This window comes from Pecten maximus, chromosome 12, assembly GCF_902652985.1.
Source record: "Pecten maximus chromosome 12, xPecMax1.1, whole genome shotgun sequence".
Classification (NCBI taxonomy): Eukaryota; Metazoa; Mollusca; class Bivalvia; order Pectinida; family Pectinidae; genus Pecten; species Pecten maximus.
The window spans coordinates 28,623,832-28,695,920 of record NC_047026.1 but is presented as its reverse complement, the minus strand read 5'-3'; the positions used below and the strand labels follow the sequence as shown (position 1 = coordinate 28,695,920).

Here is a 72,089-nt window from a genome sequence, read left to right as displayed (position 1 = left end):
ACACTTTTGCAATGAAATCAGACTACAGTATTAAATCATTGATACCAGTTATGAGCCTGTATTTTCATTTAAATTAAAATAACAATAAAGAAAGCCGATTCAAACACAGCAAAGATCACTTCAGTGTCTAGACGAGTATCAGAGCTGATATATTAGCGTTCGTGACTACTGCAAATCAGAGACACATTTTCGTCCACTCCTTAGGAAACATGATGACGAAATACGCATCGAGTTTTATTCAGAAACGCTGATTTGGACGACAAATAGCTGTTTTTTTGTTCCTTTTAGGGAATTCAAGCACTTGTAAACAATGTAATGTAAGACGAGTCGCGAAAATAACTGTGGCAATTTTAGTATCAGAAGGGATTTAATAACCCTTTTAAAACACACGTCACTTTGTTATTGATTATTATTTTCACGAAATAACAGCTGGATATTACTCGTACAAAGATTGTCTTAAGTTTTTGTTCAACGCAGGATTGACAAATAGGAAAACAATTAATGTACTTTATTCCGAAGTGAATTTTATACATATACAGAGTTATTTTAATAAACATTAATATATTCCCTTTAAGGCAATTACACACTTATGTATATAGGGTCTTAATTGAGTTTTCATTTTTCATAAAATTTGATGAAACGAATCTTGGAAATAAAACCTTCAATACGAGTTTCATTACATCCCATATGAAATGATACTCTAAGATTTTTTGTTTACATACAGAACTCAGAAAACCTACGTTTTGTCAGATTTTAAGTCAAAATGTGGAGTACTTTATCAATCGGAGACAGACATTTCCTTGTGCCACTCACAATTCATGACGTCATGTCATTGTCCATATAATGACGTCACAATGGACTTCTGACTGACGTAGAAAATGAGAACTGCTCCAGGTTATTTAAGCATTGAACTGTTACCAAATGGTAGTATACAGTCGATATGAATACAATTTGGGTGACAGATAAATAGAATGTCGCCCGTTAGGGCCGTTAGCGTTATTTAAATTGGCCGCTTCCCATATCACTGACGTCATCAGGTTCAAATACCGGAACAGCCGAAACTTCCAGAAGGATTAATATTGTCTCTCATGTCGTTATTAATAGCAAACACATACAATGGTTTTGCACAAATTTTGCTTTATTTTCTATTTCAGATACGTTTGTAGTTATCGTCAAATTATTCACAATTGCATATTTTCTTATTGTTTAAAATCCAAACCGTTTTTCGGCACAATGCTATACGGTTAACATTTAGAAGTGATGCGGCTTTGAACGGGTATTGCACAGGACATCATTTTCATAAGAATATCAGTTCTTAAATTCTAAATGAAAGTCGTCTTGACAGTAGGTGAAAACGATATCAAAGCTATTTCGTTCGAAACAGATTCAAGTGTAAGCAGTCGCATCTTAGCAGACGATTTTCAACTTCACATGGGCTCGATTTTGTACGGTAGGCCTTTAACATCAGTGAATGACCACAAGACTAAAATCCAATATACATACACAACCGGAAACCATGTCCATGCTCCCGATTTTTCACAAGATTTTCATTATTATTTTTTTTTTTATGAATACTTGACTTTTAATGTTGTCGTGTCTTGCATTTCTGAAAATTCGGAAACGAGCCCCTGTGAGTGTGACGACATTGACAATTTGATAATTCTTAGGTCAAGAACGGCGCTTTAGTTATTTTGTGTTGACTACATTTTGTTTTAATTATATAATATTACTCTCATAACTTGTGAAGTTGCTTTATTTTTTTGTGTTGTGGATTATAAATGCTAGCATTCGAAATCTCACCAGGCCGCGGCCATTGTTTTGACCAGAAACACCTGGGGCTGTATTCCTACTCTGACCGGATCCCTGTAAATTGTAGTATACAGTCTCATGAATACAATTTGGTTTACTAATGACATATAGGCAAATGAAACACAGAATGTAAATATATTACAATGCATCCACGAATAGTGACAATATTTACGTACAAATACAAAGACATATTCACTGGATAGCAGGGCGATTATGTGATCAATTCAGATATTCAGTCTGAAAACAGCTGATTTATATCTTATCAATAATAAATATGCTTATTTTTTTTTAGTTTAAAAATATCTTATTTACATCTTTGGGGTGAAATATTTGTCACATTCCTTCTAAAATTAGCCATTTTCGTATTATCTAACATTCAGCCGAAACGTTTGGTTCAAATTGGAAATGTAAATCACCAGTTTAAATGGAAACCTATTCCCTAGACAGACATATATTGATTAATGGTAAGGTTACCAAGGAGTTGGTCATTGTATAATGCTGTCCTTCATTTTGGACTTGTAGAATCATTTCAATGGTAATACGAACTACATGACTTCGAGTCTTCTATCATCTCTCGTATTCCTTTATAGTACGGGCAGTTACACTTTCTAGTTACACCAATGGTTACTCACGGGAGGCCGTCCTTTAATGACCTTAGCTATTGATAGGACGTTAAACAAATCAAACCAAACCAATGGTTACTAAATATACTGAAGTATATTTTAGAGGTCTATTTCCCACTCCCACACAAATTTAAACTCTGGAGGATCATTATGTTAGACTTGATCGAAGGTCGATGTACTCATCCCTTATCTCAATATAAACAACCCAAAGAAACCCCGAAGGACACGCCCTGGCCAGACCAGCTTCCACAGTGATCTAGAAAAAGATATAGACTCAATGTTATAAATAAACCGTTTGATAAAAATAACGGAACATTAAAAAAAATGAAAGAGCGATTTTACTGGCTACATTGCCTGACAGTAAAATTCTTGTTCTTGTTAAAGTCAGATTACGTAATTTGTTTTAATGATCTTTGCTCATTTAATGCATATACGATAAAATCATTCACTGCAGTAAAGCAATGAGGCGAACGGCTCCTCCATGAACCGAACATTTCTGCATTTTGCTACAAAACGACAATTTTCAAAAGCAAGTAGTTTCCTACAAAATTGAGTTTTGTTTTCGGATTCATACAGAAAAATCGAAATGCCTATTAACTTATATTCCACACATATGTTGATTGTTTGTTTGTTTACTGCGTTTGTCGTTAGTCAATTGTCAGCGCCATTTTTAGTGATTGGACAAGACCAGGAGACCACAGGATGATCCGTGATATCAGGATTTCGGACAGGATTACCCGCCGTAGTACCATTTTTCTCCGCTACGCTGCGTTCATGAATACATTTTCGAAGCGAGGTCTAGTGGAGAGTAGAAAAACTACGGCAGGCAATCCAGTCCAATCTTGATATATTCCAGACGAACTTTCAGGATTATAGCTTTATCAATTGAAATTGTTAATCTTGAGAAGTTCGAGAAAAACAAATTAGCCTCAAACAGTTTTATTATTATTATTTAAGCGATAGTAGAAAACGTAAATTGGAACCTATAATTATCCCCAGGGCTAGTCCTCTTTTATAGTGGTATAAATATCAAAGCATTCCTCTAGATCTTTTAAGAAGAAGCTCATAATTTCCATTATTATTCTTGGCTACAGGACTATTTGAACCAGTGTTAGTTTTATTTATTTTACAAGACCACTGCCTTACAAACTGTTTTCTTTCTAAGCAATATATTGTTGGTAAGAGTTACCGTTTCCATAGAAAATACAGAAACGATTGGTGCATACAGTGGTGGTGTTCATTACGTTATGAATGTACTAATGATAAACATGAAAAGAGCAAAACATGCCAATGGAAAATGATTAATGAACTCTTGATATGGTGTAAATTGAAATTATCAGAAACCTTTTACTGAGAGCCGATGCCCATTTTGATGATAGCAAGCGCAATAATCCATACATTAACTTATTATATATTTACCGAAATATCACGAACGCTGTACATTAAGTATTATTATGATGTCAATTGGCATTGGGAGATACTTCCGTTTTGTGTACGTCATGCTAAGAAGTGCGAGATATGGATTATTGGTAGACTGGGTGGGGAACATTCGTGCAACTATTTAATTGCTTCTGGGGTCGCTCGAGCACATTTTCAGATAGTTTAAAAATGTATGGTTTACTTTAGACTTGCCTATGTCCTTGTAATATTTAAATCATAATTGAAAAAGGGATTCATTTCTTCGATTGAATGGGGATATTCATGGTAAACGTTTTAAAAATGATATCTATTATTTTGCTTTCAAAAGATATGCATGGAAATGTATCAAACTTAGGAAAAAATGAGGATTTATCATAAGCATGATTTCTAACAGGGTCATCCTTATTCTAGTAACTAAAAGTTAGTACATTGTAATATAATTCAGCTGGACACGCATCTAATAACACTATGTAAAATAATCATCTGTGCTCAAACATTCCGGCCAGGTTGTTATCTCTCACCTTCGCTGATAGTGTAAAATACGAAACTTCGGCTAACGTTAGCGTTACGTACACTTACACGTTATTACTATTCAGACTTTTCCAAATACATCGCATAAACCGTTAATAAGTTGGACAACAAAAGGCGGTTATAAGGTTGTTCGCATTGCTCGTGTGAAAAATAGTTCTGATCACATGTCCATGTGTCTAAAAGTAAAACGATAACTTTTGCGACATTCGACTCGGTTGCATTTCCTACCAAACAGCTGTTGGCTATTTATTTATTTTATATAAACCACTTCCCACTCAGTTTCACACTCACCACGTCGTGGGTAGAGTCATGAGAGAACAACATGCCATCTGTTTACAATAATGCTTGTTCTTCAGAGTGGAACGACGTCTACATGACAACTACAAGAAATGCTAAATGGTTTTATACTTACGAACGCGTGAAGAGTCGTGTTACTGGGACATAGCATACTAAATCATCCAAGACAATTTCGCTATTACTTCAAACATAGATTAAACCAAATGGGCACGTTGGTTTTTGATAAAATGTTCCGGTTAAAATATTGGCTGAATGCCAATTAACTTCGGTATGTATATCAACGGTATCACATATACAGTGAACATATCAACTTTAATACGTTCATTGGTCGCATTAGTTAAGATTTTTTTCTGTGAGAGATATTAAACATGTTATTTTCCCCACTAAAAAACCGGGAAATAAGTTCGAGCTAAATGAGCAACGAACAACCCTGCTGTTTAAGTATACAAAACAGCAGGATCAAAAATAGATTTGAATTCAACAGTTTCAAAGTAAAACATGTGTTGAAATTGAATAGTTCTTCTGTCTGACTAAAAGAGGGTTAACAAATCATACAGTGAAACAACCAGGTTTTAAAACAGGTCATGATTTAATGTTTGTTAATAAGTACTCCAATACACCTAACATTATCGGATCCTTGCACAGTATTAATCACGTAAGTGGTCCATGCAACCACTTCATACGGCTGTATCACAAAAATCACAAGACGCATGTGTAATAATGATGACGTAACAATGTATGTGAAGAATTTCACTCGAGGTAAATGAGAAGCGGTGAACCCCATTGTTTTAATAATATAGTATATAACCCCCTCCCACATTTTAACAGAGTCAAAATTCACCTGTCTGCAAGAGATTAATTAGAGAGTTTTCACTAATATTCTCATCCTACAAGTAATGTGATGAACAGAATCTCAAATTCGTGGCTATATAATATGAAATTATTGAACTCGTTTAATGACGTTATACATTCAAAATATTGAATTCGCTTAATAAATTCCATTGACACATTTAATCATGTAAGATTATTTTATCTGTCACTTACCTAAATGTGTGTTATATATAATATACAGTACGGTATCCTTGTCTGTCACCTAAATGTGTGTTATATATAATATACAGTACGTTATCCTCGTCTGTCACCAAAATGTGTGTTATATATAATATACAGTACGGTATCCTCGTCTGTCACCTAAATGTGTGTTATATATAATATACAGTACGGTATCCTCGTCTGTCACCTAAATGTTTGTTATATATAATATACAGTACGTTATCCTCGTCTGTCACCAAAATGTGTGTTATATATAATATACAGTACGGTATCCTCGTCTGTCACCTAAATGTGTGTTATATATAATATACAGTACGGTATCCTCGTCTGTCACCTAAATGTTTGTTATATATAATATACAGTACGGTATCCTCGTCTGTCACCTAAATGTGTGATATGTATAATATACAGTACGGTATTCTCGTCTGTCACTTACCTAAATGTGTGTTATATATAATATACAGTACGGTATCCTCGTCTGTCACCTAAATGTGTGTTATATATAATATACAGTACGTTATCCTCGTCTGTCACCTAAATGTGTGTTATATATAATATACAGTACGCTATCCTCGTCTGTCACCTAAATGTGTGTTATATATAATATACAGTACGCTATCCTCGTATGTCACCTAAATGTGTGTTATATATAATATACAGTACGCTATCCTCGTCTGTCACCTAAATGTGTGTTATATATAATATACAGTACGCTATCCTCGTCTGTCACCTAAATGTGTGTTATATATAATATACAGTACGGTATCCTCGTCTGTCACCTAAATGTGTGTTATATATAATATACAGTACGCTATCCTCGTCTGTCACCTAAATGTGTGTTATATATAATATACAGTACGGTATCCTCGTCTGTCACCTAAATGTGTGTTATATATAATATACAGTACGCTATCCTCGTCTGTCACCTAAATGTGTGTTATATATAATATACAGTACGGTATCCTCGTCTGTCACCTAATGTGTGTTATATATAATATACAGTACGGTATCCTCGTCTGTCACCTAAATGTGTGTTATATATAATATACAGTACGGTATCCTCGTCTGTCACCTAAATGTGTGTTATATATAATATACAGTACGTTATCCTCGTCTGTCACCTAAATGTGTGTTATATATAATATACAGTACGTTATCCTCGTCTGTCACCTAAATGTGTGTTATATATAATATACAGTACGGTATCCTCGTCTGTCACCTAAATGTGTGTTATATATAATATACAGTACGGTATCCTCGTCTGTCACCTAAATGTGTGTTATATATAATATACAGTACGGTATCCTCGTCTGTCACCTAAATGTGTGTTATATATAATATACAGTACGCTATCCTCGTCTGTCACTTACCTAAATGTGTGTTATATATAATATACAGTACGCTATCCTCGTCTGTCACCTAAATGTGTGTTATATATAATATACAGTACGCTATCCTCGTCTGTCACCTAAATGTGTGTTATATATAATATACAGTACGCTATCCTCGTCTGTCACCTAAATGTGTGTTATATATAATATACAGTACGGTATCCTCGTCCTGTCACCTAAATGTGTGTTATATATAATATACAGTACGTTATCCTCGTCTGTCACCTAAATGTGTGTTATATATAATATACAGTACGGTATCCTCGTCTGTCACCTAAATGTGTGTTATATATAATATACAGTACGGTATCCTCGTCTGTCACCTAAATGTGTGTTATATATAATATACAGTACGATATCCTCGTCTGTCACCTAAATGTGTGATATATATAATATACAGTACGGTATCCTCGTCTGTCACCTAAATGTGTGTTATATATAATATACAGTACGGTATCCTCGTCTGTCACCTAAATGTGTGTTATATATAATATACAGTACGCTATCCTCGTCTGTCACCTAAATGTGTGTTATATATAATATACAGTACGGTATCCTCGTCTGTCACCTAAATGTGTGTTATATATAATATACAGTACGCTATCCTCGTCTGTCACTCACCTAAATGTGTGTTATATATAATATACAGTACGCTATCCTCGTCTGTCACCTAAATGTGTGTTATATATAATATACAGTACGGTATCCTCGTCTGTCACCTAAATGTGTGTTATATATAATATACAGTACGCTATCCTCGTCTGTCACCTAAAAGTGTGTTATATATAATATACAGTACGCTATCCTCGTCTGTCACCTAAATGTGTGTTATATATAATATACAGTACGCTATCCTCGTCTGTCACCTAAATGTGTGTTATATATAATATACAGTACGGTATCCTCGTCTGTCACCTAAATGTGTGATTATATATAATATACAGTACGCTATCCTCGTATGTCACCTAAATGTGTGTTATATATAATATACAGTACGGTATCCTCGTCTGTCACCTAAATGTGTGTTATATATAATATACAGTACGCTATCCTCGTCTGTCACCTAAATGTGTGTTATATATAATATACAGTACGGTATCCTCGTCACTCACCTAAATGTGTGTTATATATAATATACAGTACGCTATCCTCGTCTGTCACCTAAATGTGTGTTATATATAATATACAGTACGCTATCCTCGTCTGTCACCTAAATGTGTGTTATATATAATATACAGTACGGTATCCTCGTCTGTCACCTAAATGTGTGTTATATATAATATACAGTACGTTATCCTCGTCTGTCACCTAAATGTGTGTTATATATAATATACAGTACGCTATCCTCGTCTGTCACCTAAATGTGTGTTATATATAATATACAGTACGCTATCCTCGTCTGTCACCTAAATGTGTGTTATATATAATATACAGTACGGTATCCTCGTCTGTCACCTAAATGTGTGTTATATATAATATACAGTACGGTATCCTCGTCTGTCACCTAAATGTGTGTTATATATAATATACAGTACGATATCCTCGTCTGTCACTTACCTAAATGTGTGTTATATATAATATACAGTACGGTATCCTCGTCTGTCACCTAAATGTGTGTTATATATAATATACAGTACGGTATCCTCGTCTGTCACTCACCTAAATGTGTGTTATATATAATACTTACCTAAATGTTATATATATATAATATACAGTACGCTATCCTTGTCTGTCACCTAAATGTGTGTTATATATAATATACAGTACGCTGTCCTCGTCTGTCACCTAAATGTGTGTTATATATAATATACAGTACGCTATCCTCGTCTGTCACCTAAATGTGTGTTATATATAATATACAGTACGCTATCCCCGTCTGTCACCTAAATGTGTGTTATATATAATATACAGTACGGTATCCTCGTCACTCACCTAAATGTGTGTTATATATAATATACAGTACGTTATCCCCGTCTGTCACCTAAATGTGTGTTATATATAATATACAGTACGCTATCCTCGTCTGTCACCTAAATGTGTGTTATATATAATATACAGTACGGTATCCTCGTCTGTCACCTAAATGTGTGTTATATATAATATACAGTACGATATCCTCGTCTGTCACCTAAATGTGTGATATATATAAAATACAGTACGGTATCCTCGTCTGTCACCTAAATGTGTGTTATATATAATATACAGTACGGTATCCTCGTCTGTCACCTAAATGTGTGTTATATATAATATACAGTACGCTATCCTCGTCTGTCACCTAAATGTGTGTTATATATAATATACAGTACGGTATCCTCGTCTGTCACCTAAATGTGTGTTATATATAATATACAGTACGCTATCCTCGTCACTCACCTAAATGTGTGTTATATATAATATACAGTACGCTATCCTCGTCTGTCACCTAAATGTGTGTTATATATAATATACAGTACGGTACCCTCGTCTGTCACCTAAATGTGTGTTATATATAATATACAGTACGCTATCCTCGTCTGTCACCTAAAAGTGTGTTATATATAATATACAGTACGCTATCCTCGTCTGTCACCTAAATGTGTGTTATATATAATATACAGTACGCTATCCTTATCTGTCACCTAAATGTGTGTTATATATAATATACAGTACGGTACCCTCGTCTGTCACCTAAATGTGTGTTATATATAATATACAGTACGCTATCCCCGTCTGTCACCTAAATGTGTGTTATATATAATATACAGTACGCTATCCTCGTCTGTCACCTAAATGTGTGTTATATATAATATACAGTACGTTATCCTCGTCTGTCACCTAAATGTGTGTTATATATAATATACAGTACGGTATCCTCGTATGTCACCTAAATGTGTGTTATATATAATATACAGTACGTTATCCTCGTCTGTCACCTAAATGTGTGTTATATATAATATACAGTACGCTATCCTCGTCTGTCACCTAAATGTGTGTTATATATAATATACAGTACGTTATCCTCGTCTGTCACCTAAATGTGTGATATATATAATATACAGTACGGTATCCTCGTCTGTCACCTAAATGTGTGTTATATATAATATACAGTACGCTATCCTCGTCTGTCACTTACCTAAATGTGTGTTATATATAATATACAGTACGCTATCCTCGTCTGTCACCTAAATGTGTGTTATATATAATATACAGTACGGTATCCTCGTCTGTCACCTAAATGTGTGTTATATATAATATACAGTACGCTATCCTCGTCTGTCACCTAAATGTGTGTTATATATAATATACAGTACGTTATCCTCGTCTGTCACCTAAATGTGTGTTATATATAATATACAGTACGCTATCCTCGTCTGTCACCTAAATGTGTGTTATATATAATATACAGTACGGTATCCTCGTCTGTCACCTAAATGTGTGATATATATAATATACAGTACGCTATCCTCGTATGTCACCTAAATGTGTGTTATATATAATATACAGTACGGTATCCTCGTCTGTCACCTAAATGTGTGTTATATATAATATACAGTACGCTATCCTCGTCTGTCACCTAAATGTGTGTTATATATAATATACAGTACGGTATCCTCGTCACTCACCTAAATGTGTGTTATATATAATATACAGTACGCTATCCTCGTTTGTCACCTAAATGTGTGTTATATATAATATACAGTACGTTATCCTCGTCTGTCACCTAAATGTGTGTTATATATAATATACAGTACGGTATCCTCGTCTGTCACTTACCTTAATGTGTGTTATATATAATATACAGTACGCTATCCTCGTCTGTCACCTAAATGTGTGTTATATATAATATACAGTACGGTATCCTCGTCTGTCACCTAAATGTGTGTTATATATAATATACAGTACGTTATCCTCGTCTGTCACCTATATGTGTGTTATATATAATATACAGTACGCTATCCTCGTCTGTCACCTAAATGTGTGTTATATATAATATACAGTACGGTATCCTCGTCTGTCACCTAAATGTGTGTTATATATAATATACAGTACGGTATCCTCGTCTGTCACCTAAATGTGTGTTATATATAATATACAGTACGCTATCCTCGTCTGTCACCTAAATGTGTGTTATATATAATATACAGTACGGTATCCTCGTCTGTCACCTAAATGTGTGTTATATATAATATACAGTACGCTATCCTCGTCTGTCACTTACCTAAATGTGTGTTATACATAATATACAGTACGTTATCCGCGTCTGTCACCGAACATTGCTTTACGCGAAATTTATTATTGTGTTTTGCTTACTTACCTTATAAATACATTGTTCTAGTTGTCACACTTCTATTCGCCGATATCGTCACACCATACACCTAGCAATGCCAGTCTTGTATGTTTGAGCGATATTCCGCGCACTTTACTCCTCAGTTGTGCCTTGTAGTAGCGGCGGTCTCTCAGATTAGTGTCGATCCTTTAAATTCCCTGCTGTGTCATCACGAAAAGCACATGTTTTTCAGTCGGATATGTTTTGTAGTATATCTTTGTGTTTTTCCCGACAAAATGTATTTAAACACAACCCGACAATTTACACTCGGATATATAATTGCATGTGTTATATGTATACTGACAGTAGACGCCGACGAAAACGCTCTTACTGCTAAACCCCTGATATATGTCAAAGGAATTAAAACGTTATTGGAAAACTACGAAGGAAAGTAGGCTGAATTGCTCAATCAATACGAAATATGGGTACAAGGATACGGTGTAGAGTCCTTAGCACGTGCATGTAGTCCCGCTCCGAGCGACATCGTGTGAATAACTCCCGCCACGCGGGGAGGGACCATGTTATAAGGAAGGAGAGTTCCACTACAAATCAATATATGGCTAAGGCCTTCAGCTCGTGCATAGCCATGTCCAGATGCTTGACGCTGACCGTTTTAATTTGGGCACGTGCGCTATCAGTTTCCCCGAGGAAAGTGTTAATAACTTGTACAAATGTAGTGTGCTTTAATGTCTGATTAAACATTTGGCAAAGCAATATGTTGAACAATTTCCCCCCTGTAGACGATTTGGGTTTACAACACTTCCCACTATGAGGCGCCAGTTCAACAGACCAGGTGTGTGGAACGGGTCAGCAGTGGGTTAAAGGTCAGGGATATCGGACAATAGGTACATGTATAACAATAGCCAATAGATAAAATCCTCATTTTACTGAAAGTGTATAAACATAGTTTTTAATAGGCACGAGCTATGTATTGATTCATAATATCAAATGAGTTGCCGAATTTGTTTCCGTTGATACCATACTTTGTGTTGATGTGTTTGTTTCAATCCATACCATAAAATGTCCTTGTTATATGTTCAGAGTATATTTGATTGCATCATTTATGATTGTTAATCGGAAATATATGACATTAAGTGATCGTAACAGTCGAATGAGAGTTGAACGAAAGTTGCGCAACATGAAACCTTAAGGAAGGAATTCAATAAGGTACAGCTTAACTCCTGTGGTGTGTATCAGTCTTATTGGTATCGTTTTAACTCAATGGATATGACAGTCGTATAGATCTAAAGTTAATATACCATCGGACTATTTATTTTAAACAGGTTGAGAATCACATGTGATATGATACTGTTCTGATTTCGTATTTGTCACTATAATGCTCTGACTAGACCAATACCATCACCGTAAACAAAAACATACAACTGCACACCCACCTTAAACGGCGTAATTATTTTCGGATTTGACCTAGATTTATATGACGGGTGTCGTCGTGACCTAGATTTGTATGCCGGGTGTCGTCGTGACCTAGATTTGCATGGCGGGTGTCGTCGTGACCTAGAATTGTATGACGGGTGTCGTCGTGACCTAGATTTGTATGACGGGTGTCGCTGTGACCTAGATTTATATGACGGGTGTCGTCGTGACCTAGATTTGTATGACGGGTGTCGCTGTGACATAGATTTATATGACGGGTGTTGTCGTGACCTAGATCTGTATGAATGGTGTCGCCGTGACCTAGATCTGTATGACGGGTGTTGTCGTGACCTAGATCTGTATGGCGGGTGTTGTCGTGACCTAGATCTGTATGACGGGTATCGCTGTGACCTAGATTTGTATGGCGGGTGTCGTCGTGACCTAGATCTGTATGACGGGTGTCGCTGTGACCTAGATTTGTATGGCGGGTGTCGTCGTGACCTAGATTTATATGACGGGTGTCCTCGTGGCCTAGATTTGTATGACAGGTGTCGCGGTGACCTAGATTTATATGACGAGTGTCGTCGTGACCTAGATTTGTATGAAAGGTGTCGTCGTGACCTAGATTTATATGAACACCTGATCTTAGCCTACTTGCACCTTTTAAGGAATTTCCTCTTAAGTCTATAATTTTGTGTATATTCTGTCCTCGTTTGATCGATTTCGAGTTTGAATTATGGTATCTTTATTTAATCGGAATTCTTTGTTGTTTTTAGTGAAAGACTGAAGCGATATGTTTGACTTAAACAACACTGGAAACGTTTTAAAATATTTTTGACCTACCCTTTCGTAATTGGATTTATTATCCCTACAAAACAACGTACCTGAATTCCAGGAATCAGGACACTCTAATTGACTAGTTTACACGGTATAAAAACAGCTCTCAGTGCGTAACGGTCATACTGTTTTATCGTAGACCGCATGACATCGTTTAGCAATACAAAATGTCATTAACCTTTTCGAACTATCACTGTCTTGGGGATGCATTTCAATACTACAACACCAGGAGAAATATCATTTATTGATCGCTTGTATTGATATATCAGCAAGTCATCAAATATATCAGCAACACTGATGGTTTTACTGTCGATAAATAGGGACTTCGATAATGGGGATGTTATTGTCCAATCCTAGATCATTCACCTTTCAATTTTATCTAAACAATCAGTTTTTTATAGGTAAAATCTTCACTTGGCAATCGTAGGGGGTCATTCAGTCCGTAAGTAGTAGTGACAAATCATCTCATCACCCCAAACTTTAATTTCAACGTAAATCATCAGGAAATCTTACCATCAACCCGTATAAGCGTTATGATTCAATTTACCATTAAAGAACTTTCCTTTTATTGATAGTTGCATTAGTGTTTACAAAAACGTTATGTTCACATTTTACATGTTATTCGATATCAAACGACTTGTATTTAGTAGTTCGATTTCTATGATAGGTGCCGAATGCTGTAAGGAAACTTACACATAGTTTCAAAAGAAAAAGACAGTAAAAATATGTATGAATGTTGGTTGGTTGTAAGTCTGACCTAATTGAGAATTATTCTGTTTCCTTGCACGATGTGAACAGTGACGTGATCGGTTTCATTATATGTAATATGTCTAAAGTTACGCCATCGATTCTCAAAATGAACCAAAACATATACAGAATAGTACACTGTTTCTGTGTTTACGTACTAACAGTCCATTGCCCCTGTGTTTACGTACCAACAGTTCACTGTCTCTGTGTTTACGTACCAACAGTTCACTGTCTCTGTGTTTACGTACCGTACACTGTCTCTGTGTTTACGTACCAACAATACACTGTCTCTGTGTTTACGTACCAACAGTTCACTGTCTCTGTGTTTACGTACAGTACACTGTCTCTGTGTGTACGTACCAACAGTTCACTGTCTCTGTGTTTACGTACCAACAGTTCACTGTCTCTGTGTTTACGTACCAACAGTTCACTGTCTCTGTGTTAACGTACCGTACACAGTCTCTGTGTTTACGTACCGTACACTGTCTCTGTGTTTACGTACCAACAGTTCACTGTCTCTGTGTTTACGTACAGTACACTGTCTCTGTGTGTACGTACCAACAGTTCACTGTCTCTGTGTTTACGTACCAACAGTTCACTGTCTCTGTGTTTACGTACCAACAGTTCACTGTCTCTGTGTTTACGTACCAACAGTTCACTGTCTCTGTGTTTACGTACCGTACACAGTCTCTGTGTTTACGTACCGTACACTGTCTCTGTGTTTACGTACATGTACCAACAGTCCACTGCCTCTGTGTTTACGTACCAACAGTTCACTGTCTCTGTGTTTACGTACCAACAGTATACTGTCTCTGTGTTTACGTACATGTACCAACAGTCCACTGTCTCTGTGTTTACGTACCAACAATTCACTGTCTCTGTGTTTACGTACCAATAGTTCACTGTCTCTGTGTTTACGTACCAACAGTACACTGTCTCTGTGTTTACGTACCAACAGTTCACTGTCTCTGTGTTAGCGTACCAACAGTTCACTGTCTCTGTGTTTACGTACCAACAGTTCACTGTCTCTGTGTTTACGTACCGTACACAGTCTCTGTGTTTACGTACCGTACACTGTCTCTGTGTTTACGTACCAACAGTTCACTGTCTCTGTGTTTACGTACAGTATACTGTCTCTGTGTGTACGTACCAACAGTTCACTGTCTCTGTGTTTACGTACCAACAGTTCACTGTCTCTGTGTTTACGTACCAACAGTTCACTGTCTCTGTGTTTACGTACCAACAGTTCACTGTCTCTGTGTTTACGTACCGTACACTGTCTCTGTGTTTGCGTACCAACAATACACAGTCTCTGTGTTTACGTACATGTACCAACAGTTCACTGTCTCTGTGTTTACGTACCGTACACTGTCTCTGTGTTTACGTACCGTACACTGTCTCTGTGTTTACGTACCAACAGTTCACTGTCTCTGTGTTTACGTACCAACAGTTCACTGGCTCTGTGTTTACGTACCAACAGTACACTGTCTCTGTGTTTACGTACCAACAGTTCACTGTCTCTGTGTTTACGTACCAACAGTACACTGTCTCCGTGTGTACGTACCAACAGTTCACTGCCTCTGTGTTTACGTACCAATAGTTCACTGGCTCTGTGTTTACGTACCAACAGTACACTGTCTCTGTGTTTACGTACCAACAGTTCACTGTCTCTGTGTTAGCGTACCAACAGTTCACTGTCTCTGTGTTTACGTACCAACAGTTCACTGTCTCTGTGTTAGCGTACCAACAGTTCACAGTCTCTGTGTTTACGTACAAACAGTACACTGTCTCTGTGTTTACGTACCAACAGTACACAGTCTCTGTGTTTACGTACCGTACATTGTCTCTGTGTTTACGTACCAACAGTTCACTGTCTCTGTGTTTACGTACCAACAGTTCACTGTCTCTGTGTTTACGTACCAACAGTTCACTGTCTCTGTGTTTACGTACCGTACACTGTCTCTGTGTTTACGTACCAACAGTTCACTGTCTCTGTGTTTACGTACCGTACACTGTCTCTGTGTTTACGTACCAACAGTTCACTGTCTCTGTGTTTACGTACCAACAGTTCACTGTCTCTGTGTTTACGTACCAACAGTTCACTGTCTCTGTGTTTACGTACCAACAGTTTACTGTCTCTGTGTTTACGTACCAACAGTTCACTGTCTCTGTGTTTACGTACCGTACAACGTCTCTGTGTTTACGTACCAACAGTTCACTGTCTCTGTGTTTACGTACCAACAGTTCATTGTCTCTGTGTTTACGTACCGTACATTGTCTCTGTGTTTACGTACCAACAGTTCACTGTCTCTGTGTTTACGTACCAACAGTTCACTGTCTCTGTGTTTACGTACCAACAGTTCACTGTCTCTGTGTTTACGTACCGTACATTGTCTCTGTGTTTACGTACCAACAGTTCACTGTCTCTGTGTTTACGTACCAACAGTTCACTGTCTCTGTGTTACGTACCAACAGTTCACTGTCTCTGTGTTTACGTACCGTACACTGTCTCTGTGTTTACGTACCAACAGTTCACTGTCTCTGTGTTTACGTACCGTACACTGTCTCTGTGTTTACGTACCAACAGTTCACTGTCTCTGTGTTTACGTACCGTACACTGTCTCTGTGTTTACGTACCAACAGTTAACTGTCTCTGTGTTTACGTACCAACAGTTTACTGTCTCTGTGTTTACGTACCAACAGTTCACTGTCTCTGTGTTTACGTACCGTACAACGTCTCTGTGTTTACGTACCAACAGTTCACTGTCTCTGTGTTTACGTACCAACAGTTCATTGTCTCTGTGTTTACGTACCGTACACTGTCTCTGTGTTTACGTACCAACAGTTCACTGTCTCTGTGTTTACGTACCAACAGTTCACTGTCTCTGTGTTTACGTACCAACAGTTCACTGTCTCTGTGTTTACGTACCGTACACTGTCTCTGTGTTTACGTACCAACAGTACACTGTCTCTGTGTTTACGTACCAACAGTTCACTGTCTCTGTGTTTACGTACCAACAGTACACTGTCTCTGTGTTAACAGTATTGTTTATCTGTAGATGATTGTCTATCAGCTGATAATATCAATGTATTGACAATTTTCGTCAGAAACAAAAAGGCTATTTCCTGTGATGCATATTATACAACCGCGTTGGTGCCATTGTAACTGATACACTACATGCATAGCGCCCTTATCACTTTTGTGAAAACCCTTCATGCACTAATTTAATTATTTGGCCTCTCTCGCCTTTGTAAACAAACTCGTAACTTCTGCTGAAATTCAATTGCTTTAAAAGTTCGAAGTACGGTAGTCAGTATAAACGCACATAATACACGGAGACACAAAAGCAATAGATATTTATATATATATGTGGGGCCCGAGAAGGTAAGTGAAATTTCCAATCAGTCGAAATAGAACGTCGCTTTGATATCTCGTAGAGTAAAAATTAGCGACCTTTTGTCACAATAACTCGTGTAGTAAGCTAACATCAGGTGCAAAGCTGTCACGTAAGGAGAATTGAAAGTTGGATGCAGATCAAAAGTTCAAATCTACTTTTATGATTTTATATGGGGTTCTTGTGGTCCGGAATCCTGATGAAATGATGTCCGGTTCAATTGAAGAAAATGTATTAAAATTGAACTGAATAAACAACTGCCGACAACCCGTATCCAGAACCTAGGGTACCTGGTGCGATTTTATCATTAATATTCTTAAAGGTGTCAACTTTGGAAGTATGGCTGCAAAAGTCAACGAAAAATCCGCATGCCCCCGCATCCCCCTAAAATGGCTCCTCTTTCGCACCTCGGGCGCGACTTTCTGCATTCACATCGGAAACAGTCCCGTTACGGACCTGAACTTTATATCAATGACCGGAGATCTAAGGACTGGTGATTCAGATGCGCAACGCAGTAATCTTCCCATAAAGTTTGATTCGCAATGCCATCAGATGTAATAGTGTGTTCAGAATTACGTTTTTGCCATTATTTTGAAATCCAATATTGAAAATAGTGAAATGTATTGAATTATTGGGCTACTGCGCCTTCCCATCTAGATTTAAACATTTCTGTCGATCTATTTTTGAGTTGTCACAGTTGCCTCCTTGATATCAGCACTTTTCGCCCTTGACATCACTGACAAAATCCTGGAAGGAAGACAGCCTTTTGATGCAGTGTGATTCCGGTTTTGGCTCTGTTGTGTCCTACTCCCGGGGTTCATGTTGAGAGAAAGAATCCTTTTTATAGTTTTCATAAACTAAATACTTGCTAAATTTAATGTGAAAAGTTTATTATTTCGCTAACGTCAAAGACCATTGTTCATATGTTCTTGATATTTTTTTCTGTAAAACGTAACTGAACATTGATATGACCTCATAGTAAAATATAACTGAACATTTATATGACCTCATAGTAAAATGTAACTGAACATTTAGTAAAATATAACTGAACATTTATATGACCTCATAGTAAAACGTAACTGAACATTTATATGACCTCATAGGAACCAGTTAGTATTTGCATGTTAACCTTATTATCTCAAACTTAGTGGGATTATTAAAACCACGATATATCCAAGGCATTCGAGGTAACCAATTATATTGTATATATAATATTTTTAACCGACAAAACTTAATTTTTACTTCCAGTTAGGCAGATTTCGAAATAATAGATATTGACGGTAGTTTACTTTTACTTGCGTTAGTTTGTGTACTAATTAAATGATGTACGACTTTAAATGTAAGACGTTATAAACCTCCTTATAACTATCATCTATTACTTTACCTTTTGTACATTCAAATACCATGATCTCTCCCCTTTCCACTCTCTTTCCCTCCCATTTTCTCATCCAATCATAATCGTATTTTACATAATTATCACTATTTAACTATCGTATGATGTATGCATACGTTAATTATATTATCAGGAACAAGCGCCTTTAATATTCATTTAACTTGTACCCAGTCCTTTTGCTGTATATTGGCAATAAAATGATGAAAATTAAATGTTTACTACCTTAGACATAAGGATGTTGTAATAACGACACTTGTGATAATGTATCTTGTGAGCTCCGCAATTTGGTTTTTATCTAGCTGAAATGTCAACACGTGCCAAATTTTATTAAATATATATATATATATATCTGCTTACATTGGCAGGTATTTGGAGAATCAGGATCTACAGACAAGTATTTGGTTTTGTTAAGTTTTTGTAGTAACGTTTTTGTTTTGTTTTTGTTCTTGTTTTTGTTTTTAAATTTTTCCAGCGCGAAAATGCTGAAGAGTTGTTGTTTTGATAGATACCGGATCTATAATGTGTTTTGTTTGATGTCAAAGTAGTTGTTTTTGTCTTCAACAGAAGTAAAATATAAGGGAAATACTTTAATTCATTTCTTCAGCGGTTTTGTGAGTTTTGGGACAACTGTTTGTAGTTTGTGTAACGACTATTTTTTGACAGTTTTATGTAACAGACTTGATGGCAAAACTGGGATAAGATCGAAATCTTATATTTATAGCGGGAGAAAGTAATAAAATGTAAGAGATACCTTGCGGTAAAAGTTTAAACAAAATTCGGAATAGTTATATTGCTGGATACCGGATGTTCATATTGAAAAATGAAAATATAGATTTTCGTATTGGTAAAGCTCAGACGTACGTCACCAACACAGAAATATTATAACATATGCATCAGATGTCAAATTAAGCTGTCCAGAATGAACGTACGGATGTAGCATTCGCATAGACAGAAACACAAACCGACGAGGCATTTAGTTGGCCAGACGCGTCCGCCATTGTTTAGGTCCGTAATGAATTCTGGAGAGTCGTTTTCATTGTTCCTGCCTATATAGCACCAACCGCTAATAATGAACGTGTCAAATATTCAGACGTTTCGATGACACATTCGTATTGAGGGCTTATTACGTATTAAATTCCCGTGTAAAATAGTCGCATGCTCAAATCAGCTGCAAATACAATAGCATTATCATCGATCGGCACTGGATATATCTATTGTCATTGTACGACTACCGGTAATTCCGAATGACAGAAGCTACTTAGCAACTCATTTGAATAAAGAAGAAAGTGATAGGTAGGGAGCGGCGGAGACAAGGAGGGTGGGCAAAAGAAGTGTCCCGGAATATAGCACATAAACCTATAGGAGGAGTTGTCTAGATGAAAGGCGAACTATCTATTCGATTAAAAAAAGAAACAGGATATTTTCTAACGTTAACATTGAATTCAAAATGGCAACATCCAGGTCCAGTTGACATCATCGATGTTCAAATTGTAACTGTCGTAAATTATTAATATGCTATTGACAAACTATAAATAAGTCTGCCATTGATACAGGGTATAGTACATGATCGAGATAAAATCATTACGGTCTGGCAAACATGGCAGATTTCTGTCACATACTTTTATTCAACTAATGTAAATACTGGCTACTGTTGTAGCGGAAAAGCATTTGACAATTTGTCTACTTTTCCAATGCTTTCCCGCTAAATAAATACTAAAATTATATTTCAAAAACTGTAAAACGATATTTGTCGTGAGTTTTCGACGTCATCACACTTTTTGTCAGCTGCATTAGTCATGCCATGTCAGAACGCAGCATACAGGCCTGATTGTGATAAGTGTTGCTTTGCACATTGTGATGAATATTTTTTCGACCGCTCCTCAATTCCGTTTTTCATACGAGGCATACTATCACCCACACCAAATGGAAATGTACACGATACATAGAGTAACAGGTCATATCGTCAAACTTCAAACATTTCCTATGTTTACAAATTTACGGACGACAGAATTAAATCTCTACTAAAATCACGTTATTATGCTCGTATAGTCTACACGACAGTATAATGTCTTCAAAGTTACAGACATATTTTTATGACTATGCTTGGTACATGGTTTGTGTTCGCATTATGATATTTTGTATATTTATTCAAGATTTAGTAATACAAACCGATTACATTTCAAAAGAGTAATTCAAAACACGTGTGTTGATTGAGGACGGATCGTGAGCAAATGACATTTTCGTCATTTTACAAGACCGACTTCCGTTTTTCTCCCTACATACCAGCGGGGTACCAGTAGTTAACATTTAATGAGAAACAGACTTCTAAAGCCACCTTGTAGCATTAGGAAATATTACAGCTCTAAACAAAATAAATAAACAGAGAATACTTCCGCTGGAGTGCCCTTCCTGAAATCAGAGACTCTCGTTCAAACACCACACTTGATCTTGCGAAATGCCAAATCAGGCTCAACATTTCAATTGATGAATATCAGGAAGATAAATCGGAGGGTAGAATGTTGTATAACCGTGTAAGGCTTAGGAGGTGGGTGTGGGGTGGGTTGTGTTAACTCCTAGTGGATTAGAGGGTGTGTAAAAACTGTTTTCTCGATAATTAAACATTATACTCATTACTAATTATACTTATTGCTTTCATATTACTAATTATTTTCATAAAAATCTCTTGGAAATTTGTCTCTGTTTCAAACACCTGGTAAAGCTCTATTGACGTGCATGAGTTACCAATTTGCCCCTTTAACAATAACAAAACATAGCAAAATGTGCTTTACTCCTGAAGAACTAACACATTATTATTTAATGGGTATTTTACACCATCTTTGGCTAGTAAATCATTTAGAACATAATAAAATTGCTCAAAGTTTATCTGAAATTTAACATGAAACATTCATAAATGGACAATGCTGACGTGTGTAATGCTCTATAACAATCTAATAATAGCTCAATATGGACTACAAAAGGAAACGATACAATGATGCATTCGAAATTGGATTTAAACTCATTAATGACCAAACACTGTAGAACATTTTATTTCAAATTAAAAGCTCGATATAGCTCAATGGTGTAAATGGTAGGCTTCAAAACCTTACATTAATTTTCTTTCTAAAGCAGACAAAATTCTTCTTTACATCTTGCAAAAAGGACTAGACTAGATAGTTATTGGTCATAGGTACTTTACAATATATCATTGATACTTTTTGGACTCGATACTTGGTAATTGGTACTTCACAATATATCATTGATACTTTTTGGACTGGATACTAGTAATAGGTAATTTACAATGTATTATTAATACGTTTTGAACTGGATACTTGATAATTGGTACTTTACAATGGATTATTGATACCTTTAGGACATGATACTTGGTCATTGTTACTTTACATGCATTTGGACCCAAATATTCAAATATATCACTAATAAATGTTAACTTTCATTAAGATACATCCTTTTATATCTTCCCTTATCGCCTGTATGTTGACTGGGACAAGGTTTTGACTTTCATATCTATCATTGTCATGCTTTATCAGATAACATGTGACCCAGCATGTTTCTTGTACTGCATGCCTACCTGGGATATGGTTCGCCCAAACAATTTACGTAACGACACGAATCATGTTATGTTAACTTAGATTAAACAGCAACTCCGCTTATCAGATACAATCGTATGGACCATACCAACAAGCATACGGACAGTGACGAGTTGGAATATGTTATCAGTGTGTTTATAACACACTCCCAAACAGCTGAAAAATAATTGTGCCATTGTTTGTTTACACATGTCTTACCTTAACATATTGCTTGTGAAACTTCTATGGAGTTGAGGCATATTTGATAACGTCTTTGGTCGACTATCATCATGTTAAACAGTATCTAACCCATGATTCATCGCCGAATTTTGAACAACACTGTAGCTTGTTGTTAACAAAATGTATGCTGTAAGTTCGAATTACCCACGCACTCCACGTAAACCCTGTAAATTCATTAATTGAATGGAGTAATGATCCACGATATATTGAAACAGAGTCTATGGAACAGGGACGGACGCATGCATTTATTGCGGGCGCTAGACAGTATATGACGTATTCGGGTTCTGACATTTACATTAGCAATCAAATTGGTATCCAATGTTTGATGTACATTTGTTTAATATCGCCTCGGACCATGATCGTTCATGTCTTTCTGAAATTCCAACTGGTAAACTCAAGAGAATGGTGTCGACAGAAGGTCAGAGAAATGATCTGAGTAGTAACTGGACCTTCTTTTGAGAAATGATATGTGTAGAATAATGTGGAGTTGAAAAGTACTGCATTGTTTTGTTTAATGACCCATCGCCAATTTGAGTCATTTAGGGCCAAGCGTTTAAATGATTGTTCAAAAGACAGCACTTTTAATATTGATTAGTTATGAAAAGTCAAATATACAGAGCCGGAATAACTTTACAAGGGGGTGTTCCTGAGAAAATGATCTTCATAAAGGGTTTTACCGAGCGACATTTCTTTTGCAAGAGGACGCTCATCAGAGAAATGGTCTTCGCCAATGTTTTTGCATTACTGATTTCTATTGTAATAGATACTCATCAGAGATATGGTGGCGTTTCTGTGTAAGCCTGGATTTTTTTTACCTAAATATGTTTCCATATAAAAAAACTCTAACAACATGTAACGTTTTATTTGTACACAGTAGACGATCCATATAGAATCGTACGTATTTCACCCAGCATAAAACCATAGAGTTGTATACGTAATTGATATTTGAATAGGATTTTGGACGGGCCGGAAACAGTTGCATTCACTAGCTGTTTAAAAGCATGGAAATCGATAGACGATATGTATGTGACAAAGAAAAGGCCTTACTAATGTTTAATCTGTTTAAAACGATTATTTCACACGGATTGAGAAACATCTTAATTTATTGAATCTTAGTGTGTCAACGCCACAGGACTGTCTGGTGATGGTAGGTAACTTTGTAGGGACACACCTACAATCTTATAACAGGAGTTTTAACCCTGTATATGTACATCGGCCACAATTATAATTCTACAAAATAGGCACATCATACAACAAATGTTTCCATCTTCGTCCTCCTTGACAGTATTAGAGGTGTTCGGTTCATACATAGTTGTAAAAAAGTTTACTATTACTTCAGAATAGGAATATTGATTGGTGAGGGATAATACATCTCTGTAACGGGAAAAAAGTTGAACAACTACACGAGTCAGCAATAAAACGTTGTATGAGGGATTTCGATAGATTACAACGCTGAAGAATGATTGGACCTTCAGAAAACCCGGGATATGCGAAGGTACGATTACCCTGGTTACTCTGGCAAGCCAAGTTAATGTTGTTAGCAGGAATTATAGCAATGTTTACATACAGACGAGGATTATATGATTTATCTGCATGCACAAATGTAACGTGCCCCCATTCACGTGCTGATTCCGCTCGACGTTGTTTAAATTCGGTACAAAGACACGATACTCAGCCGCACAGCCACAAAAGCTAGCTGTTGGACTATTTGGAAAGGAAAGCCCATTTCCATGAAACATCACATTACCCTCTTCGCTGATGTACTTTGTTCCGAAAATCTCGTGAGTTCAACCAGACATCCTCGGCAATCAATCAATCAATCAATCAATCAATCAATCAATCAATCAATCAATCAACACCTCCATACAAATCTAGGTCAGATCACCGACACCCTTCATATAAATCTAGGTCAGATCACCGACACCCGCCATACAAATCTAGGTCAAATCGACGGCACTACCATACAAATCTAGGTCAAATCGACGGCACCGCCATACAAATCTAGGTTAAATCGACGGCACCTGCCATACAAATCTAGGTCAAATCGACGTCATCGCCATACAAATCTAGGTCAAATCGATGGCACCGCCATACAAATCTAGGTCAGATCGACGGCATCGCCATACAAATCTAGGTCAAATCGATGGCACCTGCCATACAAATCTAGGTCAAATCGACGTCATCGCCATACAAATCTAGGTCAAATCGATGGCACCGCCATACAAATCTAGGTCAAATCGACGGCACTGCCATACAAATCTAGGTCAAATCGACGGCATCGCCATACAAATCTAGGTCAAATCGACGGCCCTGCCATACAAATATAGGTCAAATCTAAGTTGAGTTACATTCTCACAATCAGAACCAGGATCAATACGCATGGAGCTAATCTCACTTTACATCACACAAGAAAATAGAATATTTCCAAATGGAATAATGATATCGACCACAAAAATGTATCGTGGTCTTCATAAAGTCCCTGGATATCCAGCCAGCTGGGACATGTGTGCACTGTAGGTAGGGGAAACAGGGATACAACTATCTAAAATGGAAAATTAACAATTCAATTGGGAAATTGAAATCATCATGCTCATCATACAAATCGATTTCAAGCTGTTGGCTGGTCGGGTGGCAGAGTGGTAACATACTTGCCTTTCATCAAGGCGGCCGGGGTTCGATTCCCCGAGCAGACGTAGAAAGGAATAAGGTCACCTGCCCGACCACATGGGTTTTCCCCAGGTACTCCGGTTCCTTTCATGCTAAGGCCCCTTGCGCACTGATATAACTTGTTTCGCAATTGTTGTCAAATACTCCCGTAAACGTTGACAGTAAAGATCGAGTTAGAGAGACTATAAATGATATATCCTCGGTGTAGTTCCACGTGCCCCGAAGTCTTAAGATAGACAGTGTTAGTGAGACCAGAAAATGTAATGCTGACACCATATTTCATAAGCTTTCATTTGTGTCTATGGGTGGTGTGCTCTGCTGATGAACTTTACCTCGAGGTTCTACATTATCAATCTTCGCTAGCAACCGCTTCTGAAAGTGGAGTGTAACGTAATCAGAAGCCTTGGCTAGCGAAGATGGACATTACCCTACATGTCATTGTCATATGCAATATAGTATGACACCAGTTAATTATCATTGTCAGAATTTCATCTTTGTTGTATAAACGAAATAAGATATATCTGACATTGCCCTGGTTTTTCGAAAAAAAACCCGAAACATGATGATGACATTTGCTAAACCTAGATAGATATTCAAAATAAAACTTGAACATTCAATACATATTGTTGTGTCGTAAATATAATCGGTTGTCGTAGCCAGTCAATCGGTGTGTCTAAACTTATAAATCGGGTAATATTTTATACTCTCAAACTTTGGAGTGTTACACGGGAATATAGCACGTCGGAAAGGTCTGATAACGGGCGAGACTATGTTTAATGTAATCATAAGTTTTTTGAATACAGAGACTCCCTTGGTAAAAACTAGGATTTATCTAACGTGCGTTGATGCTCTCCACGTGAATGTTACATGCTTGATAAATGCAATTGCACCGAAATGCTTGGTATAGTGGATGGATTGTAAAGATAAAATATACAGTAATCTGATTTCAAATAAGTTTATATTAAATCTGACACACACAAATAAGTTTATATTAAATCTGACACACACAAATAAGTTTATATTAAATCTGACACACACAAATAAGTTTATATTAAATCTGACACATAGATAGAAGTATATGTGAGGCTGGAACCAGTATAGTCTTTGTTTATTTGTATGATAACCTATCATGGCGTTACTCAAATCTGACATTGGACAAGCACCTTCAAGGTCAATACTCATGAATGACAGTCACGACCTACTAGTCCGTAGGTCATGAGTCAGACTCGCTCCGATTTACAGTAAACAACAGTCAAGAATTTGAGTTTTTTTCTCATAAAAAATATTTCTTAACGGAGATGAAATTCTATTGATGTTATCTTTAATTCCAATCCAACAATGCTTACTAATGAAAAAAAAGGTCAAAAAAGAAAATATCCACCTTAAAATTTGAATTTAATTATTAATACAATCATTGTACACGGTACCCAGAGGGCTTGTTAGGTAGGGACTGTCTCAATCATTGTACACGGTACCCAGAGGGCTTGTTAGGTATGGACTGTCTCAATCATTGTACACGGTACCCAGAGGGCTTGCTAGGTAGGGACTGTCCCCATCATTGTACAACAGTACCCAGAGGGCTTGTTAGGTAGGGACTGTCTCAATCATTGTACACGGTACCCAGAGGGCTTGTTAGGTATGCACTGTCTCAATCATTGTACAACAGTACCCAGAGGGCTTGTTAGGTAGGGACTGTCCCCATCATTGTACAACAGTACCTAGAGGGTTTGTTAGGTAGAGACTGTCCCCATCATTGTACAACACAGAGGGTTTGTTAGGTAGGTACTGTCCCAATCATTGTACAACAGTACCCAGAGGGCTTGATAGGTAGAGACTGTCCCCATCATTGTACATGTACTGTTGTGCAATGATTGGGACAGTCCCTACCTAACAAGCACTCTGGGTACTGTTGTACAATGATAGGGACTGTCCCAATCATTGAACAACAGTACCCAGAGGGCTTGTTAGGTAGGGACTGTCCCCATCATTGTACAACAGTACCCCGAGGGTTTGTTAGGTAGGGACTGTCCCAATCATTGTACAACAGTACCCAGAGGGCTTGTTAGGTAGGGACTGTCCCAATCTTTATACAACAGTACCCAGAGTGTTTGTTAGGTAGGGACTGTCCCAATCATTGTACAACAGTACCCAGATGGCTTGTTAGGTAGGGACTGTCCCAATCATTGTACAACAGTACCAAGAGGGCTTGTTAGGTAGGGACTGTCCCAATCATTGTACAACAGTACCCTGAGGGTTTGTTAGGTAGGGACTGTCCCAATCATTGTACAACAGTACCCTGAGGGTTTGTTAGGTAGGGACTGTCCCAATCATTGTACAACAGAACCCAGATGACTTGTTAGGTAGGGGCTGTCCCAATCATTGTACAACAGTACCCAGAGGGCTTGTTAGGTAGGGACTGTCGCAATCATTGTACAACATTACCCTGAGGGCTTGTTAGGTAGGGACTGTCGCAATCATTGTACAACACAGATGACTTGTTAGGTAGGGACTGTCCCAATCATTGTACAACAGTACACAGAGGGTTTGTTCGGTAGTTTGATTGGGTCAGTCCCTACCTAACAAGCCCTCTGGGTACTGTTGTACAATGATTGCGACAGTCCCTACCTAACAAGTCATCTGTGTTGTACAATGATTGGGACAGTCTCTACCTAACAAGCTCTCTGGGTATTGGTTTACAATGATTGGGACAGTCCCTAACTAACAAGTCATCTGTGTTGTACAATGATTGGGACAGTCCCTACCTAACAAGCCCTCTGGGTATTGTTGTACAATGATGGGGACAGTCCCTACCTAACAAGCCCTCTGGGTATTGATGTACAATGAAGGGGACAGTCCCTACATAACAAGCCCTCTGGGTATTGATGTACAATGAGTGGGACAGTCCCTACCTCACAAGCTCTCTGGGTATTGATTTACAATGATTGGGACAGTCCCTAACTAACAAGTCATCTGTGTTGTACAATGATTGGGACAGCCCCTACCTAACAAGTCATCTGTGTTGTACAATGATTGGGACAGCCCCTACCTAACAAGCCCTCTGGGTACTGTTGTACAATGATTGGGACAGTCCCTACCTAACAAGCCCTCTGGGTACTGTTGTACAATGATTGGGACAGTCCCTACCTAACAAGCCCTCTGGGTACTGTTGTACAATGATTGGGACAGTCCCTACATAACAAGCCCTCTGGGTACTGTTGTACAATGATTGGGACAGCCCCTACCTAACAAAGCCTCGGGTACTGTTGTACAATGATTGGGACAGCCCTACCTAACAAGCCCTCTGGGTACTGTTGTACAATGATTGGGACAGTCCCTACCTAACAAGCCCTCTGTGTTGTACAATGATTGGGACAGTCCCTACCTAACAAGCCCTCTGGGTACTGTTGTACAATGATTGGGACAGCCCCTACCTAACAAACCCTCTGGGTACTGTTGTACAATGATTGGGACAGTCCCTACCTAACAAGCCCTCTGGGTACTGTTGTACAATGATTGCGACAGTCCCTACCTCACAAATCCTCTGTGTTGTACAATGATTGGGACAATCCCAACCTAACAGTCCCTACCTCACAAACCCTCTGTGTTGTACAATGATTGCGACAGTCCCTACCTCACAAATCCTCTGTGTTGTACAATGATTGCGACAGTCCCTACCTAACAGGCCCTCTTGGTACTGTTGTACAATGATTGGGACAGTCCCTACCTAACAAGCCCTCTGGGTACTGTTCTACAATGATTGCGACAGTCCCTACCTAACAAACCCTCTGTGTTGTACAATGATTGCGACAGTCCCTACCTAAGAAGCCCTCTAGGTACTGTTGTACAATGATTGGGACAGTCCCTACCTAACAAGCCCTCTTGGTACTGTTGTACAATGATTGCGACAGTCCCTACCTAACAATCCCTCAGGGTACTGTTGTACAATGTTGGGGGACAGTCCCTACCTAACAAACCCTCTGGGTACTGTTGTACAATGATTGCGACAGTCCCTACCTAACAAACCCTCTGGGTACTGTTGTACAATGATTGGGACAGTCCCTACATAACAAGCTCTCTGGGTACTGTTGTACAATGATGGGGACAGCCCATACCTAACAAACCCTCTGGGTACTGTTGTACAATGGTGGGGACAGTCCCTACCTAACAAACCCTCTGGGTACTGTTGTACAATGATTGCGACAGTCCCTACCTAACAAGCCCTCTGTGTTGTACAATGATTGGGACAGTCCCTACCTAACAAGCCCTCTGGGTACTGTTGTACAATGATTGGGACAGTCCCTACCTAACAAGCCCTCTGGGTACTGTTGTACAATGATTGGGACAGTCCCTACCTAACAAACCCTCTGGGTACTGTTGTACAATGATTGGGACAGTCCCTACCTAACAAGCCCTCTGGGTACTGTTGTACAATGATTGGGACAGTCCCTACCTAACAAACCCTCTGGGTACTGTTGTACAATGATTGCGACAGTCCCTACCTAACAAGCCCTCTGGGTACTGTTGTACAATGATTGCGACAGTCCCTACCTAACAAGCCCTCTGGGTATTGTTGTACAATGATTGGGACAGTCCCTACCTAACAAGCCCTCTGGGTACTGTTGTACAATGATTGGGACAATCCCTACATAACAAGCCCTCTGGGTACTGTTGTACAATGATTTGGACAGTCCCTACCTAACAAACCCTCTGGGTACTGTTGTACAATGATTGGGACAGTCCCTACCTAACAAACCCTCTGGGTACTGTTGTACAATGATTGAGACAGTCCCTACCTAACAAACCCTCTGGGTACTGTTGTACAATGATTGGGACAGTCCCTACCTAACAAGCCCTCTGGGTACTGTTGTACAATGATTGGGACAGTCCCTACCTAACAAGCCCTCTGGGTACTGTTGTACAATGATTGGGACAGTCCCTACCTAACAAGCCCTCTGGGTACTGTTGTACAATGGTTGGGACAGTCCCTACCTAACAAGCCCTCTGGGTACTGTTGTGCAATGAGGGGGACGGTCCCTACCTAACAAACCCTCTGGGTACTGTTGTACAATGATTGCGACAGTCCCTACCTCATAAGTCATCTTGGTACTGATTCATAATGATAACAATGCATAAGAGATTATGTTTATGCATCTGCATAATATCAAATTACATATGCATTCGTTATCATAGATAGTACATATACCACCAGGAAACAAAGCTGTGGGTATGCTCAGTGTGCTCAGGAAAAAGCAAAGATGTTTGACAAATGATAAGAATTAGAAAAATAATGTTTAAACTGTGTTGTAAGTTAAAGACTGCTGACTTACCTCGAAACAAAGAGTCCGTCTCTATGTTGGTCATATCAAATCTAGTCATGGATAACCTGGGCCAACGTCAGGAGTCACTCAGTAAGTGTTGATAGAATGTTGTGGGTTTATAAAACATTTCAAAGCTTGGAGTGTAAACCATACAGGTGTTCCTTTCTTCTAGGAATCGTCAGTGGCGCCAAGGACCAAACGTCGAGGTTAGGTCCACCAGTGTGTTCACCACCCAAAGCCACACAAGTTAAAATCTAACGAATATAGTGTCAGCACTACATTTTCTGGTCTCACTAACACTGTCTATTTTAAGACATCTGAGGCACGTGGAATTACACGGCGATAATTTCATTTTCAATATAGCCTCACTTACTCGATCTTTACTGACAACATAACCAGGAAATACAGTTAGCAGTTGTTTAGTTAGCGTAATTATTCAAATTTTCATTTGTGAATTTTCCATTTCTAGATAGAAGCATCCCTGCATCCCCTACATACGGTGTTCATATGTCCCTGTTAAATCGGTATTCTTTGGGTGCTTACAATTTTCGTGACAGATGTTGACTATTGACGAAAAAAAAAAAGGATTTTGAGAAATGCAGGTAGATAAAGACCATGGGGAAGTTATGTGGTTGACATTATGACCTTATTTGGAAAGGTTCTATTTCCTTGTGTAGCATGACGTCATGCGTGTTATATGTTTGTTAATGTACCTAGTGGTTCAGTTGTCACCATCTTATCTCATTTTCAGTTTGAGAAAGTGATTTAACACAGATTTCACCTAGAAGTTACATGGTTTTCATGCAAACATATAGTTTTTTTTCAGATTTTGTCATCGTTTTGTTGATTTTGAGACACATGTAGATTTACGGTTTCGACATTTTTTTCTGTATCAGTCAATATTCGAAACTTTTCGTAGTTATTGGAATCTGCTTATTGGGTTATTTCCATACAGGGGAAAATAAGTCTGACTGATTGAGGTTTATTTGTTATATGACGGTATTCTCTGTTGTGTTTACATATCGTGCTTACCGTCTAAGATATGACGGCAGAAAGAAAACTTTGAACTACAATGACAAATCATTAACTGACAAGGAACACTTGAAATTTCTTTTCTGTTTCAAGTATGCAGCCATGGGTCACTTGATTTACAGCAAAACCAAAAGTAATTAAGTACACACCGTACATGAATAGAAGTAATTTCATGTTTGTGATGTAACAAGCCAAGTTATTGATTTGCTAGATAATTTTTCATCCGCGCTAAATACTTTCAGCAAACCGACTCACCAACGTTATGTATTCCTACGCTGTTGTGTGTTTACAATGACAACAGGCAACACAATACTGTAACAACCCAACATTGTTATTATATCGGTAACAGTATTACTCCGTACTGGAGGGCCACTTGTAGTTCTGACGATCAAATACACATTCTTCAATAAAATAGGACATCATCTCTGATGTGTAGATTCGCAAGGAAGTCTCTGTACAGTCTCAAAAATAGTTCCAAGGAAACTCCTTGCAGGACTTGTTGATTGCATAAGACTATGAATTACAACACACATACCACACCCTATGTTAAGGTGTACGACTTTGCAAAAAGCAAACTCTTAATTTAAACTTAATGTTCTTATTAATTAATTGACGTACAAGTTTAAGTATTTATCATTTTCTAGCCAGACGTTGTTCATATTTGCTGTTTATGATTGGAATATACCGTCCGCTTTGAATACACTCCCTCATTTACCCATGAGAAAGCATCAATGTCAAACACAATTTTATGTTGAGAGGCTCTGTATATAAACCACTTGACACCTCCGTTTACATAAATGTAAAAACTCAAATTTACGGCAAACTACGCACTCGTTTTACTCAGCTGTCGTAAAATGAGTAATATTTTCATATCTAATTTAGATAATACTTCTTTCTGTGTAAAACGAGAGATCAGAGTGAAATGATAAGACATGCCTTTTAACATTTTGTTTGTAGTCTCAAACTACGTAAAATAATATAGTTGAGATGAATTTAAACTGCGTCAACATTAAATTTTGAAATAATTTTGATAGTATCATGAAGATGTGGTATTTATTGCACTTAAGATAAACTTAGCCGTAACGTCAACTGATATATCGAAACTCCGTCTGTCCTAAGTGTATGTATCGCTAGGATGTATCCGTCTCCTCGCTGACAATATTGACATATATTCTATTTTGAAGATGGTCTATATAAATTCTTTGCCTCCTCTACTTGAGACGTACTTCAGAACTTGAACATCTTACAGTAGTTATTCCAACAAAAATTAAAACCGATTTATTTTTTGGTCAATGTTTACAATGAGATTATACTGCAATTTCCCTTAGTATGGTTGTGTGTAATCAGTTCCGTCAGAAATTTGAACAAGTTTGGATGTTTCCTGTAATATTGCTTTAGCAAGATTCCCGTGCCTAACTCTGCATTTCCATCATCACAAGACTCAATTCTTCTTCAAGTACAATTACTTTGGAAAGTAGTAAAGCCTTTTACAAGCTTTAATATTTCGTTATGTAGTAATTAATTACATTGAATTAGAAATAATCAAATTCAGAAGGAAACCCTAATTGATGGCTTGAAATCATCCTTGATTTTTTATGCTTTGGAATTAAGTTTTCGGAATTGATATTTCGTAATTTATCAAATTTATCAATAAATGTAATATTGTTGAACAATTAGTATGCCAAGCCAGGCTGATATCACTCAGGAGCAATGTCTTCTGGAATTTTTCAGAGATTTCTTTCCAAAAGTACAATGTACTCATACATCATATAACACACACGACAGTTAAATTGAACACACTACGTAACTCGTACACTGTACTGGCTACATTTGTATAAGGTGGTTCCATGCGTAATTTATAATATACTGTATTGCTACACGAAGAAAAATATTTCATTTGTGCATGACATGTGAAGATATATAGATATCTTATGATTGGATACTGTAATTTGCTTCATTGTAAATAAAAAAATTCACCAAAATTAGACAAATAAGCAAAGAAAAATGAAAAAGAACTGTGACATGTAATTAGGAGGTTCACTACGGGTCAAGTGTCAAGGTTCAATTAGATTTTATAATTTAGTAAGGTCGAGTAAGAATAAAGCTCTTTAGAACAATAGAGAGTAAAACTATAAATATACCTACATATATAAGTTGTTCATCATGGATGTCAGGGAGAGAAAAAAGCACATTTACATATTAAGAGACGAATAGAGTGGAAACTATTGTGGAATGTTTTGGGGACAAAGACGGTTCCAAAACCTGCTGTCACTGTATGAGGTTGTCTTTTCCTTTTCTTCCTTTATAATTCTTCCCTTCTGTTCACAGACACACAGTAGTAATATATATGGGAAGGTCTGGATGGGTATTAGATTTGTATGTGTGGGAAACAATTGTCTCTCCATCATCAATCCGAGGAATTCTGGGTAGGCACTTCAGTGCATGTTTTCAACCAGTTAATACCGTCGTTTGGATAGAAATCACTCAAATATCGAAACATCATCGATCGGCATTATTATATCGACATTATTATATCGACATTATTATATCGACATACCTAGCCATATGGGTATACATGTTAACATACATGGACGGGTCAGTCCACCCATTTTATAATTCAACTCCGAGGTTTAAAAATTTCGCGGCCATATTTGTAATGTGAATCACGTCATTAAAGTCTCACAAGGCATTCGGAACACCTCGCCTCCGTCTGAGAACGTAGAAAAATAACGAGGGGTTCCGATTGTCTCACAAGGATCTTTTTTCAGCACGACGAATTACCATGTGACATGCGAGATCTCGTCCGGTTACATGACGCAATCATGAAATCTTTAGACCTTCCCATGCATCGTACTGCACCTGCACAGTGGCTGTGTGAAGTTAGCTCAACATACGACATACGACATACGACATTCAAAACTTCATATCTTGTGTTTTTACCAGCCAACGAGGTAACTTTTGAATGTTCAGCCGCTGAACATACGACATACGACATTCAGATTTTGAATGTTCAGCCGCTGAACATACGACATACGACATTCAAAACTTCATATCTTGTGTTTTTACCAGCCAACGAGATAATTTTTGAATGTTCAGCGGCTCAACATACGACATACGACATTCAGATTTTGAATGTTCAGCCGCTGAACATTCAAAAATTATCTCGTTGGCTGGTAAAAACACAAGATATGAAGTTTTGAATGTCGTATGTCGTATGTCGTATGTTGAGCTAACTTCACACAGCCCTGCACAGTTGGTATCCGTCTTCCTATGATCGTGGTTGTTCGAAAACTCCAAAGTCCGACAAATTAGGTATTATACTCTGAATAAGAGAAACCATAAGGTTTATCTACGATGACAAATTCTTAAAAAAAACAAAAAAAAAAGAAAGAAAAAGAAAAAAAAAAAATACAATTAAGGTCCACAAAAGATTCGAGTTGTTTTGAGCATCGATGAACTAGCCTAATAGATATTTTCCTGAATAGACCGATTTCTTAGCAGAAGTACGTGGATACCTCACTGTCAAATTGAATTTGTTTAATACTTGAACTATTATGCTGTTGATGAAAATTATTATTCTTACTAACTTCGCACTGAGTATAGAGGTGACTCCGTGGTTTAACAAGTGTTTTGGTCACGAGAATGACAGAAACTCCGTATTGGTGATCTGTCATCTGTTATTAGAGTAAACATATTTGTAATGGAGAAATTACTGATAATTGTCTTCACGTTTTTTCCCCACTTGATCACGTCGACCTAGGAAACTATAAAAACATTTCCATTTGCTCTGCATTGTCACTATATATAGCCTTGCCAAACAAAAAGGGAAGCTATCAAATCACAATTCTCACATACTTCCATTGGTGCAGTGATACGAAGAACAATGCTTGTGATGTCACACTAAATGACGTCGTTTTTTTTTGACGTCACTTTATTAGGTGTATTTTTGACGACACGAAAATTCGTTCAACGGGATTAAAAAACCGATTGGTCAATGTAACTCGCAACAATTAATGTAGTCAGTTGTACATGTATAACAGGTGAATATCCTCACCGTGGAATGTATTGATTAAAATGTTGAAATAAGTTCTTGATTTCTTCTTTGGAAGGTTACCACGCAGACAAATTAACGATAACGCGTTATGATTACTTTGTCTGCAGCCCTGTGAGAATTGAAAGACAGTGATTTTCAAATCAAGGCAGTCCCATGCTTTGTTCACTAATGTACACTGATTGAGCTACTCTTATATAGAAAAAAACGAATGTCAAACGTTTACACTCAGGCGACGTAAGAGAAGTCAGTATAACATGTCACCGTTTTACTACGCCTAAACGACGTTAGACGGGTCGCTCTAACACATCACTGTTACACTCAGACGACGTTAGAAGGGTCTCTATAACACATCACTGTTACACTCAGACGACGTTAGAAGGGTCGCTATAACGTGTCACTGTTACACTCAGACGACGTTAGAAGGGTCGCTATAACACATCATTGTTACACTCAGACGACGTTAGAAGGGTCGCTATAATGTGTCATTGTTAAACTCGGACGACATTAGAAGGGTCGCTATAACACATCACTGTTACACTCAGACGACGTTAGACGGGTCGTTATAACGTGTCACTGTCACACTCAGACGACGTTAGAAGGGTCGTTATAACACATCACTGTTACACTCGGACGACGTTAGAAGGGTCGCTATAACACATCACTGTTACACTCAGACGACGTTAGAAGGGTCGCTATAACGTGTCACTGTTACACTCAGACGACGTTAGAAGGGTCGCTATAACGTGTCACTGTCACACTCAGACGACGTTAGAAGGGTCGTTATAACACATCACTGTTACACTCGGACGACGTTAGAAGGGTCGCTATAACACATCACTGTTACACTCAGGCGACGTTAGAAGGGTCGCTATAACGTGTCACTGTTACATTCAGACGACGTTAGAAGGGTCACTATAACATATCACTGTTACACTCAGACGACGTTAGAAGGGTTGCTATAACACATCACTGTTACACTCAGACGACGTTAGAAGGGTCGCTATAACATATCACTGTTACACTCAGACGACGTTAGAAGGGTCGCTATAACACATCACTGTTACACTCAGACGACGTTAGAAGGGTCGCTATAACATATCACTGTTACACTCAGACGACGTTAGAAGGGTCGCTATAACACATCACTGTTACACTCAGACGACGTTAGAAGGGTCGTTATAACACATCACTGTCACACTCAGGCGACGTTAGAAGGGTCGTTATAACGTGTCACTGTTACACTCAGACGACATTAGAAGGGTCGCTATAACACATCACTGTTACACTCAGACGACGTTAGAAGGGTCGTTATAACACATCACTGTTACACTCAGACGACGTTAGAAGGGTCGCTATAACACACCACTGTTACACTCAGACGACGTTAGAAGGGTCGCTATAACACATCACTGTTACACTCAGACGACGTTAGAAGGGTCACTATAACATATCACTGTTACACTCAGACCACGTTAGAAGGGTCGCTATAACACATCACTGTTACACTCAGACGACGTTAGAAGGGTCGTTATAACACATCACTGTCACACTCAGACGACGTTAGCAGGGTCGTTATAACACATCACTGTTACACTCAGGCGACGTTAGAAGGGTCGCTATAACGTGTCACTGTTACACTCAGACGACGTTAGAAGGGTCGCTATAACACATCACTGTTACACTCAGACGACGTTAGACGGGTGGCTATAACACATCACTGTTACACTCAGACGACGTTAGAAGGGTAATATGACACATCACTGTTACACTCAGACGACGTTAGAAGGGTCGCTATAACACACCACTGTTATACTCAGACGACGTTAGAAGGGTCGCTATAACACATCACTGTTACACTCAGACGACGTTAGAAGGGTCGCTATAACACATCACTTTTACACTCGGACGACGTTAGAAGGGTCCCTATAACACATCACTGTTACACTCAGACGACGTTAGAAGGGTCACTATAACACATCACTGTTACACTCAGACGACGTTAGAAGGGTCACTATAACACATCACTGTTACACTCAGACGACGTTAGAAGGGTCGCTATAACACATCACTGTTACACTCAGACGACGTTAGAAGGGTCGCTATAACACATCACTGTTACACTCAGACGACGTTAGAAGGGTCGCTATAACACATCACTGTTACACTCAGACGACGTTAGAAGGGTCGCTATGACACATCACTGTTACACTCAGACGACGTTAGAAGGGTCGCTATGACACATCACTGTTACACTCAGACGACGTTAGAAGGGTCGCTATAATGTGTCATTGTTAAACTCGGACGACATTAGAAGGGTCGCTATAACACATCACTGTTACACTCAGACGACGTTAGAAGGGTCGCTATAACGTGTCACTGTTACACTCAGACGACGTTAGAAGGGTCGCTATAACACATCACTGTTACACTCAGACGACGTTAGAAGGGTCGCTATAACACATCACTGTTACACTCAGACGACGTTAGAAGGGTCGCTATAACACATCACTGTTACACTCAGACGACGTTAGAAGGGTCGCTATAACACATCACTGTTACACTCAGACGACGTTAGAAGGGTCGCTATAACACATCACTGTTACACTCAGACGACGTTAGAAGGGTCGCTATAACACATCACTGTTACACTCAGACGACGTTAGAAGGGTCGCTATAACACATCACTGTTACACTCAGACGACGTTAGAAGGGTCGCTATGACACATCACTGTTACACTCAGACGACGTTAGAAGGGTCGCTATGACACATCACTGTTACACTCAGACGACGTTAGAAGGGTCGCTATAATGTGTCATTGTTAAACTCGGACGACATTAGAAGGGTCGCTATAACACATCACTGTTACACTCAGACGACGTTAGAAGGGTCGCTATAACGTGTCACTGTTACACTCAGACGACGTTAGAAGGGTCGCTATAACACATCACTGTTACACTCAGACGACGTTAGAAGGGTCGCTATAACACATCACTGTTACACTCAGACGACGTTAGAAGGGTCGCTATAACACATCACTGTTACACTCAGACGACGTTAGAAGGGTCGCTATAACACATCACTGTTACACTCAGACGACGTTAGAAGGGTCGCTATAACACATCACTGTTACACTCAGACGACGTTAGAAGGGTCGCTATAACACATCACTGTTACATTCAGACGACGTTAAAAGGGTCGCTATAACACATCACTATTACACTCAGACGACGATAGAAGGGTCACTATAACACATCACTGTTACACTCAGACGACGTTAGAAGGGTCGCTATAACGTGTCACTGTTACACTCAGACGACGTTAGAAGGGTCGCTATAACGTGTCACTGTTACACTCAGACGACGTTAGAAGGGTCGCTATAACACATCACTGTTACACTCAGACGACGTTAGAAGGGTCGCTATAATGTGTCACTGTTACACTCAGACGACGTTAGAAGGGTCGCTATAACACATCACTGTTACACTCAGACGACGTTAGAAGGGTCGTTATAACACATCACTGTTACACTCAGACGACATTAGAAGGGTCGCTATAACACATCACTGTTACACTCAGACGACGTTAGAAGGGTCGCTATAACACATCACTGTTACACTCAGACGACGTTAGAAGGGTCGCTATAACGTGTCACTGTTACACTCAGACGACGTTAGAAGGGTCGCTATAACACATCACTGTTACACTCAGACGACGTTAGAAGGGTCGCTATAACACATCACTGTTACACTCGGACGACGTTAGAAGGGTCGCTATAACACATCACTGTTACACTCAGACGACGTTAGAAGGGTCGCTATAACACACCACTGTTACACTCAGACGACGTTAGAAGGGTCGCTATAACACATCACTGTTACACTCAGACGACGTTAGAAGGGTCGCTATAACACATCACTGTTACACTCAGACGACGTTAGAAAGGTCGCTATAACACATCACTGTTACACTCAGACGACGTTAGAAGGGTCGCTATAACGTGTCACTGTTACACTCAGACGACGTTAGAAGGGTCGCTATAACGTGTCATTGTTACACTCAGACGACGTGAGAAGGGTCCCTATAACACATCACTGTTACACTCAGACGACGTTAGAAGGGTCACTATGACACATCACTGTTACACTCAGACGACGTTAGAAGGGTCGCTATAACGTGTCACTGTTACACTCAGACGACGTTAGAAGGGTCCCTATAACACATCACTGTTACACTCAGACGACGTTAGAAGGGTCGCTATAACACATCACTGTTACACTCAGACGACGTTAGAAAGGTCGCTATAACACATCACTGTTACACTCAGACGACGTTAGAAGGGTCGCTATAACGTGTCACTGTTACACTCAGACGACGTTAGAAGGGTCGTTATAACACATCACTGTTACACTCAGACGACGTTAGAAAGGTCGCTATAACACATCACTGTTACACTCAGACGACGTTAGAAGGGTCGCTATAACACATCATTGTTACACTCAGACGACGTTAGAAGGGTCCCTATAACACATCACTGTTACACTCAGACGACGTTAGAAGGGTCGTTATAACACATCACTGTTACACTCAGACGACGTTAGAAGGGTCGCTATAACACATCACTGTTACACTCAGACGACGTTAGAAAGGTCGCTATAACACATCACTGTTACACTCAGACGACGTTAGAAGGGTCGCTATAACACATCATTGTTACACTCAGACGACGTTAGAAGGGTCCCTATAACACATCACTGTTACACTCAGACGACGTTAGAAGGGTCGCTATAACACATCATTGTTACACTCAGACGACGTTAGAAGGGTCGCTATAACGTGTCACTGTAACATTCAGACGACGTTAGAAGGGTCACCATAACACATCACTGTTACACTCAGACGACGTTAGAAGGGTTGCTATAACACATCACTGTTACACTCAGACGACGTTAGAAGGGTTGCTATAACATATCACTGTTACACTCAGACGACGTTAGAAGGGTCGCTATAACGTGTCACTGTAACATTCAGACGACGTTAGAAGGGTCACCATAACACATCACTGTAACACTCAGACGACGTTAGAAGGGTCGTTATAACACATCACTGTTACACTCAGACGACGTTAGAAGGGTCGCTATAACGTGTCACTGTTACACTCAGACGACGTTAGAAGGGTTGCTATAACATATCACTGTTACACTCAGACGACGTTAGAAGGGTTGCTATAACATATCACTGTTACACTCAGACGACGTTAGAAGGGTCGCTATAACACATCACTGTTACACTCAGACGACGTTAGAAGGGTCGCTATAACACACCACTGTTACACTCAGACGTCGTTAGAAGGGTCGCTATAACACACCACTGTTACACTCAGACGACGTTAGAAGGGTCGCTATAACACATCATTGTTACACTCAGACGACGTTAGAAGGGTTGCTATAACATATCACTGTTACACTCAGACGACGTTAGAAGGGTTGCTATAACATATCACTGTTACACTCAGACGACGTTAGAAGGGTCGCTATAACGTGTCACTGTAACATTCAGACGACGTTAGAAGGGTCACCATAACACATCACTGTTACACTCAGACGACGTTAGAAGGGTTGCTATAACACATCACTGTTACACTCAGACGACGTTAGAAGGGTTGCTATAACATATCACTGTTACACTCAGACGACGTTAGAAGGGTCGCTATAACGTGTCACTGTAACATTCAGACGACGTTAGAAGGGTCACCATAACACATCACTGTTACACTCAGACGACGTTAGAAGGGTCGCAATAACATATCACTGTTACACTCAGAAGACGTTAGAAGGGTTTCTATAACACATCACTGTTACACTCAGACGACGTTAGAAGGGTCACTATAACACATCACTGTTACACTCAGACGTCGTTAGAAGGGTCGCTATAACACATCACTGTTACACTCAGACGACGTTAGAAGGGTCGCAATAACATATCACTGTTACACTCAGACGACGTTAGAAGGGTCGATATAACACATCACTGTTACACTCAGACGACGTTAGAAGGGTCGCTATAACACATCACTGTTACACTCAGACGACGTTAGAAGGGTTGCTATAACATATCACTGTTACACTCAGACGACGTTAGAAGGGTCGCTATAACATATCACTGTTACACTCAGACGACGTTAGAAGGGTCGCTATAACACATCACTGTTACACTCAGACGACGTTAGAAGGGTCGTTATAACACATCACTGTTACACTCGGACGACGTTAGAAGGGTCGCTATAACGTGTCACTGTTACACTCAGACGACGTTAGAAGGGTCCCTATAACACATCACTGTTACACTCAGACGACGTTAGAAGGGTCGCTATAACACATCACTGTTACACTCAGACGACGTTAGAAGGGTCGCTATAACACACCACTGTTACACTCAGACGACGTTAGAAGGGTCGCTATAACGTGTCACTGTTACACTCAGACGACGTTAGAAGGGTCGCTATAACGTGTCACTGTTACACTCAGACGACGTTAGAAGGGTCGCTATAACACATCACTGTTACACTCAGACGACGTTAGAAGGGTCACTATAACACATCACTGTTACACTCGGACGACGTTAGAAGGGTCGCTATAACGTGTCACTGTTACACTCAGACGACGTTAGAAGGGTCGCTATAACACATCACTGTTACACTCAGACGACGTTAGAAGGGTCGCTATAACACATCACTGTTACACTCAGACGACGTTAGAAGGGTCACCATAAAACATCACTGTTACACTCAGACGACGTTAGAAGGGTCGCTATAACGTGTCACTGTTACACTCAGACGACGTTAGAAGGGTCGCTATAACATATCACTGTTACACTCAGACGACGTTAGAAGGGTCGCTATGACACATCACTGTTACACTCAGACGACGTTAGAAGGGTCGCTATAACACATCACTGTTACACTCAGACGACGTTAGAAGGGTCGTTATAACACATCACTGTTACACACAGACGACGTTAGAAGGGTCGCTATAACACATCACTGTTACACTCAGACGACGTTAGAAGGGTCACTATGACACATCACTGTTACACTCAGACGACGTTAGAAGGGTCGCTATAACACATCACTGTTACACTCAGACGACGTTAGAAGGGTCGCTATAACACATCACTGTTACACTCAGACGTCGTTAGAAGGGTCGCAATAACATATCACTGTTACACTCAGACGACGTTAGAAGGGTCGCTATAACACATCACTGTTACACTCAGACGACGTTAGAAGGGTCGCTATTACGTGTCACTGTTACACTCAGACGACGTTAGAAGGGTCGCTATAACGGGTCACTGTTACACTCAGACGACGTTAGAAGGGTCGCTTTAACACATCACTGTTACACTCAGACGACGTGAGAAGGGTCACTATAACGCATCACTGCTACGCTCAGACGACGTTAGAAGGGTCACTATGACACATCACTGTTACACTCAGACGACGTTAGAAGGGTCGCTATAACACATCACTGTTACACTCAGACGACGTTAGAAGGGTCGCTATAACACATCACTGTTACACTCAGACGACGTTAGAAGGGTCACTATAACGCATCACTGTTACACTCAGACGACGTTAGAAGGGTCACTATGACACATCACTGTTACACTCAGACGACGTTAGAAGGGTCGCTATAACACATCACTGTTACACTCAGACGACGTTAGAAGGGTCGCTATAACGTGTCACTGTTACACTCAGACGACGTTAGAAGGGTCGCAATAACGTGTCACTGTTACACTCAGACGACGTTAGAAGGGTCGCTATAACACATCACTGTTACACTCAGACGACGTTAGAAGGGTCGCTATAACACATCACTGTTACACTCAGACGACGTTAGAAGGGTCGCTGTAACACACCACTGTTACACTCAGACGACGTTAGAAGGGTCGCTATAACACATCACTGTTACACTCAGACGACGTTAGAAGGGTTGCTATAACACATCACTGTTACACTCAGACGACGTTAGAAGGGTCGTTATAACATGTCACTGTTACACTCAGACGACGTTAGAAGGGTCGCTATAACGTGTCACTGTTACACTCAGACGACGTTAGAAGGGTCGCTATAACATATCACTGTTACACTCAGACGACGTTAGAAGGGTCGCTATAACACATCACTGTTACACTCAGACGACGTTAGAAGGGTCGCTATAACGTGTCACTGTTACACTCAGACGACGTTAGAAGGGTCGTTATAACACATCACTGTTACACTCAGACGACGTTAGAAGGGTCGCTATAACACATCACTGTTACACTCAGACGACGTTAGAAGGGTCGCTATAACACATCACTGTTACACTCAGACGACGTGAGAAGGGTCGCTATAACGTGTCACTGTTACACTCAGACGACGTTAGAAGGGTCCCTATAACACATCACTGTTACACTCAGACGACGTTAGAAGGGTCGCTATAACACATCACTGTTACACTCGGACGACGTGAGAAGGGTCACTATAACGCATCACTGCTACGCTCAGACGACGTTAGAAGGGTCACTATGACACATCACTGTTACACTCAGACGACGTTAGAAGGGTCGCTATAACACATCACTGTTACACTCAGACGACGTTAGAAGGGTCGCTATAACACATCACTGTTACACTCAGACGACGTTAGAAGGGTCACTATAACGCATCACTGTTACACTCAGACGACGTTAGAAGGGTCACTATGACACATCACTGTTACACTCAGACGACGTTAGAAGGGTCGCTATAACACATCACTGTTACACTCAGACGACGTTAGAAGGGTCGCTATAACGTGTCACTGTTACACTCAGACGACGTTAGAAGGGTCGCTATAACGTGTCACTGTTACACTCAGACGACGTTAGAAGGGTCGCTATAACACATCACTGTTACACTCAGACGACGTTAGAAGGGTCGCTATAACACATCACTGTTACACTCAGACGACGTTAGAAGGGTCGCTGTAACACACCACTGTTACACTCAGACGACGTTAGAAGGGTCGCTATAACACATCACTGTTACACTCAGACGACGTTAGAAGGGTTGCTATAACACATCACTGTTACACTCAGACGACGTTAGAAGGGTCGTTATAACATGTCACTGTTACACTCAGACGACGTTAGAAGGGTCGCTATAACGTGTCACTGTTACACTCAGACGACGTTAGAAGGGTCGCTATAACATATCACTGTTACACTCAGACGACGTTAGAAGGGTCGCTATAACACATCACTGTTACACTCAGACGACGTTAGAAGGGTCGCTATAACGTGTCACTGTTACACTCAGACGACGTTAGAAGGGTCGTTATAACACATCACTGTTACACTCAGACGACGTGAGAAGGGTCGCTATAACACATCACTGTTACACTCAGACGACGTTAGAAGGGTCGCTATAACACATCACTGTTACACTCGGACGACGTTAGAAGGGTCGTTATAACACATCACTGTTACACTCAGACGACGTTAGAAGGGTCGCTATAACACACCACTGTTACACTCAGACGACGTTAGAAGGGTCGCTATAACACATCACTGTTACACTCAGACGACGTTAGAAGGGTCGCTATAACACATCACTGTTACACTCAGACGACGTTAGAAGGGTCGCTATAACGTGTCACTGTTACACTCAGACGACGTTAGAAGGGTCGTTATAACACATCACTGTTAAACTCAGACGACGTGAGAAGGGTCCCTATAACACATCACTGTTACACTCAGACGACGTTAGAAGGGTCGCTATAATGTGTCACTGTTACACTCAGACGACGTTAGAAGGGTCGCTATAACACATCACTGTTACACTCGGACGACGTTAGAAGGGTCGCTATAACACATCACTGTTACACTCAGACGACGTTAGAAGGGTCGCTATAACACATCACTGTTACACTCAGACGACGTTAGAAGGGTCGTTATAACGTGTCACTGTAACATTCAGACGACGTTAGAAGGGTCGCTATAACACATCACTGTTACACTCGGACGACGTTAGAAGGGTCGTTATAACACATCACTGTTACACTCAGACGACGTTAGAAGGGTCGTTATAACACATCACTGTTACACTCAGACGACGTTAGAAGGGTCGCTATAACACATCACTGTTACACTCAGACGACGTTAGAAGGGTCGCTATAACACATCACTGTTACACTCAGACGACGTTAGAAGGGTCGCTATAACACATCACTGTTACACTCAGACGACGTTAGAAGGGTCGCTATAACACGTCACTGTTACACTCAGACGACGTTAGAAGGGTCGCTATAACACATCACTGTTACACTCAGACGACGTTAGAAGGTTTGCTATAACGTGTCACTGTTACGCTCAGACGACGTTAGAAGGTTCGCTATAACGTGTCACTGTTACGCTCAGACGACGTTAGAAGGGTCGCTATAACACATCACTGTTACACTCAGACGACGTTAGAAGGGTCGCTATAACACATCACTGTTACACTCAGACGACGTTAGAAGGGTCGCTATAACACATCACTGTTACACTCAGACGACGTTAGAAGGGTCGCTATAACACATCACTGTTACACTCAGACGACGTTAGAAGGGTCGTTATAACACATCACTGTTACACTCAGACGACGTTAGAAGGGTCGCTATAACACATCACTGTTACACTCAGACGACGTTAGAAGGGTCGCTATAACACACCACTGTTACACTCAGACGACGTTAGAAGGGTCGCTATAACACATCACTGTTACACACAGACGACGTTAGAAGGGTCGCTATAACGTGTCACTGTTACACTCAGACGACGTTAGAAGGGTCCCTATAACACATCACTGTTACACTCAGACGACGTCAGAAGGGTCGTTATAACACATCACTGTTACACTCAGGCGACGTTAGAAGGGTCGCTATGACACATCACTGTTACACTCAGACGACGTTAGAAGGGTCGCTATAACACATCACTGTTACACTCAGACGACGTTAGAAGGGTCGCTATAACACATCACTGTTACACTCAGACGACGTTAGAAGGGTCGCTATAACGTGTCACTGTTACACTCAGACGACGTTAGAAGGGTCGCTATGACACATCACTGTTACACTCAGACGACGTTAGAAGGGTCGCTATAACACATCACTGTTACACTCAGACGACGTTAGAAGGGTCGCTATAACACATCACTGTTACACTCAGACGACGTTAGAAGGGTCGCTATAACACATCACTGTTACACTCAGACGACGTTAGAAGGGTCGCTATAACACATCACTGTTACACTCAGACGACGTTAGAAGGGTCCCTATAACACATCACTGTTACACTCAGACGACGTTAGAAGGGTCGCTATAAACGTGTCACTGTTACACTCAGACGACGTTAGAAGGGTCGCTATAACACATCACTGTTACACTCAGACGACGTTAGAAGGGTCACTATGACACATCACTGTTACACTCAGACGACGTTAGAAGGGTCACTATAACACATCACTGTTACACTCAGACGACGTTAGAAGGGTCGCTATAACACATCACTGTTACACTCAGACGACGTTAGAAGGGTCGCTATAACGTGTCACTGTTACACTCAGACGACATTAGAAGGGTCACCATAACACATCACTGTTACACTCAGACGACGTTAGAAGGGTCGCTATAACACATCACTGTTACACTCAGACGTCGTTAGAAGGGTCGCTATAATGTGTCACTGTTACACTCAGACGACGTTAGAAGGGTCGCTATAACGTGTCATTGTTACACTCAGACGACGTTAGAAGGGTCCCTATAACACATCACTGTTACACTCAGACGACGTTAGAAGGGTCACTATGACACATCACTGTTACACTCAGACGACGTTAGAAGGGTCGCTATAACACATCACTGTTACACTCAGACGACGTTAGAAGGGTCGCTGTAACACACCACTGTTACACTCAGACGACGTTAGAAGGGTCGCTATAACACATCACTGTTACACTCAGACGACGTTAGAAGGGTCACTATGACACATCACTGTTACACTCAGACGACGTTAGAAGGGTCCCTATAACACATCACTGTTACACTCAGACGACATTAGAAGGGTCGCTATAACATATCACTGTTACACTCAGACGACGTTAGAAGGGTCGCTATAACATATCACTGTTACACTCAGACGACGTTAGAAGGGTCACTATGACACATCACTGTTACACTCAGACGACGTTAGAAGGGTCGCTATAACACATCACTGTTACACTCAGACGACGTTAGAAGGGTCGCTATAACGTGTCACTGTTACACTCAGACGACGTTAGAAGGGTCGCTATAACATATCACTGTTACACTCAGACGACGTTAGAAGGGTCACTATGACACATCACTGTTACACTCAGACGACGTTAGAAGGGTCGCTATAACACATCACTGTTACACTCAGACGACGTTAGAAGGGTCGCTATAACGTGTCACTGTTACACTCAGACGACGTTAGAAGGGTCGCTATAACACATCACTGTTACACTCAGACGACGTTAGAAGGGTCACTATGACACATCACTGTTACACTCAGACGACGTTAGAAGGGTCACTATAACACATCACTGTTACACTCAGACGACGTTAGAAGGGTCGCTATAACACATCACTGTTACACTCAGACGACGTTAGAAGGGTCGCTATAACGTGTCACTGTTACACTCAGACGACATTAGAAGGGTCACCATAACACATCACTGTTACACTCAGACGACGTTAGAAGGGTCGCTATAACACATCACTGTTACACTCAGACGTCGTTAGAAGGGTCGCTATAATGTGTCACTGTTACACTCAGACGACGTTAGAAGGGTCGTTATAACACATCACTGTTACACTCAGACGACGTTAGAAGGGTCGCTATAACACATCACTGTTACACTCAGACGACGTTAGAAGGGTCGCTATAATGTGTCACTGTTACACTCAGACGACGTTAGAAGGGTCGCTATAACGTGTCACTGTTACACTAGGACGACGTTAGAAGGGTCGCTATAACACATCACTGTTACACTCAGACGACGTTAGAAGGGTCGCTATAACACATCACTGTTACACTCAGACGACGTTAGAAGGGTCGCTATGACACATCACTGTTACACTCAGACGACGTTAGAAGGGTCTACACAATTAAAGCTACCGGGTTATCACGGATCAGGGTTTTATACTGAGACGACGTTAGTGTTGACATTTTGTCCTGGGGCGGGAGATGTAAAAAGATCACTTAACAGGAACGGGTATTTTACCATGTAAAAAGGTCACGGGATATGGGTCACGTCATGGAAACGGGTTTCGCGAAGGTTGGTTAGAAAGAAAAGTTACATGTTTAAGACACGGGGCATGGGCTGGGATCTACCATATAGATTAGCAGTTGTCATTGGTTACAAGCTAGCGGTCACTTTGGAGACGCTTAGAAAGCATTTTTCACTGGGAAGTCGTTGAGGTGACGTGTGGTAACGTTATTGTAGGGTTACACTTGTCTATGATTTGTATTCCAAACTGTAAGATTTCTTCTTGCTCACACGAGATCGGCAATCGATTTTTTTTGTCTAATAAACTGATGACTTTCATCGATCTTCTACGTCAAAAATAGATCTGCCGAAGCCGATAAACGTTTCATTACAAGGAAGCATACTCGCTTTTCTATTAAATCTCAGAGACCAGAAATAAAAGGTCTGTCAATACTAGAACACCGGAACAACCCATTAGGAATTGGTATTGGACTATCAAAGTGGGTTTAGTATCATCAATGGCACTAGGCCTTAAAAACCCCCACCACATTTTGATAAATTTGAATGAAATGTTTTAACCCTTAACCTTCAAAATGATGTTTATTTCCGTGCGTGGGTGTTGGTTTGTTGATGGAGTGTAGAAGATACAGGACTAAAAACAGCCAACAATCCTTGTCGTTGGTGTGTCGGATCACCAGTGACAGGCTACACGAGCCCAGGTATTACATTGGAGACGTGGCGACAAATAATCTCGCTCACAATAATCTATGGAAATTGGGCTTTAAGCTCTTATGGATGGATATCTACTGGTCACGAATCTAGATACTATCAAAACAATCGACAACATCGACCTCCAATTTCAAGCATCTCCAAAATGTGTTTGTGAAGGATGAACATAAAATCTTTGGCGTCGTTTGTGTTGGGAAATAGGTCATGACATGAAATAACAAATAAACAACTAAACCCCGTTTAACATGAAATGATCAGAAACACTTACAATCGCCAGTACATTAAGTGTGGAGAGACGACCGGGTGCGATTCCCCGGTGCAATAAACATAAGTAAGCCAAACACCCATGGTATATAAAGTCGTGAGGCCGCGGTGGCCGAGTGGTTCAGGTGTTCCGATACTTTATCACTAGCCCTCCGCCTCTGGTTGCGAGTTGGAAACCTTCGTGGGACAGTTGCCAGGTACTGACTGTAGGCCGGTGGTCTTTCTCTGGGTACTCCGGCCCACCTCCACCTCCAAAACCTGGCACGTCCTTAATGATTGTAACGTCTATATACATGTATGTTTGTTTGTTTGTTGGGTTTACCGCCCTGGGACCATCAAGGTCATTATAAGGCGGGTTGTAGTAGTTGGTGACTACCTACTGAACAACATATGGGCGGTCCGTCGCCATCCACAGCAAGTAGGGTAAAGTTTCTTGCCTATAGACACAACCATGACCGTACATACAGCTTTCCAAGAAACACAAAGCGACCTAGGGTAGGGAGCGTAGAGAGCGGCCCATAACGTCCACATACAGAACACAAGCGATATAATCTCAAGCCATTTGAAAAGTATGGGATTTTTTCTTCAATATAGACCCAGTTAAAATTAATATGTAACACCGTAGGACAAACCCACGTGCATTACACAACGAGGAACTTGTTCATGAGGACATATTTTTATATTTTGAATATGTTAACGGCCATTCGGTATAGAAGACATTACCATCTCTCCCATCATCCGAAGGTGTTGACTAAGGGTGTTTATTTTATGAAGACATAGGGTGGACATCTCATTAGTTAATGCTGATACATTTTAACAAATCGCCTTAAAGAATTTTGAGTTCTGACCGAGCCCTTACTGTCGTCTCTTATAAAACTAATGTGATGTAGATTTTGATAAAATTAAAATATAAATTATATACCATTAGGCGTGGTAGAACTCTGCCTTCAATAAAATGTGCATGTAAATTTAAAAAATGGATATTTTTCTTTAACTTAAAGCATAATTAGAATAATTTTTTTGGTTTGTACTGCCGATGTTTAAACATGATTTAAAAAGTTATTTAAAGTTTTATATTGAAGGAAAGTGTGGGAAATTTAATCTAACAAGATATTTACAAGATATCCCAGAGTGATCTTGGCGCCCACCATAGAATGAGCTTTATTGATCCAATGAAAGACTAAATTGGCCTCTTCCTCTTAATTATTTGAAACAAGGGGAATCTACATATGAAGTCAAATAACGATCTAAGACCTTCCGTTAATTTTTATTTCCAGAACCATTTGGAGTTTGATACAATATCCTTCCAGTTCTCCAGAAATATGGATAGCTAACTTCATATGTCAAAATAGGCATAATAAGGTACTGCATTTAGACTGCATTTAGAGACTGGAGTGTTCAATCTAAGAAGCAAAAGGAGGACCAAAATCAGTTAAAAATTTGTGGAATTGGACCATACATTCCCTGTTGAGGTACATGTAGAAGGGCCATAGACTATCAAACTTCATTAAAAGCTACAAACTAATACAAGGCATTTATTGTATATTTTATTGACATATATTTTGTAAAATTTTCACAAAAAAGTTAAAAAACTGAATTAAAACTATTTGAGATCTAAAGAAAAAACATCAATATAAACATATTTCTCAAAACATACACAAAGATATTAACTCTAAGTGTACTTTTGTCAACAAAACAGTATATTACTGTACATTTACTTACTAATACATACGTACACAAGTATACCTGTACACACCTATACATCTACTAACAAAGTATATACAGCATTATTTCAGCTGTATAAGAAAATACGACAGGATTTAAATGCAATTTAAATGATACACATTCTCTCATACTGGATTTACCAAGATAATCTATTTTGTCACCAGTTTGGAACAAAAAATCTAAAATATCCATCCTTTCAATGAAGACAGTTCAAATTTCATCTAGTTAGAAAACATGTTTTTTTATTGTGAGAGAAAAAAAATAATACCCCCCCCCCCCCCCCCCCCTCCCCCCAATCTACTCTGTACAATATAGCATCGTCTCTCATTCGCCTGGTGTTGGTCTAAGGGAAGCAACTCGTCATATCGTGTTGATCTAATAAGGAAGATAAGGAGTTTCTGATGTCTGACTCTTATCGAGTTAACAAATACTTTGGAAATAACACAAAATACCTTCATGATATTTTTAGTGAGAAGGTTTTAATCCTACTTGCAATTTTTGAAAAGTTCCAAAATGTTTTGAAACAAATTATACATCCAGAAAAATAAAATGCTGCACTCTGTCAGTTAGAAATATGTTAGCATAGTACAGAATAACACATTTGTAGGGAATGGAGGGAAAACTGAAGGGGGTGTACAAATGGGACGAGTAAAGGGTTTTTATACCGTGCTATATTTGATGAAGCAATGTCAGTTTCTAGGTGGGTAAGGGTGACATGTTTGACATACAAATATATGTTTCAGAGAAGACATTGGGACCAGGATCTATCTGGATTAAAGGCAGGAATCACGATAAGACATGTCAAACTTAACTAGTTGTGGAGTAGAGTCTAGTTAATCTCCCAGTGATCTAGTCATACTAGACAGTGTTACTGGCCTTTTTTATGTCCGTCCCAAGTTAACAATGCAGACACCATATAAAGATAAATATCTCATGTTCTGGAAAAATTGTCTATGTTTTGGTTTGACAGTTATGACATGAGAATAGTGTCAACATGATCACTGTTAAAACATGTTCGTGAAAGTTGTAGTGGTCAAGTTAACTCATTCACCCCTGAAGTGTCATAATGAACTATTCCAATGTTTGAATTGGAAGAGTTCAAATGTGTCTTTAGTGGTGAATGAGTTAAACATATGGAGGGAGAGTATGACTATATCATATAGAAATATGCCGCTTACAGTAAAGAGAATGTTATTATACAAAAATTAAAATAATCAAAAAATGCAGTAAAAGTAAAATGTAAATAAAAATAAAAATTTACATATTTCTATCACTCCTCACCTGCCCATCCTCAAGTTTTAAATGTAAATGTTTTTTTTTTAATCCTGTATGTTTACAGATGAATTTTCATTCATGAGACACCAATGAACTGTCATAGCATGCAACACTTGCAATCTTAATATATTCTCAAAAATGAATGATCAATATAAAAATGTCTACTGATATATTGCATAGACATCAACAACAATTTTCATCAACTTTCATTGTCAGTTAAATTACACCAAAATTAAAAAAAATATCAAGTCATTCAACAAAATTGTGAAAATTTGTTATTTTCCTAAAAACACCATTTTTAATCTGAAAAATTAGACAGGGCTTGATATTTGCATGGTCAAAAGTTGATTTCTTTCCAAACCCCAGATCCAAAAAGGGAAACAAACAAAACAAAAAGGTTGGTTTATATAATTAGCCAATAATCAAATTCAATGGTAGAGTGAAAGCTATGCATTGTGAAGCCTTTTATCAATTAAAAATTTAGTGTTAAATAATCAAAGCAAATTGTACACAAACTGCTAACATGACGGCCCTGATAGAAAAAGATAAGTTCTTCATCATCCGGTGTTTTTTCCTCCTGAATATGTAGTACCATGGCACTATTGTGTACATCCTTCTGTCAACTGTCAGTGAAATATGTGTTGAAAATGACCCTGAACAAAAAATAAATGTATGTTAAAAACAGTAATACAATGGAATGTAGATATGTGTATTACAAACATTTTTATAAAGAAAGATGTGCTTGATTCCCGTCCCAGATAAAACACCTGTGATCTCAGTATATGATGTATAGGTGTACAAGTCATTAACAGGAACTAAATACAATACTTATTTTGTAGCAGAACTGGACTAGGCTGACCACCAGTGACCAGGTAGGTCAGGGCATCCAGTAGACCCTTGAGAGTATGGTTTTGACTCTCCAAAATCAGATTTGACTCTTGAGTTTGAAGAAGCATGTCTATGTGACATAATGTTTTGACCCTTCATTTTTTCTGAGAAAACGTGATTTGACTTCTGAAATTACTAAAAGTCAAGGGTCAACTGGATGCCCTGTAAGTCAGAGTGTCTGTCTAGAGTTTGGCGGTCGTTGGTTTGAACCATGGTCTAGTCATTCCCCCTCTTAATTGTTCCCTACACCCAGCTCAGGAAAAAATAACCCTACCTGCAGGTAGTAAAATTCTTTATGAGAAATTTGAAATATTTGTATAGAACTGGTTGAAAGAAATATTAATACTGTAGAAAGTCCTGTGGAAGAAGAGAACGCATTAGAAATCCTTACCCCTTGACCTGCCTCACAGCGTGCACACCTTGCAGTCTTTTGCCTGTTGCTCTCACAAATACTGTTGTTGTTGTTGTTGTTAAGATTATTATTTACATAATGCTGATCATCAGAACTTATCTGTAATTTAGAAAAATATCAGAGTAAAATTTCACATATGATTGAAGTACCAAGCACAGATGACAAACAAAGTGATGGGTCAGAAAGGCTTCAGACCTTTAGTATAGACCTCAACGACAGGTAACTATATACCAATGGATAGTGATGGGTCAGAAAGGCCTTGGACTTAAAGTATAGACCTTAATTATTTTATGGGTCAGAAAGGCCTCAGACCTTTAGTATAGATCTAGACCTCAACGACAGGTTACTGTACCAATATAGATAGTGATGGGTCAGAAAGGCCTCAGACCGTAAGTATAGACCTCTGTGATAGGTAAACAGAACCAATAAGCTTTAAATTAAATACAGCAATCATAATATCATGCCCATTTTCGTTTCCTTCTTGGATATTTGATTTCTTATTGTTTTCACTTTACAGAAATACCTTCAATAACTGCAACAGGAACCCGATTCTTTTCATTATTAAAACCCTTGGTTCACTATAAATTTTTGTTATTTGTTATCTACATATCTTGATATCTAAGATCTATATCATTTAAAGACTCCTTTTCAAAGGAAAAGTATACTGTATCCTTTTTATGTGAAAGTGTAAGTATCATATAATTATTGAACACCCCTGGCAAGAGAAGATGGTATTATATACCTCCATTGAACAGTCATCTGTAGTTTGTCCATGAATAAGTGGTGATGCTGAAGGTTGATTTACAGACATCTTGGTGTGACTTGTTTGCATTGAGTTGAACATTTCTTCCCGGATTGTTGTTAGGCGTACTTGGTTTGTACTGTCCTGGTTACCAGTGCAGACTCTTTTCTGTCAGATTTAAATATTTAAATCATGGTTATGTCAAACAGAAATAATCTCATAAACTGAAAGTAGGAATTCTGATTAAGTCTTTGTTTTTTTAAAACTTTTGAATCAAATATCATAACAAATAGTTAGAACAGTTTCATGATCATGATGGGTAAAACAACCCACTTAAGTATAATATACAACCTAACTTAAAACTTAGTAACACAAATGACGAAGGATGACAACTTTTTGACTCGTGCCCTGACCGGGCCTCGAACTCACGATCTACGGCACCCAATCGCCTAGCCAGAAATACCCGCAGCCTATAAACCGCTGCGCCACATCGGCGTTCTTAAATATTTGGCGGTTTCCCCTACCTGGTGTACCCATGACATATTGTTATACAGAGGGACACCCACACGCGTAAATGTTCATTGCACGTTATATATTACAGTAGGCCTATATCAGAAATGGGTCGGATGCAGGCAAAATATATAACAGGACTGTAAAAAAAGATATCGGGGATAGAATGGCACTTTTGGTGTTTTAATATAGTAAACATATAGTCATAGATATATAGACTATAGTATTGATACCATCATACCGGTAAAAAATATTGTGAATCCGCCAAGATACGGTGTTGAACATTTGCAGTTTGGTGACAGATCTCCTGATTCATGAATGGATATTTCCTTTTTCCCGGAGACGCAAACATGATGATAAATATTGGTGACTGTAATATGAATGACCGACGTGTTTTGAATGCTTTTAAGCATAACTTTGAGAACTATTCAGAACATCTTAGGATATGTTTTACGAAAACACCTGTTCAATGTTTATATCTTATTTGGCGCGGAAATCAATCATAAGCATGCGCGAAATGATATTATAACTACAAATTAGGTTTCCGGAAATAACTATTTTCGGATCTGAAATTTACTATTCAAGAAATTTTCATCGATTTCATCAAACTAGCGGCTAGAAATACTAAGAAATCGTTATATGAAATAAATCAACCATGGATTAACATCTCTGATAGTACGTAACGGTGTTATTGTACATTTTTGTAAATAATATTGTTTCCCCTACAAATCATTGTATTTCTAAAATGTCTGTATGCATTGCCATATCAGGGCAAAAATAATTTAAAAAATGATGGGAAAAAAAAGATTTCGAAATGTAGTCGATAAATTTAGATTTCAGCCGATAGAAAAAAATCTAGTACTCTGGCCCGATTAGACTTTTGGGCCTCGTCCGTAGGTTGGCTTTGCTATTATATTTAAGTGTGTACTTCCGGAAATGGATCTTACTTGCATATTCCATATACTTTAAATGGTAAGTTTTTAAGTGTACATTTAATTCCATCTCTTTCCGCGAAAACATGTATTACTTTTGGGATTATACGTGCATGATTGTTGTTAATAGATCACGATATACTTATGTCACTGGTTCTTTTTATGTGGCCAATAGACATAATCATTACACACGTGTGAACATCACGTGTGGACTCATCACTGTACTAGAAACAATATAGGATAGTCGTTTCGGTACCTAACTAGGCTTATACAATACACTATTCTAATTTCTATCAGATACCTCGTCATGGAGTAGGTCAATTACATGTTCTATGTATTAGCAATAGGTTGTGATGTTAGTAGTCTTTCCATATACTCAGAGACCTATAGTATATAGGTCTCTGATATACTGTATACTGTAGCTTGAAAATATGTCATTGACATTTCTGGGCCCGCTTCCTCTGGAAGCGCTTTAGTTTTCCTCCGCTTACCATTCAATATTCCATGATATGTATTCCATGATGGATCTTACGAGTGAGATATAGGCAGTTTCCTTACAGTTTTGGTTGCAGTGCCATAGATTTCGTCTTAGGATGCCTAATGTTGAGTTTGTTTTCCTGGACACGTTATTTGTATGATAGCAATATATGCTGTTTTACTTACATATAGTTACTTATTTATAAGGAAGGAGACCTGGGCTATATAACTCATTGCACACCAGATGTATATCACATTGTAAACATTGTAATATCAATTGATGTGGACATAGAGGCTTACAGCCTGCGTCCATTATTTATCGTATTAAATCGTATTAAATATATATATAGCAAGCTAGTGAAAATTATCCTGCTTGTGCCAGGCTTCTAACACATCCTTCCACTAGCTAGGCTAATGGGAAATTCCTGCTAATGCGATTTAGTAATATAAGGTGACCTTATACCCTCTACTTTCACACTACATGTATATGACTTATAGTTACTTTATACTAAGTAGTTGTTTTTCAGTATAGGAATTATGATTCCTCTTCACCAGATTCTGTTTCAGGATATTCCGATAATAGATATTTCTGTCACTTCCTATTCTGCTGTTTATAATAAAAGCCTTAGTTGTAATATAGCTCTTGATCTTTACATATACTAAGCCTGTCCAGACGGTTCTTGAATTATAACATTGCAACAGAAAAACATTTGACTCTGGGATTTGACTACATTTAAGAGTCTTTAAAAGTATTAAATGCTTTTCCACTAAAACAATAGCTATACTGCTACACATGATTTACCATCTGTTCTAGATAAAAATAGTACAGATCGATATACAATTGTACATGTGTGCAATGTACAAAATGTATGTATGTCAGTCTGTATATTTGTAGAATAAACAGAAAAATAAATACCTTAATTGTCTGTAGCATTAAAAAACAACTCATTCTAGTATTTTATATTGCAGATTATGAAGACTAAATATAGATAGGAAACAAGGATAGCTCGGGATGATGACGTGCATCAACATTTATCATTCAGCAGAATCATTATGATCAGCGCCACCATTTATCGAGATGATGTATACTTAACAGCTCAACATCAATTACGGGGTTAATCTGTAGGCACTGAACTGTACTAGAACAGCAGAGCTCAAATACTCTATATTTCAGGATATCCAACAAATTGAGGCATGGCCAGAATTCAATGGAAAATCCGTGAACTTCCATGGAGACTCAAAATGATCATGGGCACATTCATTTCCTGGATAAAGCTTCTCCATATGACACTGTATTACAACCACTTTACATCGTTTTCAGTAGCTCTGGAAACTTCTCTAGAACCTGTATTCTGGTTTGTGGATAAATTTGCCAAATATTTAGGACCAGTAAGTATTGTTTTAATGTATTGAAATATATAAACAATGAATTTATAATGGACTGCACAATGTTCTTAGATTTTAGAAACATGTACTACTGGTAGTCAGTCTAATTGGTTTTCACTTACAGATCAATATTAAAAATGCTGTGTTTATGAACATTTTAATGTTTATATGATTATTTTCTGTAACTAGAAATATTAATCTAAATTTATTGGGTGGTAATTATATATACAATATAATTGATAGCTGAGATTACTATTTTATCTAACCAAAGGTATGTACAATGTATATACATTGTAGTTTCTTTATGTGGCAGTGGCCGAGTGGTTAAGGTGTCCCAACAAATTATCACTAGCCCTCCACCTCTGGGTTGCAAGTTCGAAACCTATGTGGGGCAGTTGCCAGGTACTGACCGTAGGCCCGTGGTTTTTCTCCGGGTACTCCACCTTTCCTCCACCTCCAAAACCTGGCACATCCTAAATGACCCTGGCTGTTAATAGGACATTAAACAAAAACAAGCAAGCAGCTTCTTTATTTATCTTAAACTTGAATTGCAGAACTTATTTTGATACTATAAACGTAACCAGGACTCTGGGGATATTTCAAATAAGATATTCATGACAATCAGTATATAAACCCATCTTGATTATTGTGTGTTTCAGATTTTTATGACAATGGTGATATTCCTGACAACATCTGTGGTGGCAATATTTTATACATGTTTGCTTCCTCATGTGTATGCCCAGAGTACGAGCCGCACCATTTTCCACCTGGTGTTCGGTCACTGGCTGCTGATCAACATTGTCTTTAACTACATCATGGCTGCTTTCACAAACCCCGGAACTCCTCCAATAGTTAGTTTAAAGTGATCATTCTATAGTAAACAAATTTCACGTACATTTATTGCTTATGAGGTTTATCGCAGAATATAATGTTTTGAGTTACATCAATTTAAAAGTACATGTACATTGTATGAGTATCATGCTTCATATGGTAAATATATGCATTGGCACTATATCATTAAATGTAAACTACACATACACATTGTACATTAATTATAATTCACTTGATCTAGGGTTCACAGATACAATTTACCTTTTGTTGATAATTGACATTTGTTACAATTGTATATTCTGTTTTTCCAAAGGAAATTCCTGAGACAGTTTCTATATGCAGGAAATGCATTGCTCCCAAACCTCCACGGACACATCACTGCAGCGTTTGTGATAAGTGTATACTCAAGATGGATCATCATTGTCGTATCCTTAACAATGGCCAGTATGGGAGGCTCAGCAGACACATTGGATTTTTTTTTTAAATTTTGAACTTTGAGATGGCTATGTTGCTGTGATATAGTGGTATATACATCTCGTATTATGATGTATTTATTTATTATTATTTGAAGTTCCTAGATCCACATATTCCTGATGTGCCATTAAGTGTTGAATCCTAAGAAGACTTGTTTAATTTAGAAGGGACAGTTATATACAAATGTATATCTTTCATCTTAACTACCATTTTTAGGGGTAGAATTCCATCAGAAAATTACCAGTGTTAATGATGAGACTGACAAGTTTTCAATTCATTAATTATCATTTTTACTGTAGTTCTTTAATCAGATATAAAACATATTTGTTAAAAAAAGGCCATCTGGAATACCTGAAATCTCTGTGAAACTACGAATATTCTATACATTTTGAAGTTTAATTTTTAATTCCCCCCAAAGTAACAGTTGTATTGTAAGTTATTTCCTTAATCCTCACGTCAGCCTGGCTGAACAATTGTGTTGGATTTTACACACATCGTTTCTTCTTCCTCTTCTGTTGTTACATGTTCTGTGGGGCGCTTTACGTCTGTTTCACTGGATACGATGTGTTTACTGAACACTTCTATGGTAAAACGGTGAGTATATATAATCATGTAAATACAGGTGACTGGATATATGGACACAGATTACATAATTTTATGATTACGTAAATGTGTGTTGAAGAGTTTATTGGATGAACATATTATTTGTAAACAGAAATTATTAAGGTTATTCCATTGTACAAACCTTGTATATTTTCACATAAAAGAATATGTGTAATTTCTTGTAAAGATCTTATGAGTGATATATCAATAATGTCATCAAACATATTTGATCTGCACAATGCAATGGTAGATGGATGAATTGCTAAATTGATAACATGCATATTTCTTCTGTTTAAATGTAAACCTCTGACATTGAGGTTGGCTTGGGATGGGGGTTGGATTGTCATATAACTCAAGACATGGGCTTATTTTTGGATAAATAAAGTGTATAGAGAAGATATAATGACAGTACATTACAGCTAAGGAAATGTACATTTTTTAGCAAATTATATGCATTTTCATCGCATTAGAATTGAAAGTAATTATATATCTATATGACATTACATTACTTTTCATAGAAGTAGTATAACAAAAAAAATGTTGAAATTTAAAATAATATTTTCTATTTTCCAGCCCTATCCATTCCCAGCTGTGCTGTACCCTTTGAACTTAGCCTATGATGTCATTAACAAAACATTAACATCAGTAAGTACTGTCTAAGTTTTATACATACATATTGACAGAAAACTGACTAAATAGACATTGATAATAATTCTTGATTTTTTTTTGTGATCACATATATAAGGCATCATTATTCTGGCTTCATTAACAAAAGATTAAGATTTATAGTCACATTTATTTATTTTTACTAAGAATTGTAAAAATTGTATTGATATATTTCCATTACATTTTGTAACAAACCTTTAGGTGTCCTTGTGTTTTTATGTATTTTTTTACCACGATACATAAGGCTTAGGACCAGTGAGAAATCCATGTGGTTACTGGGAGTTATCCCTCTTGATCCACCTCGTCACAAGAAGTTTTTTTAAACGATTACACTAAGAGATGTTTATAAACAAGGGGTTACAAGACCATTGAAAACTTTAATAGCAGTTTTCCTCAAGGTTGTTGATCAATGTCTCACAATACTTTCTCGTAATCTTAATTTCTTTTTTTTAAGTATTGTGACTAAGAATTCAAAATACATTTAAGAAATTAAGTTTTTGTTGATGTTGTTCATAGATTGTAATCATTACTATTATTGCTTCATAGTTAAATTGTGAATATTAGTGTTCCCATTCAGTTTGAAAATATCTTCTTGCTTTATAATAATATGTTTATATGTATAATTTAATAATTCTGAATTTATATATAAACATAATTTCTGCACACATAAAAAAAGTCAAGATTATGAAAGTTGTTACATGCTGTATATACCTTTGTATTTCATACATGAATACAAGTTTGAATCACAAGGGCTTGGCACAAATTTCCAACCCACGGTACTTATATACATGTATATGCACTAGATACTATATATATATATAACTTAGCAACACAAATGACGAAGGAAGACAACTTTTTGACTCGTGCCCTGACCGGGCCTCGAACTCACGATCTACGGCACCCAATCGCCTAGCCAGAAATACCCGCAGCCTATACCGCTGCGCCACATCGGCGTTCTAAAAAGAACGTTTCAATGGCGCAGTGATGGTCGGCCCGATACACTGACATGATCATTGTGGAAGTCGTCTATAAGATGATATGAATACCTGGATCGCATATATATATATATATATAGACTGGAGATTGGGAATTCCTGTCAAGTCCCTGTGGGTTGAATGATAAGGGTATATGTGTTTTCATAATTTTGTAGACAACTCCAATGGCTCACAGTAACTATAACCTAGAGGTCACCCATGAGCGTCAGAACTACCACTTGGCGGTCATCTTTGAATTTCTGGTGTGTTCTGCTGTGGCTATAGCAATCCTCGGACTCATCCTGTGGCATTTCCGGATGATAAGTCGTGGGGAAACCAACATAGAGATACATATCAACAAGAAAGAAAGAGAGCGGCTCAAAAAGCAAGGAATTGTAAGTTATATTTCTGTCTATAAGATCAAACATACATTTTGTATTTTGGTTAAAGTCGTATGATAATTTTGGTACTAGGGTATTGGGTAATTTATTTAAAGATGCTATATCATTCACAGTGTCTAAGCTGTTTCTCACAAAAAAATGTATAAAACAACACCCATTGTATAGAACCAAAAATGTATATCTAATTAACACGCAAAAATAAAGAATAACAGTAACACCTAATAATGATAGGTTTTAAGACCAAAAGTTACCCTCAAGATATAAAGGCGGAGAATGATGGAATTTTCACTTTAAATTCAAAAGAAAAATAGAAGAGCAGGCAGAATTTTCACTTTAGATTTAAAAGAAAAATAGAAGAGCAGGCTTTCACAGAGAGGTAAAAACTTCAAAAAATAAATTTTTGGCATGATATGAAAATAAACAATATGGTGCTCTTGTTTTTATTTGATTATAATTACTTTTTGTCAGAGCTGTGGAATTTTTAATTTAAAGTTTTGATTTTGGTTTTCAATTTCCATGTCAACCATCATATATTTTTGGTTTGGATCTCCAGATGTTTTGATCAAAATCGACAAAACTCATAACGCAAAATCCTTTCTGTTGCTGACCTGATATTTATTACTAGTGATTGAAAATTCATGAGTAAAGAAGGACAACATCAGTGTTACTTTTGATTGCTAACCGACTACGTAAGGCATATTGAAGTACATATTGTTATTGCCATACTGTAAAGACAAAGTACTAGTTTTTTTATTTACAAATTGAAAATGTATTAATTTATCTCTTTATTATTTTGTCCATTTTCTCACAGGCATTTAGAAATCCATATGATTTTGGTTTTGTTGAAAATTGGAGGATTTTCTTTGGAATAGAAAAAGGAACAGGCAGGTATGTAGCATGTGTAATAACTACCAGTTTATAGTTTGACTGATGGTTTTATCTTCTAATACTTCTTTAATTTCATTGTATGCAGACTCTTTCAATTTCTGTCCTGCCAATAGATACTGTAAATTATATGTTCCCCTCCCCCATGGGCCTGAGGGGCTGGGCAAAAAGGGGTCAAATTGACTGAAATTTTAGAAAATCTTCTCAAGACCAAAATAAGATAGAATCAATTACTCTTCATAGATAGAAGGGTCTTCAGGTGTTTTACCAAATTTGTGAATTTCATGACCCAAGGTCTTGTTTTGAGTATCATTTATTGATTTGGCTTTGGAAATAATTCAAATTTTGTTAGAATTATCAGTATGGGGGTGGCAGTGTGATGGTATTCCAAAATTAAATGGTTCTGACTGACCCCCACGGGCTGAGGGGTGAAACCAAGATATGGTCACATTGACTGAATTAGAATTAGAATTAGGCCGGTGGGCCTCTTGTTCATGTAAAACTACATGTACTTAGTTTAGACTTTAGAATTAACAGATTTAGTTTAAAAAAATAGAATTCTTAGAATTTATGAAAAACTGCCAGAGTTTTAGTTAAGAGTTTTTAAAATTCATTTAAAATTAAAATTTCAGTTAAGATTGGTTAGGAATTTGTGTGAAACTACCAGATTTTAGTTAAGAAATTCCTTTCTTTTTCACACAGGTCCTTTGTGAGACATATACTTTTCCCCTCCAGTCATCAACCGACAGGTGATGGCTTGACATGGCCCCACGAGATTTACCGGGGTGACCGGGTCCTCCAACTTTTATGACATAAACTTGACTGAGGCTTCCTTCACATTCATTATGTTTACCAAGATTAACAGCAATCATCACTCTGTAATTTAGTCGGTTATCCATTGATTTGTTCTGCTCAAATACATGACCTAAAATTTTAAAAGTTAAAGAAACAATCTCTGCATTATCTCTGGTCTTTACAGCACGTTTGCATTAAAAATCTTAAATGTTTTCCAGCCAGTTTATTTATAATTTTGGGCCATTTATGAATTAAGAGGAAATAATAAAAAAAAAAAAAAGATTCAGCATATGGGAGAAAGTAACAGGATTACTGTTTTTAGGTTTCTATAAATAATAATTGTATGAAATTTTCCTAACAAAATAATGTTTCTTTAGAATAACTTGACATTTAGTTAGATAGCAGACTTGAAAGATTACTTATCCTAGGTGATGATTGCATCGTTTGGTTTGAGTGGAATATGTGGGATGCCCTCAGTCAGTTTATAATTATTTATTGAGAGTGTGTATGGGTTTGTTAAGGACCAAGATATAATTGATTATATGTATTTGATATGAAATGTTGTGAAATCATTTGTGTCCATGTGTTAGTGAAAAATAAATGTCTTTCTATTGAACATTATTTACATGACATTTGAAATACTTAAAATTTACATTAAATGTGAAATGCTTTACAGATGAAAATTGTACATCACCTCACCATTTTTCTATAAATGTTATGTTATCCTTTGACCTTAGCACTACAGAGTTGATAGGGAGTTGGTCTGCTTAAAAAGACTTATAGAATCTTTCTCTACCTTGAGAGTGAGAAATCTCCAACCTGTGGGGAGATCATCTTGGCTGTTTAAGGTTAGACAATCAGGGATGTTACCTCGAGGGTTAGATACTCGCTCTGTCATGCCTTAATGTAGGGGATGATTTTCTCCCATGAGACTATTTTTGATTTAAGAAGTGCCATTGTATTGTTGCCAGCACATATTATCTGTCATACAATAAGGTGTTACAGAAATCATAAGTTAGGGTTTGACAGAGAAATCACATGTTAGGGGGTTAAAGAAATCATACGTTAGTGGCTGACAGAGAAATCACACATATGGGTTTGACAGAGAAATCACATGTTAGGGGCTGACAGAGAAATCACACGTATGGGTTTGACAGAGAAATCGCATGTTAGGGGACGAAAGAGAAATCACATGTAAGGGGGCGACGGAGAAATCGCATGTTAGGGGGTAACAGAGATTTCGCATGTTAGGGGGCGACAGAGAAATCACATGTTAGGAGGTGACAGAGAAATCACATGTTAGGGGGTGACAGAGAAATCACACATTAGGCGGTGACAGAGAAATCACATGTTAGGGGGTGACAGAGAAATCACACGTTAGGCGGTGACAGAGAAATCACACGTTAGGAGGTGACAGAGAAATCACACGTATTGGTTTGACAGAGAAATCACATGTTAGGGGGTGACAGAGAAATCACATGTTAGGGGGTGACAGAGAAATCACACGTTAGGGGTGACAGAGAAATCACATGTTAGTGGCTGACAGAGAAATCACACATATGGGTTTGACAGAGAAATCACACGTTAGGGGGTGACAGAGAAATCACATGTTAGGGTTTGACAGAGAAATCACATGTTAGGGTTTGACAGAGAAATCACATGTTAGGGGGTGACAGAGAAATCACATGTTAGGGTTTGACTGAGAAATCACAGGTTAGGGGCGACAGAGAAATCACATGTTAGGGGCTGACAGAGAAATCACACGTATGGGTTTGACAGAGAAATCGCATGTTAGGGGACGACAGAGAAATCACATGTAAGGGGGCGACAGAGAAATCTCCTGTCACATGTTAGGAGGTGACAGAGAAATCACACGTTAGGAGGTGACAGAGAAATCATATGTTAGGAGGTGACAGAGAAATCACATGTTAGGGGGTGACAGAGAAATCACATGTTAGGGGTGACAGAGAAATCTCATGTTAGAGGCGACAGAGAAATCACATGTTGGGGGGTGGGGGGAGGGGCAGAAAAATCACGTGTTAGGGGGTGACCAAGAAATCACACGTATTGGTTTGACAGAATAATCACATGTTCTGGTTTGACAGAGAAATCACACGTTAGGGTTTGACAGAGAAAATCACACGTTAGGGTTTGACAGAGAAATCACACGTTATGGTTTGACAGAGAAATCACATGTTTGGGGGGGGGGGGGGGGGGGGACAGAGAAATCACATGTTAGGGGGGGTGACAGAGAAATCACATGTTAGGGTTTGACAGAGAAATCACACGTTAGGGGGTGACAGAGAAATCACATGTTAGGGGGTGACAGAGAAATCACACGTTAGGGGGCGACAGAGAAATCACATGTTAGGGGGTGACAGAGAAATCTCATGTTAGGGTTTGACAGATTAACCACATGTTAGGGGGTGATAGGGACATCACATGTTAGTGTTAAAAGTTTGACAGGGAAATCACATCCTTACTATATATACTGGGTTGACAGAGAAATCACAGGTTTTATTAGTAATTCAGTAAATTTGGTGATATTTCCAAGATACTTTCGTACACTAGTTGTTTAGGTTTTAGACAGGTACAATTTAATTCAGCTAGGGAAATATGAATTCAACAAGGTAATATGAAACAATATCATCTTCCTAAAACCTTAACAGCAAATGTATCATACTGTAGAACCTATTCTAAATAAAAAGTAATAAAAATCAAATAACCAACATAATAGTTTTATTCAACAAAACAATTATTAATTAACGCCTGTATTTTATAGAAAGTTATAGAACATTATATAACTTGTGCATGAATTTACATGACTTGTGCATGAGTTTATATGACTTGTGCGTGAGTTTAGATAGCCTGTGCGTGAGTTTATATAACTTGTGCGTGAGTTTATATAACTTGTGCGTGAGTTTATATAACTTGTGCGTGAGTTTAAATAACCTGTGCGTGAGTTTATATAACTTGTGCGTGAGTTTATATAACTTGTGCGCGAGTTTAAATAACTTGTGCATGACATTGTATTACCCATGAAGAATCAGAATGTAGAAAATCAAAGCTGATTGTTTGGCCAAAAATATTAAAACATATTAGACCTAATCGACAGCTAATTATACCTTTTTGCAAGAAGTTGTTTAGAGAGTGCGGGTTGGCACCACTTGCATTTCTCGACATGTACAGGGGCATTCTCAGTTTTGAAGGCATTGGAATTGGGTAAACTGTTGAAAGCTTGTATTGGAGTAATAGAGAACTATCCAGGTACCAGGTACTATATATTTTAATGTTGTGTCAGATATACCTTTTATTCACAAATCAATGCATTCCTTAGTTGAGATATGTATAATTTTATTGTCTTTTTCAAGTAGTGTTGTACAAATTGCCAGTTTAGGCTATTGCATGTAGGATGTAAAATTGTGTCCTCAATGCGTGAATTGTAACAGGTGATTAAGTTGAAATTTGAATCTCTTCTCTCTTAAATTTAAGTTCTTGCTAATTTTTCCCTTGACACGTCATCAATTTCAGTCGTTGATTCAGAGCAGGCGCCCTTTATGGAATATGTTCTGTCCCCAGACGTATAAAATTAATCAAAATGTCATTACCATTCCCCGCATGTCTCTCGGCAATGACAGGTTTAGTTTGGTGTTGATTAACATCCAATTAACACAGTAAGGTCATTCAAGGACGGTGTCCACGAATGGTGAGTCCACTGACTCACCACTTTACCGACAATCGCCGAACCAGATTTTACAATCAACTTTAAACTGCACGTTAAACAACTACCAATTTCATGGAAGGAGGTTTACCTCGGCGATGGGACAGGACTCATTGCAATTACGTATCTTTCTCACAGAGGCGAACGCTCAGCTGAAGGCCAAAAATGTGAGGCAATGTCAAGGGAGACGGGAAATAACGCATTGTTTCCGTAAAAGATGAGAAACAAATATATATGAGCTGTCTCCTACAAATCGTGCAATGGGGAAGTAGGTACACTTTTAAGCCCTACCTGGCAGAGACGTACATAACTTGTCTCCAGGTATATGGATCTATCATTGAGGGGCAGTGCAATAGAAGGAACATACAAGGATACAAATGTATCGAGTGATTATCTCACTAAGAACTTAAGCAAATAGTTTCACTTACCTGAAGGTAGGAGATTTTCTTATAATGATAAAAAAAAAAATAATAAAAAAAAAATGATAGATCGAGGTGAAGTATGAACTATGTAACTGTTATCACATTCCTATTAGTAAAAATATGACTGGCTGGTAAGATGTTTAGCAGTTCATTAATGGTGAAGTGGCGGTAGAAATATTCTTATTAATCTTATCATTGAGATATTACAAGATTACGTCTTCATGGTCGATGAATAAAAAAATCCAAACTTGATTTACCAGAACAGGTGATACTATACATTCCACTTTCTGAAGTTACTGATTATTAATTTGAAAAAAAATGAATAATAAAAATGAGATGGAGAACGTGTGATTGTTGATGTGTATGTTGATAATTATCAGGGAAAGAGAAATGCCATTTGTATCAATATTTACTGTGTACCTAAATGTCATTGTAATATTGAAATAAATATATATTTGTATAATTGGTGACTAATGTTCTGTTTGCAACTACATATAATTTGTGTATGGGTATAGGAGAGGTTTAAGTTAGAAATGTATCGTTACAACATGTATATCAATATGATACTGGATACACATACAAAATCCGTGTAGGAGCAAGGAAAGAATATGTCTGATGGGTTTTTTATTTCTCTGATGTCTTGTGTTAAAAGAGACTGAGACAGAATACCTCTGACTACGTCTATCTGCACCTAGATCATAGTGGACGACTAAATTTTCTTCTTTGTCTCCTATAGACATTGAATTGTCCAAACTTTATCTGTTGCCTATATTGCAACTCTCGGAATCTTTGTCTTTTCCTTTCTTTCTTTTCCTGTCTTTTTTATTTGCTTTTTACTTTCCTTCTGAAATGACCCTAGATGTTGTGAACACTATAGATCCTAATGAAACAATCATGTATGAACGATACTACTTAACCAGGAAGACTTCACGACAGGTAATATAGCTGGTGTAGTTGAAGGCAGTCGTTATAGAAATATAACAACAAGGAATTAAGCCGTCTCAGCAAATTTATTTTTGAAGCCAAAAAGATAAGAGCTGTATTTCTATAACTCGTATTTCATCTTGCTGTTCGACATCTTCATTACATGTATGTATTGTGTGTAATATGTACTGATCGGGGCAAGGTCTACAGTCAATAAATTGAATTGACACAGGAATTATTCTACCACTACACAGTATATTCATTATTCACAACATAAGGTATCTACTGCGTTAAGGTGATATTTATTTGTGTATGATATCTCGGTGGTAGCCTCTGCTGGCCGGCCCTGGATGGATATCTCAGTGGTAGCCTCTGCTGGCCGGCCCTGGATGGATATCTCGGTGGTAACCTCTGCTGGCCGGTCCTGGATACCAGGGGATATCTCAGTAGTAGCCTCTGCTGGCCGGCCCTGGATATCTCAGTAGTAGCCTATGCTGGCCGGCCCTGGATGGATATCTCGGTGGTAGCCTCTGCTGGCCGGCCCTGGATGGATATCTCAGTAGTAGCCTCTGCTGGCCGGCCCTGGATATCTCAGTGGTAACCTCTGCTGGCCGGCCCTGGATGGATATCTCAGTAGTAGCCTCTGCTGGCCGGCCCTGGATACCAGGGAATATCTCAGTGGTAGCCTCTGCTGGTCGGCCCTGGATATCTCAGTAGTAGCCTCTGCTGGCCGGCCCTGGATGGATATCTCGGTGGTAACCTCTGCTGGCCGGCCCTGGATATCTCAGTAGTAGCCTCTGCTGGCCGGCCCTGGATATCTCAGTGGTAACCTGTGCTGGCCGGCCCTGGATGGATATCTCGGTGGTAGCCTCTGCTGGCCGGCCCTGGATATCTCAGTGGTAACCTCTGCTGGCCGGCCCTGGATGGATATCTCGGTGGTAGCCTCTGCTGGCCGGCCCTTGATATCTCAGTAGTAGCCTATCCTGGCCGGCCCTGGATGGATATCTCGGTGGTAGCCTCTGCTGGTCGGCCCTGGATATCTCAGTAGTAGCCTCTGCTGGCCGGCCCTGGATATCTCAGTGGTAACCTCTGCTGGCCGGCCCTGGATGGATATCTCGGTAGTAGCCTCTGCTGGCCGGCCCTGGATACCAGGGAATATCTCAGTGGTAGCCTCTGCTGGTCGGCCCTGGATATCTCAGAAGTAGCCTCTGCTGGCCGGCCCTGGATATCTCAGTGGTAACCTCTGCTGGCCGGCCCTGGATATCTCGGTGGTAACCTCTGCTGGCCGGCCCTGGATGGATATATCGGTAGTAGCCTCTGCTGGCCGGCCCTGGATGGATATCTCGGTGGTAGCCTCTGCTGGCCGGCCCTGGATGGATATCTCGGTGGTAGCCTCTCCTGGCCGGCCCTGGATATCTCAGTAGTAGCCTCTGCTGGCCGGCCCTGGATATCTCAGTGGTAGCCTCTGCTGGTCGGCCCTGGATATCTCAGTAGTAGCCTCTGGTGGTCGGCCCTGGATATCTCGGTAGTAGCCTCTGCTGGTCGGCCCTGGATATCTCAGTGGTAGCCTCTGCTGGTCGGCCCTGGATATCTCAGTAGTAGCCTCTGGTGGTCGGCCCTGGATATCTCAGTGGTAACCTCTGGTGGTCGGCCCTGGATATCTCGGTGGTAGCCTCTGCTGGCCGGCCCTGGATATCTCGGTGGTAGCCTCTGGTGGTCGGCCCTGGATATCTCGGTGGTAGCCTCTGGTGGTCGGCCCTGGATATCTCAGTGGTAGCCTCTGGTGGTCGGCCCTGGATATCTCGGTGGTAGCCTCTGGTAGCCGGCCCTGGATGCCAAGTTTATTTTCCTAACATTAACTGCATTACATTCAGATTATATCGGTATACACTTACATTATTTTGATAAGTATAAAAAAAATAGATTGATGATTGTATTATTATATTTGAGGGGGGTCCAGAAATTTAATGGTAATGCGCGTAATCACGATTTCAGATGTCGAGTACTAACGTTAACAACATAAGGTTTCGAGATATCCGGGGTGGTTATGTTTTATGATCGACTCTATTGTCTCATTTGAAAAGATTTTATATCCTTGTGATATGAAGCAAGACGTGTTCGATACCGCTGTCACCAACTAAGTTATTATTTTGAGACTTTGACTTAACCCGGATTTGACTTACCTGTGTATAACGGGTGTCGTTGATGGAGTAGAAAACGCTTGCCGTTCTTTTTGTTTTTTTTTTTGTAAATAATTTTCCCTGGTTTGATCGATTTTGATTTGAAATTAATTTTCTTTTTTTTTTGTATATAGGTTGACTGAAACGTTTACTTATCTTATCGTCTTATCGAAATTTTACACCCTCACACCACTCATTCTGTCATTTATGGTAATGTTCATCCTCGATCCTAGTTGAAAATCGTTATAGCTTGGTAAATCAGCAATGTTGTTTAGTGGATAGGTAATATTGGTCACGGACGGATTTCTTCAAAGCACTATATGTCCATGTTTATGTGTCTTATATACGGAAAACATTAATTCTGTAGCGTCATCAACTTTTAAAGATGGCGATGGTATAACTGGAAACATAACAGAGACAATGAAAACAAAATATTTTACTAGTACAGCACGAACTTATACACATATGCTTAAACAGTCATGCAGAGGAGCTATCAAGTGTATTTTAT

At 38.7% G+C, this 72,089-nt stretch overlaps 2 protein-coding genes across 2 annotated transcripts; one reads left to right on the top strand and one right to left on the bottom strand.

The window, feature by feature from the left end:
* Positions 1–52,972: 52,972 nt before the first annotated feature.
* Positions 52,973–56,412, bottom strand: LOC117339583. Its single transcript, XM_033901267.1, has 4 exons — positions 56,152–56,412; positions 55,401–55,568; positions 54,638–54,757; positions 52,973–54,011 (listed from the first exon to the last, which is right to left on the bottom strand). Exons 1-4 carry the CDS (start codon positions 56,260–56,262, stop codon positions 53,985–53,987), a joined length of 426 nt encoding a protein of 141 aa, XP_033757158.1. The 5' UTR covers positions 56,263–56,412; the 3' UTR covers positions 52,973–53,984.
* A 420-nt stretch (positions 56,413–56,832) lies between these two features.
* On the top strand, positions 56,833–65,676 carry LOC117339995 (palmitoyltransferase ZDHHC16B-like). Its single transcript, XM_033901734.1, has 9 exons — positions 56,833–56,882; positions 58,289–58,708; positions 59,365–59,556; positions 59,850–59,961; positions 60,471–60,604; positions 61,187–61,258; positions 62,430–62,648; positions 63,466–63,542; positions 64,242–65,676. Exons 2-9 carry the CDS (start codon positions 58,514–58,516, stop codon positions 64,348–64,350), a joined length of 1,110 nt encoding a protein of 369 aa, XP_033757625.1. The 5' UTR covers positions 56,833–56,882; positions 58,289–58,513; the 3' UTR covers positions 64,351–65,676.
* Positions 65,677–72,089: the final 6,413 nt, after the last annotated feature.

Coding starts and splice junctions, on each gene's coding strand:
- LOC117339995 (XM_033901734.1), top strand. CDS start 58,514: ATGGCCAGAATTCAATGGAAAATCCGTGAACTTCCATGGAGACTCAAA. Junction 58,709..59,364: donor TTGCCAAATATTTAGGACCA/GTAAGTATTGTT, acceptor TGTGTGTTTCAG/ATTTTTATGACAATGGTGAT. Junction 60,605..61,186: donor AACACTTCTATGGTAAAACG/GTGAGTATATAT, acceptor TCTATTTTCCAG/CCCTATCCATTCCCAGCTGT.
- LOC117339583 (XM_033901267.1), bottom strand. CDS start 56,262: ATGTTTGCGTCTCCGGGAAAAAGGAAATATCCATTCATGAATCAGGAG. Junction 55,569..56,151: donor ATTCACAATATTTTTTACCG/GTATGATGGTAT, acceptor TAAATCTGACAG/AAAAGAGTCTGCACTGGTAA. Junction 54,012..54,637: donor GCTGTGAGGCAGGTCAAGGG/GTAAGGATTTCT, acceptor TTTTTTGTTCAG/GGTCATTTTCAACACATATT.